General features: G+C 39.5%; 1 protein-coding gene across 1 annotated transcript; it reads left to right on the forward strand.

Annotated features, from left to right (window-relative positions):
* Window positions 1-11,736: 11,736 nt before the first annotated feature.
* LOC123457234 (gametocyte-specific factor 1-like) lies at window positions 11,737-38,232 on the forward strand (the record flags this gene model as incomplete). The annotated part of the gene is made up of 12 exons (XM_045141207.1): window positions 11,737-11,811; window positions 14,332-14,375; window positions 18,107-18,207; window positions 20,500-20,626; window positions 21,287-21,370; window positions 21,827-21,893; window positions 26,881-26,924; window positions 30,658-30,758; window positions 32,717-32,843; window positions 33,484-33,567; window positions 34,017-34,083; window positions 38,159-38,232. Coding segments are annotated over exons 2-12 (877 nt in total), but the record flags the coding sequence as incomplete, so codon positions are not given.
* Window positions 38,233-72,089: the final 33,857 nt, after the last annotated feature.

Raw genomic sequence — 72,089 nt, forward strand, 5'->3', positions numbered from 1 at the left:
CAGATGTTATATCCCTATGGCTCATGACTACCCCTGTTCTAATTTTCAGTATCAGGGATGTATGTATACTTCCCATGGAGTGGTCCTCCAGTCTAATTAGAAAGCAGTTGATTTCCATGACAGAGGTGCCACTGCTGCACCCATTGTCTCATTTGGCCTGGCTGGCCAATTATAAAGCTTACAGTGTCCACTGTTGAGCATCTTCACTGGTGGTTTCTCTTTCTCCCATTGACCTGCAGGTAGAATGGCTTTTTCCAACTTTCTATCAGCTGGTGTACATGGCAGAGGTTATCAGCTCAGTTCCAGCAGGATTTCTAATTGGCCATGAAACCCAAGTATGTGGAGTCTTCAGCAATAAGGTCTTATCAACTATTCCTGGTGGTAAATCAAGGGCCTTGGAAATGGCCTTTAATGTCTTGGGGGAAATAGGGACTTCCCTAACCAACAACTCACTGCAAGGTATCCCATCCCTGGCACTGAAAATTTTCTATCAACAATCTATGGCTCCTGAGTGTTCCATTGTCCAAAACTGGAGGATTCCATATGATTTATTAATATCCTCTTAGATTTTTATTAGCTCTCCCTCCACCTTTCCTTTGCTCAATCACTTCCCTTAACCTCACTCTGGGCCTTTTCACCCCTGTTAATCTATTCTTCTACTTACATTTATGCAATGCCATCCAATTAAGTACCCTCCTCCCTTCCTTTCTCTTCCCTTTATATCTCTTTTATAGCTTACTGGTCTCTGTTACTGAGGTTTTTCCTTCCTACACGGAAGCCCAATCATCTGTAGTTATGATTCACATTTGAAAGAGAACATGCTGTTCTTGGATTTCTGGGCCTGGGTTACCTCACTTATTATAATCCTTTTCAGATCCATTCCTTTTCCTTCAAATTTCATAACTTCATTTTTCTTTACTGCTGACTAGAACTCCATTGTATAAATGTTCCACATCTTCATTATCGACTCATCAGTTGAGGGACATGTAGCCTGGTTCCATTTCCCAGTTATTGTGAATTGAGCAGCAATAAACATGATTTTTTTTTTCCCTTCAGACATCATATATGATGTATTATATTTACCAAAATTCATATGTTCAACCATTCTTGCCTGGCTGGAAAAAAGCAAACTTGATGAGAGTGAATTATAATTCTTATATATCCTTGTGTTTTGATTAGAATTTTTGCATGTATGTTCATGAGGGAGACTCGCCTGTAATTTTCTGTTTTTCGTTTTGTGTTTCTCTGGTTTGAGTATCAGGGTGATGCTGGCTTCTTGGAAGGAGTTCAGTAGAAATCATTTCTTTTCTATTTTATTGAAAAGTTTGAGAAGCAATGCTATTAGTCCTTCCATGAATGACTGGTAAAATTCACCAGTGGTTCCATCTGGGCTGAACATCTTCTCATTGGGAGACTTTTTATAACTGCTTTTATCTCTGTACTTGTAATAAGTCTATTTAATTAGATTATCACGTCTTGATTAAAATGTGGTAGGCCATATGAATCAAGGAAATCAATCATTTATTTCAGATACTTAAACTTAGAAGCTTAAATAATCTTAAACTATATCTTTATAATTTTATTGATATCTGTTGTAATGGTGTGTTTTCATATCTAATTTTCATCTCAATTTCTCCTAGTCAGATTTGATAAGGGTTTATCAATATTGGTTATCCAGTCAAAGAACTATACACACATGGTTATCTGTTTTTTTATTATTATTTTTATTTTATTGTTTTCTTATTGCAGGGTCTCTCTAAAGCTCATTTGGACCTGGAATTCACTATATAGTCTCTGGGTGGCCTTGAACATATGATGATCCTCCTACTTCTGCCTTCCAACTGGTTGGATTAAAACCATGTGACTGTGTTCTTCAAGATGAGGATTACAGCCTAATTTTTTTTCCCAGTATTTCTGTTTCTTTACTTATGTTTGTAATAACCTTATCTTTTTAAGCTGCTTTCCTCTGTTCTCTTTAATGGGTTTGTTTTGTTCTTTAATGTTTTGTTTGTTTTCTTCTTTGATTCCTTTGAATATACATATAATCATTCTTGTGAAATATTTGTCAGGTATTTCATTCAAAGCAGTCTCATAGGTGATCATTTTTGATGGATTTTTTATTTTTGGTGGGACTGGAGTGTATTGATTCTTTGTGTTTCTTGTATTATAAAAAATCAACTTTTCATCCTGAAACCATCCTTGGATTTTCTACTTATTTGCAGTGTTCTTACATGTGGCAATCCATCTTACTATACTTTTAGAAAAGAAGCTTCAGGTGTCAAATGTAGCTCTTCTACACCAATCTTATAAATCAAAATCATTAAAGTTGTGTGTTGTTCTACACCCATAATGTTGTCAGTTGTGAGGTAGATATTTCTGTTCTGAATTGTGTTCCAGGTCATCCTAGATTTGAATCAGACTGTGAACTCAAAAATTACAGTAGCCAAAGAAAAAGGCTCTATGAATAAGAAAGCATCAAAGACAACAATATCCAATCCCCAAATATAGCTTATTAAAACATGGTAAAGCCAACCAAGTATATACCACCCATGACCAGTCCTGACATGAAAAGGGAGACTAGCTCTTGAATGCAGCCCTATGTTCCTGTTTTATTTCTTGTCAGTTAGCCTCATTACCTTTTGAGGTGGCTTCTGATCAGACTAAATGAGTGCCCACCACAATCCCTCCATGTCATGCTGTAGAGCTGGTGCTGCGATATGCTGTGCTGGCTGAGATGCCACTGGGGGCTGAATATGGAGTTTGCGGTTCTTATGGTTGGTGGATGGGAGAGTGCAGACTCCTGTAACTGCTCTAGTGGTTCTGCCTGTGTCACTTTCAGTGGTACCTTACATGATCTCAACTGTCTTTCTTTCTGATTTCCTAACTTTACAAGAAGGGTTATGACGTTGAATCAGAAGGAATATTAATATCTTCCCTTTCACGGTGAATTATATGCTAAATCTGATGGATGGTCAGAATTGCCATTCAAAATAAGCTACATTTTGGGCTTGCCATTTGTTGCTTTCTGATTTACGATGTCTTTGTCTCCTCGTTTGTCATTCACTGGGCAGGATCTCACTTAGTCACAAGGTGACTTGGAACCCTCTACGGACCAATAATGTTACCCTCCACATGAAAGGAATAAGGGTGTGGGCAAACAAACCTCCTTGGGGAGTTTGACTTTACTAGAGGATCTGGTTTTCACAATACCTACTCTTGTATGAATGCTCTGTGCTGGTTTTCAATGAATGTGTATATTGTTTAGTTACATTTTACATTTTAGAATATGCCTCTGTTTTCTTCCACTTGTTCTACTGAGTGCTCTCATCACAGGCTAACCTAACTCCAAGGGTTATTTTTGTGGTTACTCTGCAATTCACAGGAGCCACTTCTAGCACCTTAAGCTTTTACCCTGAAGATATATAACATCAGATTGATTGATACATCTAATAATACTCCTAAGAATCAGAGAGTCAAAGCATTAAATTAAACCAAGATGCAAAAACTGCTACTTCATAATTCAAGAAACAGAAAAAGTCAGAACAGGATAAATCCCCCCAAAGTACCAATGCTTCCAAAATGTGACTAATTTTAGTGGAAATGCCCAAAAAAGGTTTCAAAAGAATGATTACAAATCTATCAAAACTAGCAAGGGTCATTTCCTAATATCTGTCAAAGTAAACTTCAGTCCAACATTAGTTAGGAGAGATGATGAATGAGGTCACTTTATATTGATTAAATCAGCACTACTACAAAAGGACATTGCAATCTAAAAATTATATATATATATATATACATACATACACACACACACACACACACACACACACACACACACACACACACATCTAACATGCTGTATGCCACCGTCACAAACAAACTCTATTAGAACTAAATTCATAAACAGCCGAAAATGCAATTGTAGTGCGTGTCTTCAACACCCCACTCTCATCAATTGACAGGTCATCACAGAACAACAAAAACAGAGATATATCTGTAGTAGATGATATATACAGGGCATCTCATCCAAATGCTGACACATGGAACGTTCTCTAAAATAGCCTAATATTAGGACACAAAGAAAACCTTAACAAATATAGGAAATTGAATTAATTCTTTGTACACTGTCTGATCACAATGGGATCAAAGTACAAACTAATAGGAAGAAGAGCTATACAGCATAAACAAAACCAAAGAAACTAAACAAGACACAAGTAAATTACATAATTAGAAAACTCACAAGTAAACAATTTAATGCTTCATCCTAACGTGTAAAACCCATGGAAAAATACCAGGAGCCCAAAACATCCCCCCAGATGCAGACAGGCAGACAACCTTGTGACCATAGCATGACCATTAACCCCGCCTAATGTACTATAGATAACCCTGTCAGGATGTTTCCGAGAAGAAAACAAAAAAGGGATCCCCACTGACTCCAAGTCTATTAATAAGTAACCAGTAACCAGTGCTGGGACTGAAATCATGCTTCTGCTTCTGTAAACCTGCTTCTGCTCTCCCTAACTCTATAAAAAGAGACCCTTCCCCTTGCCCGGCACACTCAGCCTCTCAAAGGACTGGTGTGCCCGCAGGCGCCTGTGTGAACAATAAAGCTGCCTCTTGCCTTTGCATCCAGTGGCTCAGTCTTGGTTCTTGGGCGTGGGTCTCCCACCATGGAAGATTCCCCCTCCCCTGGGAATCTTACAGCTGGGGGCTTGCCCAGGATTGGGGACCCCCGCCCAACCCAATTACTGCCCACCGGAAGGTAAGCATTTGATTTGGTGCACCATTCTGTCTGTCTACATCTGGTTTCGTTTTGACTGTTTGCGCTGCATTAGAAAATCGGCTCGGATCTGTGTCGTTCTGTATCTGGGCGGCTTGAGAAGGAGCTGACGGGCTCGGACTTCTCCCCTGCCACACTGGAGGGCTCTCCAGGGAATCTGGGAGCCCGATTTTTCAGAGCTCAACAAGTATCCGAGGGATACGTTAGTCTGTTGGGTGGACGAACAGTCTTCCCGTCTGAATCTGCATTTTCAGTCTGTTACTGAAGCCACGCTGCGCGTCTCTGTGCCGGCTGTCTCTCTGTTGTCTTAGTCCTTGGTGTTTGTTTAGTGTTGTCTCTTGACAAAATGGGTCAAAAAAAATGGTGACCCCCCTGAGTTTAACCCTAGATCATTGGAAAGACGTTCGAAAGATTGCTTCCAACCAGTCAGTAGACGTCAAAAAGGAAAAATGGCAAACTTTCTCTTCCGTGGAATGGCCCACCTTTAATGTGGGCTGGCCAAGGGATGGGACCTTTAACCTCTCTACTATTTTACAGGTGAAAGCAAAGGTGTTCGATCATGGTCCACATGGACAACCGGACCAAGTCCCCTATATAGTCACCTGGGAGTGTCTAGCGGTTGACCCACCGCTATGGGTCGCCCCTTTTATCCCCCCCAACCTGCCCCGCCGCTGCCTCTCCCTGCCCCTACTTCCTCCTCTTGTTGTCCGGTTGATACCAAGAAGCAGCCCCTGAAACCGGTACTTCCCCCGGGCTCCAATACCCTCCCCCTTATAGATCTCCTCTCGGAAGGACCCCCTCTCTATGGATCTCAAACCCAGGCACCAGCCACGCTGCCGCACCCTCCCCCCCTTGCACTCCCTTCCCCAGTGGCTGGACGTCTATGGAGCCACCGAGAGCAGCCACCACAGGGGGAGACTTCACAAGCCTTTCCCTTGAGGCTCTTCTCATGACAGAAGAAAAGCAGAGAGTCTTTCTGGAAGCCAGAAAGAATATTCCAGGCGATAACGGGAGACCCACCCAGATACTAGATGAGATTGATGATGCTTTTCCTTTGACCCGCCCCGACTGGGACCACACCTCAGCAGACGGTAGGGGACACCTGCACCTTTATTGCCAGTTGCTCATAGCGGGCCTCCGTGGTGCTGGGCACCACCCTACTAATTTGGCCAAGGTAAAGCAAGTAATACAAAAACCAGATAAATCCCCTGCTGCCTTTCTAGAGAGAATTAAGGAAGCAGAGAGGATTTTTAATAAACGAGAGACAGCAGAAAAGAGAGAGGACCGCCTACGCAGGGAGGCAGAGGATAAAGAAGACAAGCATAAAAAAGAAACAAAAAAAGGAAAAATGCTAGGGAACACAGGAGAAGCAGAGAATTGAGCCGCCTCTTGGCCACTGTAGTACAGAACAATGATAGGACTAATAGGTTGGGAGACCAAAGGAGACCCAGACCCAGAGTGGACCAGGGACTATCACCCTGTCCAAGACCTTAGGGAAGTTAACAAAAGGGTGGAAGATATCCACCCCACTGTGCCTAATCCTTATAACCTGCTGAGTTCTTTACCTCCCTCTCATCAGTGGTATTCAATCTTGGATTTAAAGGATGCCTTTTTCTGCCTGAGACTGGCTCCCCAGAGTCAGCCACTGTTTGCATTTGAATGGAAGGACCCTGACTGTGGAATCTCAGGGCAATTAACATGGACAAGACTTCCCCAGGGATTTAAAAACAGTCCCACCCTTTTTGATGAAGCCTTACACCGGGACCTGGCTGACTTTCCAATCCAGCACACTTCCTTAATTCTGCTCCAATATGTGGATGACCTCCTGCTTGCAGCCTCTTCACATCAGGACTGTCATACAGATTCTTGCAGAGGTACCAGAAAGGATTTCACTGACCAGCCGCTGCAGGATGCAGATTTCACCTGGTACACGGACGGTAGCAGCTTCCTACTGAATGGTGAGAGGCGAGCCGGGGCCGCAGTGACCACCAGAGACCAGGTAGTCTGGGCTAGCGCCCTGCCCGGAGGGACCTCGGCACAAAAAGCGGAACTCATTGCCTTGACTCAAACCCTCCAGCAGGCTACAGGTAAAAAACTCAATGTGTACACTGATAGCCGGTATGCATTCGCCACCGCCCACATACATGGGGAAGTTTACAAAAGAAGGGGCCTGCTGACTTCAGAGGGAAAAAAAAATCAAAAATAAGACTGAGATATTGGCCCTCCTCAAGGCTCTGTACCTACCCCAGAAGCTCAGCATTATACACTGTGCAGGTCATCGGAAAGGAAACAGCCCCAAGGCCATAGGGAACAGGTTTGCTGATAAAGCCGCCCGTGAGGCACCTCTGGGACCCCAACTCTTGATTTTGATGGCCACTGAGGAGGGGACTCCTAGAGCAGCATCTCCAACTCTGGAATGGGAATACATGAATGAGGACTTGGACTTGATTCAGAAACTGGGGGCATCATATAATGCTGCCCACGGCAAATGGACTTACCTAGAAAAGACTATTGTACCTCAAAAGATTACAGCCCTCCTCATTAAGCAACTTCACAGGCTAACCCACATGAGTGCTCAGGAGATGAATACTCTACTAGAACAAAAGGAAACAGGACATCTTTTTCTGAACAAAGGTTCAATCCTAAAAGAAGTTACAAACACTTGCAAAGTGTGTGCTCAGGTAAATGCTGGATGAGCCCAGATGGCCCTTGGGTCTCGCCTGAGGGGACACCAACCTGGGGCTTGTTGGGAGCTCGACTTCACTGAGGTAAAACCGGGTATGTATGGTTACAAGTATCTCCTAGTTTTTGTAGACACTTTTTCAGGATGGGTAGAAGCATTTTCCACCAAGCATGAAACCGCCAGAGTGGTAACCAAGAAATTGCTAGATGATATCTTTCCTCGGTATGGAATGCCACAGGCACTCGGGTCAGACAATGGGCCTGCCTTTGTCTCCCAGGTAAGTCAGTCAGTGGCCAAGGCACTGGGGATCATCTGGAAGTTACATTGTGCATACAGACCCCAAAGTTCAGGTCAGGTAGAAAGGATAAATAGAACAATTAAGGAGGCTTTATCTAAATTAACGCTTGCAACTGGCTCAAAGGATTGGGTACAACTCCTACCCCTGGCCCTCTACAAGGCCCGAAACACCCCAGGCCCTCATAGCCTAACTCCCTTTGAAATCCTCTATGGCAGTCCCCCGCCAGCTGTCACTTTCATGCTTACAGAAATTTCTAATTTTACTGATACCCCCACCCTACAGGCTCACTTGAAGGCCCTACAGTTGGTACACCAGGAAGTTTGGAAACCTCTAGCAGCTGCCTATAAAGAGGCAACTAATAAACTGATAATCCCCCATTCATTCCAGATAGGGGACTCGGTTTGGGTCCGTCGACATCAGACCAAGAATCTGGAACCTCGCTGGAAAGGACCTTACACCATGCTCCTGACAACTCCCACGGCCTTAAAAGTAGACGGAATCGCCACTTGGATCCACGCCTCCCATGTTAAGGCTGCCCTGACAGAGTACCCAGACAACACACCACCGAACCTCGCATCATGGAAAGCACATCGCACTCCAAATCCCCTAAAGATAAGACTCTCTCGATCTTAACATGCCTCTTCTTAACTTTCAGTTTTGTGAGTAACGTCTCTGCTAGTCCTCACCTTCCCTTATCTTTGACTTGGCTAGTCATTTCTGAGGGAGGACAAATTATTTGGTCTAATACCTCCCCTGCCCCGTTATGGACATGGTGGCCCTCCTTAACCCCCAATCTGTGCGCCTTGACTGCCCATAAAAAAACCTTTTAAAGAGACCCTAAAAAGGACCCATCGGAGGAGACACAACCCTCCTGTTAGCCCAGGATGTTACTCCAAACCTGCCAGGCAGTTGTTAAACTCCACTCTATATGTTTGCCCCCAACATGCCCAGGCATCAGACTGTGGGACTAGATTAGACTATTATTGTAAAAACTGGGGATGTGAAACCACTGGAAATATATACTGGCAACCCAAATCCTCCTGGGATTTTATTACTGTAACTCGCCTAAATCAGGGTAACAAGATGCTTCTAAACATTACTTTCACTTCTCCCGGCAAGGCAGATAGGACATGGCTCAAAGGCCATACTTGGGGGGGTCCGTCTTTACATAGATGGGCCAGACCCAGGTTTCCTCCTTACCATTAAGCTCCAATTATCGACTGACATAAGTCCAATAGGCCCCAACCCAGTTCTACCAGATCAAAAACCTATCCCCCGACTCCCACTTTCCTTGGCCCCGCCTTCTAAACCTACCAATGTTATAATTCCCCCTCCTAAAAGACCAACCACTCATTCCTATAAACCCCAGGGAACAGGTAATCAACTCTTTAGTCTAATACAGGGGGCTTATCTCTCCCTAAATGCCTCTAACAGTAATTATACCCAAGACTGCTGGCTCTGTTTAACTGCTAACCCTCCTTACTAGGAGGGTATAGCCTTACCAGGAAACTTTACCAACTCCACTAACATTCCTACTCGATGTCTTGCTGTTGCGTCTCATAAATTAACTCTTGCAGAAGTAACTGGCCAGGGCTCCTGTATAGGGACCATACCCACTACTCTTCAACATTTATGTAACAAAACTACTCCTGTGTCCCCTGGAGCTTACTACTTAGAATCTCCAAATGAAACCTATTGGGCCTGTAATACAGGACTGACTCCTTGCGTTTCTGCTACTGTCCTTAATTCTACTGCTGATTACTGTGTCTTAGTCCAGGTATGGCCACGCATTACCTACCATAGATCAGAATTCATTCTTCAGGTATTTGAAAACAGACTTAGCCGGGAGCCCATAACCCTTACCATCGCCCTCCTTTTGGGAGCAGGAGGAATCTTAGCGGGGATAGGAACTAGAACAACTGCCCTGGTACACTCTGAGCAGACCCGAGCCCTACAAGAAGCGATAACCACAGACTTACAGGCCATAGAAAAATCTATTTCTGCTCTAGAACCTTCCCTTACTTCCCTTTCAGAGGTAGTATTACAAAATAGAAGAGGCCTAGACTTGATTCTAAAAGAAGGGGGCCTCTGTGCTGCCCTTAAGGAAGAATGCTGTTTTTATGCTGACCACACGGGCATAGTCCGGGAATCTATGGAAATGCTCAGGGAAAGACTAGCCCAAAGGCAGAGATTGCTAGAGTCACGACAAGGCTGGTTCGAAAGTTGGTTTCATAAATCCCCTTGGTTCACCACCCTCCTATCCACTCTCCTGGGTCCTTTGCTCATTCTTGTGCTCCTATTAATCTTTGGTCCATGTATTCTCAAAAGGCTGGTACAGTTTATACGAGACAGGCTCTCAGTTATCCAGGCGTTCGTCCTCACTAGTCAGTATCAGTCATTAAGCCAAAATGACATAGGATTATAAGTAAAAGATTTTACTCAGTTCCAAGAGAAATGGGGGAATGTAAAACCCATGGAAAAATACCAGGAGCCCAAAACAGCCCCCCAGATGCAGACAGGCAGACAACCTTGTGACCATAGCATGACCATTAACCCCGCCTAATGTACTATAGATAATCCTGTCAGGATGTTTCCGAGAAGAAAACAAAAAAAGGGATCCCCACTGACTCCAAGTCTATTAATAAGTAACCAGTAACCAGTGCTGGGACTAAAATCATGCTTCTGCTTCTGTAAACCTGCTTCTGCTCTCCCTAACTCTATAAAAAGAGACCCTTCCCCTTGCCCGGCATGCTCAGCCTCTCGAAGGACTGGAGTGCCCGCAGGCGCCTGTGTGAACAATAAAGCTGCCTCTTGCCTTTGCATCCAGTGGCTCAGTCTTGGTTTTTGGGTGTGGGTCTCCCACCATGGAAGATTCCCCCTCCCCCGGGACACAAGTAAATTACATAATTAGAAAACTCACAAGTAAACAATTTAATGCTTCATCCTAAGGCAGTTGGAAAGAAGAACAAACAAGTGTGCAAATTAGTACGTAGGAAGAAATAATAAAGATTAGGGAAGAAATTACTGAAATAGAAATCAAAAAGTCAATTCAAAGGATGAAAGAGACAGAGTTAAGTGTTTGAAAATATAAGCAGGTGTGATAAACCTTTAGCAAAGTTGACCAAAAGAAAGAGAGAAGAGTAACAAATTAATAAAAATAGGGAGGAAAAGGCAGCATCACAAGAGATACCAGAGAATTTGAGAAGTCATAGGGGTATACAGCCACCATGAAAGAATCGTTTGCAGCCTGAATTTTTAAAATTTATTTTATTTTTACTTAATTATACAAGGTCGAGAGACAGAAAGAGACTGAAAGAGAGAAAGGGAGGGAGAGAGGGAAGGAGAGAAGGAGTGAGGGAGGAAGAGAGAGAGAGAGAGAGGACAGAGAAAAAGAAATGGGCGCGCGAGGTCCTGCAGCCAGTGCAAAGGAACTGCCTGAGCGTGTCCACACACACACACACACACACACACACACCCACACACCCAGAGAGAGAGAGAGAGAGAGAGAGAGAGAGAGAGACAGACAGACAGGCCCCTGCTCGGTAGCTGTTCAGCTGTGGTGTCAGTGAGCTCCAACTCCGCGGTCCTTTCAAAACGCAGAAGCCGTTCTCAGTAGACCATTTGCACCAATAACTTGGAGCGAGCACCCCAGGCCGACAGCGTCCATTGCTTCCCAGCCAGCTCCGTTTCCTTAGCCGTGCGCGTCAGCACCGCCCGGGAGGGGCGCGGGCCCCACGCACGACCGCTGCGGCTTCACCTCGTAGAGGACCGCGCCCGAAGGCCTCACACGTGACGACGGCCGCACGCGGACCCAGCGAGGAAGGGGCTGGCGCCGTGGGTGCCCGCCGCGCTGCACGGGGCCCAGCCTGTGGGAGCTGGCACGCGTCACAGGACGAGCCACGGAACGCGCGCGCGCCTTTGTGTCGCCGCCGGAAGTGGGCGTTGCTGACGACGCGCGTGGCCGTGGCCGTTTCCTTGGCGGTGGCCGTGGCCGTGGCGGTGGCGGTGGCTGCGGGCGGAGTCGCCTGTGGTCCGAGCGCCTGCACTGAGGTAAGAAAGGCCCTGGCGTCTTAGCCAGGGCAGCGCCTCCACAGAGCTCACCTTCCGGGGCCCTTCCTCCTCTCGCTCTTCCCTTTTCCCGCCCTGCTCTTCAGGCCGGGCCTGTGAAGGCCGCTCTCTCCGGCGCTCAGACCGTTGGCGGCCAGCGCTCGCCGCTCCGACACCTCTCGCACCTGTTTCCAGTGTGTTCTAGGGAACCCTCTGCCCCGCCTGCCCGTATTGGCTCCCATCGCTGGCCCCTGCCTGCGTTGGAAAAGGGGGTTTCTCTCCTCGGTGTTGGCTGTAGGGAAGGGAATCCTCACCCGAGGGAGGCCTCCAGCCCCCTTAAGAGGTCACAGAGCAGCCTCACGCTCCGCTTCTTCCCGTCATGGCCGCCTGAGGGAAACCTCCTGCTAACCCTCAGGACGGGGCACGTTGTTCATGGGACACTGCGCTCTCACGACGCCAGGCTCTCAATGGCCCACATGGGCTCTCAGCGCTGTGGTGCCTGGCAAATACCCTGCCCCCCGAAAAGTCACTGCACTCAGCACTCATCAGTACACCTGGAATTACACACACACACACACACACACACACACACACACACACACACTCTCTCTCTCTCTCTCTCTCTCTCTCTCTCTCTCTCTCTACTGGGTTCTTCCACCACAGTCACCTTTTCCAAACAAAAGTGGCTGGCTGTAGCACAACATCAAAAAACACCACACTGTGTTAACTCAAACTTGAAGAGTATGTGTAACGTATTCTTACTACTCATTACCCGAACCCAAGTACCAAAGTTACAGCAAAGTACCAGAGTTCAAATGATCACTTCTATTCCTTAACCACTTTAACTCATATTATTATTGTTATAGAATGGGACACAAGGGGCTTGGAATTGGGTGAGGAGCCGAAGGAAACCTTGACTAGAGATGAACACAAAACACAATTTCAAAGCCTTCCTATGGGCCTGGTTTCAGACACCTTAACTTTTCCCACAAAAACTTCACTTAATAACAATTTCCCCATTGTTGTGGCGAATGCTGTTCATCCCACCACACGGAAGGGACACATAGGAGTACTGCTGGGAGTTTGAGGTCACCGACTGACTACAAAGGAACTTCCAGGTCAAGTTGGGGACTGTGAGACCCTACCTCAAAAAAAAAAAAAAAAAGGAAAGAAAGAAACAAAAGAAACTCATGAGGTCATGATGTACCCTACTCTAAACAACTCTTAAATCCTCACGTTTATAAACCTCCCCTACTGTGTAGAGAGAATGAGGGGCTGGAGAGTCTTAAATCAACACTTCTTGCCATGTTGGCATAGGAAATTGGGGAAAACAAAGTGAATCAACTCCAGAAAAGGGGAACATAGCGTGGCAGCATTGTGTTTTTTATGAGTCGGGGAAATGGGTCAGGAGGGATGATTCAGTAGTTACGCTTATTTGCAAAACCTGAATGTTTGTGTTCAATTTCCAGTACAACAGTAAAGCCACAAACATACAGTGGAGAAGGCTTCGGGAGTTCATTAGCAGTGGCAAGAGGCCCTTGTACCCATATTATCTTTCTTTCTCTCTCTGCTTAGCAGTGCTTTTTTTTTGAGTTAGGATCTTACACTGACCTTAACTTACACTAGGGTAACTTTGTAACTCTTTTAACTTTTAAATCTTTATGATCCTCCTATATCTGCCTCCCAACTCAGGGATTAAATGCATGTACTCCCAAGCCTGTCCACTTTTATACTTTTATGAGATAACATTTTCAAAAAAAAAATATATATATATATATATATATATATATTTTTAACATTTTATGTATTTGCAGGCATGTAGATTTATTGTGAATGTGCCGGCAAGAACCTCTAACAAGAGCAATCAACTCCAGAGACATGTGCCACCTTGTACATCTAAGTGACATGAGTTCTGGGGAATCCATCCTCAGTCTTCAAGCTTAGCAAACAGGGACCTTAACTGATAAGCCATCTCTTTAGCCTTTGCAAATAAATTTTCAAAAGTTATACAGTTGGTAAATAAACTAGAAAATACCTGAAAATTTTGAATAGGTTAAACGTTATTAAATTAGCATCCAGCAGTGTTAGATCATAGAAAAAAAAAAAAGTGGCCTGCCCTTAATGTAATGTTTTAAGAACTTGAAAGAAGAGCTTTTATTGTTTATCCAAGAATTGAAAAGAGCAGTATCTTTGCAGCAAGACTTGATTTCTCATAATATGAAACCCTAAAACTAGGTCAAAACTGGCTGTTGAAATAACCCTTAAAATAGAGTAAAAACTTGTCATCTATGCCAGCAATTGTACATGACTTAACTGTTGGTAGGCCTAGATTTCATTACAATACTATGAGTTATAAGTGGATGATGTGTCAGTGATATAAGAAGGATAAATGTTTGTGGTGGGTCACTAAGGGTTTCTTTTAATGAACTTGTGTGTTAACTCAACAACTTATTAAAGTTGTTATGGCTACCTTTTGATGTATTTTATTGCTAATCCATTAAAGCATGCTTTTTCCTTCCCTAGAACCTGCTCTGGGTATTTTGCTGCCAACATTGAATACACTTCCAGTATGTATTACTTGCTGTCTTTATACATATACATTGTTTATGTGTACTTTGATGTCTGTTTTCTTTGAAGTTTGTTGTGAAAAGTTCAAATGTCTCTGAACTGCATTGGAAGATAAAGTCTGCATGGTGTTCATGTCTATAAGTCATCAAATATGAAATAATATAGGTTATTATATATCATAAAATATGACACAGCCCTTTATTCATGGTTGATCTCATCAGATATAAGGCATGTGTAACTTAAAGAGGTATGAGGACCAGGTGTGGTATTGTATACATGTATACCTAACTCCGAGGAGACTGAGGCAAAAGGATGAGAATGTTGAAGACAGGCTGAGGTACTTATCAAGTTTCTGTCTCAAAATCAAAAAGAAAACAAAACAAAATAAAAAAGTCAATATTACAGGGTTAGGGGCAGATTAAATATGAGTACCACTCTCACTGCTATCCTGATAATCACCTCCAAGGACATGGTGGTAGATACTGAAGTGACTCAAAATTCATCAAATTTAGGGCTGAGGATGTAGCTTACTTAGCATTACACGCACTTGATTTCAAACGCTAAGGTCCCACATTCTGTCCCTAGTACCCACATATGCCAGAGGCAGCAGGACAAATTAATTGGTTGCTTATGTGCAGTGGCTAGAATATCTACCATGCCCATTCTCCCTCCCTCCCACCCTCCCTCCCTTTCTCCCCGCCCCCCGTGCCTGTTAATACTTGCACTGAGGAGGCCGATGTAGGATGACCACTGTGAGTTCCAGGATATATCATAAATTCCAGGTCTAAGTGGGATAGAGCTTGATTCTACCTTGAACAGTAAAACTAGAATAACAACAACAAGAAATCTTTGAAGTCAGTTATGCAGACCAATTACTCACCCCAAAGAGACTAACAAGTGCCTTTGGAAGCACAGGGGACATTCATTCTAGAAGAGGAGTTGAAAGAATAGCCATAGTGTAGGAAATATATGTTGTGATGTTAACTACACACACACACGAGACACACGGAGAGAGAAGGGGGGCTGACTGCTACATTTTTGATCCTACAGTGAAGGCTGGTAAACCCACAGAAGAGGGGGAGTTGTGGATTGAAGTGGAAGAGAGGGAGCATAACAGTATATACCCTTGGACATAGGACCAGTATGCAAGATGTTCACACCCCACAGTTCTCAGTTTACAAAATATACTTGGTGTAAGGCAATGGACTTAACTTTGTAGTAGAATGTTTGCCTACCATGCTCAAGGGCCTAGGTTTGGTTTCTACCAACTAAGTAAGTGGTGTGTTTGTTTTAATCTATCAAAGGAGATTAGAGTTTACCTAAATTACCAATAACTGAGCAATAAAGCTTTGTGGTAGTTTTCTGACATATGCCCCTATATGGGCAGTCCCATATAAAGTATGTGAATCATAAGTTTTCCCAGTCTGTCAGCTGCTGACATGGTCTAACATTTACTAGTGATGGGAGGGATGAAATTAATGGAAACTTAAAAGAATTTGATCAGTAAATGCTCTATGTATATTCTTATACTACAAAAATAGAAAAGATTGCTGGATAAGAAAAGTTTGGTGGGGTGGTGAAATGGATTACCAGTGAAGACATTTGCATGAGAAGCCTAAGGTCCTTGGGTCAATTTTCCTGGACTCATGTAGGCCAGATGTACAAGAGGGCACATGCATTTGCAGTTTGCTTGCAGTGGCTAAAGGCCCTGGCACACCCATTCTATCCTTTTATTTGCCCCTCTCACTGTCTCACAAATAAATGAAATAATCAATAAAATATTTACCAAACCTCTAAGACTTTTTTCCTTCCCATTCATTCTGGTATTTAAGGCATTGCCTTGATTACTTGCATCAGGATCATGATTACCAGTTAATTCCATGCTTAACACAATACAAGCAAATCTTTCTTTCACATTTCCACATTGAGTTCTGCTCTCCTTTTATGGTTCCTGATTTATATTCTTCTAATCAAATGTGAATGGCTTATCTTACTTTTATCCTTACCTACAAATGTAAGGAGCTTTTGACTAGGTTGCCACTAGTCCTCACAGAGTGTGCTTAACCATTTAATTTATTGCTCTTCACACAGCTTGCTAAGTTGTGGGGTTCAGCCTGGTAAGCTTATCTAGATCAATGACAGTTTCAATAATATGATATAGGTTAGTGCCTCTTCCCCCCCCCCCCCCACACACAGCATTTCTGTCTGTCTGCTGTTGTTTTAGACTCAGGAGGTTCTGTCTTTTGTTTTATTTTATTTTCATTATTTTGCAGATACTTTCTTCTCCTTTCAACTGTTTGTAGTGCTTAAAGAACTTTTTTTCCTCCTCTCTAGTCAACTATAGGAAAAGGAAACTTACCTATCTGCTAAAAGGAATGGGGGCATTTATGAGGTACCTAGAGAAGTCAGTAATAGTTATAGAAGTAAATTAAAAAGGAGATTTTACTTGGGCATGGTGGCACTCGCCTTTAATCCTAGCACTTGGGAGGCAGAGGTAGGAGGATCACCATGAGTTCAAAGCCACCCTGAGACTACATAGTGAATTCCAGAGCAGCTTTGGCTAGAGTGAGACACTACCAGGAAACTCCCTTCCCTCCCCCCCACGCCCCAAAATATTTAAAAGTCTATGCACTAATATTTTTGAGCTTTTATAGACCATAACTGACACAGAGATTTGCGTATCAAGTTTGTTCATGTCACAAATTCCTGGTAATAGTAAGGCTTAATTTCCTCAACTTGTTCTGGGAGCAGTTGGATTGGGGAGTGTTTGCAAGGGCAGAGGGCCAAAGTGGGCATAGTGGCACACCAGTAGCCATTCCAATTTTAACTTGCTGGTTGGAAGTTGTAGTTGGAATAGCAAGAGAGTTTAAGTGACCCTAACTATCATGTTTTGAAAAGAAAAGGGAATGTTTCATTTAGTTTTATCATGTAGTAAAGATATTCAGCATAAAATACTGCCCTGTCAAACAGTAACTGAAACTTCACCAACACAACTGCGGATTCTACTGGGCTTACTACCCTTCAATGATAGCCCAGAGAATTTTCTAAAAATTAGAATTATTTTTAAGTTAGTTATGGTCAAAGTGTGTATACAGTCATGTTGGCAGCATTGCTCCCACTCCTTCCGCACTGCAGGTACTCTCCTCGTTGGGCATTATGGGTCATGTATTGTCAGGTTAGCCATCAGTTATGGGTAAGAGTCAAGGTCTCTGTGCATAATGACCCAACGTGTGGCTCTAACATTCTTTCAGCTTCCTCTTACACAAATTTCCCTTAGCCATCTGGGGTTCATTTGTTTCAGTGATGAAGTCTTGGGAGTCTCAACTCTTACCATACAATATTCAGAGATACAGTATGTGATTTTTATGGTTGCATTTTCATTATTTAAGTTTGGTTTGTTTCGGTTTTCATTTTGCCCTAGTAAGTTCTTACTCCAGACAAAGATGTCCGGGAACTCCCTGTCTAGCTCAGTCTGGCCTTGAGTTCAAATGATGCTCGTAGTTCTGTTTCCAGATTGCTGGAATTTAAAACATGCCCCACGGCTATAAATGTTTTCATTTGAAATTGTTTAATCACCCTTTATTTCAATCTGAAGTTTTATTTAGACTTACTATTTTGTATAGGTTCTATAGAAACCCCCACATGCCCACAAGGGTGTAATCTCATAAGGTCCTACTGTGCTTTATACTTAACTGTGCTTTATACTTAACTGTGCTTCTCTCTCTGTCAGTGGAATCTCCAGACCCCGAAAGACTCTTACAATGTCCTTATGTTAAAAATCACCACATCAGGGCCTGCAGGTTTCCTTATCACCTAATCAAGTGCAAAAAGGTAAGCTACTTTTAGGCTAGTTTTTTCTTTGTAATTCACCCTTTTGTTACATTTGAGTTGCTTTACATGTCTACATTTTAGCTGGTATGGTTGCATATGCCTTTAATCAAGGCACTCAGAAGGGTCATTGTGTGTACAGGGATGGCATGACCATGGAGGTGTCCTACCCTAAATTTTAAAAAGGTAAAAAACATAAAAAGGTAGAGTTTTGTAAAGTGCAAGTAATTTTACTTACATGATTTCTTTTTCTCCCCTTCCATGCTTCAGTTCTCTTTTACTGATCCTTTCCTCCCTTTTCCCTTTCCTCCTTCATTTACTTGTGAGTTTGCTTTAGTACATATGCAAACCAGAGCATCTGGCCTCTGCAGCAAGTCTCCAGAACCATATGTCTGGCATAATTTATGTACTGAGGGATCAGAGCCAGGCTGTCAGGATTTGCAAGAAAGTACCTTTAGATGCTGCTTCATCTTGCCAGCCCCAAACTGAAATGTTTAATTGATTGCCAGAATTGTTTGGTGAGTCTACTTTTGTGTTAAATGCCAACACTGTCAGAAAGGGAGTGCATCAGTATTTTCTCTTTGGTTTTCTTCCCTCAACTGGTGGCAATATCATCCTTTCAAAACAGTATCTCTTGAATAATCTTTTGTATTTCTCTTTGAGATGGGGAAGAATGGGCATGCCATAGCCTTTTGCAACTGCCTCTCAGGCTGATCTGAAACTCAGTTTTCTCCAGCTTTGACCTTGTGAGTGGTGGAGTGTAAGATGTGCATTACCACACCTGGGTACCTTAGTTTGGGACAGGATTTCTCACCGAACCTGGAGATCTTAGAGTGAATTAGACTCAGTCAATAATAAGCCCTGGGATCTCTTCTCTCCACCACCCAAGCTGTTGGATTATGTCCCTTCATTTTCCTCTTTATAGGCATGTTGGTAATGCACACTAGATCCTCATCATTGTGCCTCAAGCCCTTTATTAACTCGAGCTGCTCCTCAGCTCTGTCTTTTTGTTTAGAATATTGTATCATGTAGCGCAACCTATGTCACATTCAGTGCCAAGGATGGCCTTGAAGTGATCCACCTGCCTCAAGTTCACAACTGGCCCACTATATCCTGCTACAAATTACTTTATGCTACTTATCTGAGCTTTTATTTCTGAAGGTTCTCTTTCTTATTTTTTTATACAGTTTCTTTCAATTATATAGTATATTTTCATGATATTCACTCAATCATTACCCTTTCTTATCCCTGCCGCATTTTGACTTATCCTAGTTGTCTTCCCAAATAAACAAACTTTTGCTTTCAGGAGAGAGAGAGTGAAAGTGAGAGTGAAAGAGAGAGAGAGAGAGAGGGAGAGGGAGGGGGAGGGAGGGAGGGAGAGGAGATATGGTGGGCATGCCAGGTCTCCAGCCATTGTAAACTGTCTTTAGATGCATGGAGTGAGAGTGTGAATGTGTGTGTGTGTGTGTGTGTCTATGATTTAATTTGTGTTTCTTTCATGAGCATGAGTAAGAGGCTATATTGCAGAGCAGGGACAATGTATAGGTGGCCAAGCGACATCTTTTGTGCATTTTTAATTCGTACATTTGCCACAATATATAGTTGATAATAGTAAATCCTTGATTTTAGTTTAACACAAGATTTTGGTTTAATACAGGAATGTTTTCCCAAAAGTTATTCCCTATCATTTGAATTTTCTGTTTACCTGGGATTACTAATGTAAATATCATATTGTTGAGAGTCACTTTGTATTTCTTGAAAAGTGTGTCCCTGCATTAATCTGAAAAACATCACTTGTCTGTATCCTCTGCAGCCAGCTACATTAAGCAGCTCTTTTCCCATGCCTGTACTACATTAGCGGGAACACTGCACCCATGCATATGGGTAGCAGTCCAGTGTTATTGTCCATCCTGAATATCACTTTTTACAGACAGGCACAGAACTCTGCCATTGCAGATTTTACTTTCTGGGAGGCCCTTGTGATACCAAGAAAAAAATGAGGAAATGCACTTCAAATTGATTGCTTACCTCTGTATAATCATAGAAATTTTGTTTCAATCTTGACAGTCATAAGAAAGAGGCTTACATTTTGATAATTTTGAAATAATGTCTTTTTATTCTTTGTATCAATAAACACTTCCCTCTTAATTTTCTATTAAGGGTATATCAACTATAGCTGAGCTGCACATTTGTTGGGGAACTTGAGAGGAGTCAGTTACAGTAAAGGGCTTATACAGCGTCCTCAGCTTTAAGAAATCCAAACAGTTAACCGATTCCTTTATTTTGATTCCACAGAATCATCCTGATGTTGCAAAACAACTGGCTACATGTCCATTCAATGCTCGTCACCTGGTTCCAAGGGCTGAACTCAGTCATCATATCTCAATATGTGATGACAGGTGTTGTATAGAGCAGGATGAGGGTAAGCCTGGCTAGTTCAAAGGTTCCACAACTACAACTGACTCATTCATGTGTACATTGTGCTATATTGTGAGCAGAATTCTGCCTTCACCTTTTAAAACATAGTACATTGTCTGTCTCCAAGATTTTTATAATTAGGTGATCAAACAAGTTTCTCTCCTAACAGCCTGATTCATAGTTTTGTCCTGTTTAGGAGCTTGTTAAGTTCTTCCCTAATATATATCACGTTCTTATTTGATCCCCAGCATTAAATGAATCTGATGTGAACACATTTTTTTGTAATATCAGCACTGAAGGTGGATGCAGAGGACCAGGGATCTCCAGGTCATCCTTGGTTATATAGTGACCATGATACTAGCCAGGACTAAATGCTGCCATCTGTCTCTCTCTGTCTCCATATGTGTGTGTATGTGTGTGTGTGTGTGTGTGTGTGTGTGTGTGTGTATCCACACACTTATTTCTGTATCTAGATATCTATATATTTATCAACTTCTTTATATTTCTTTAATTGTCATGTGTGTGATGTTTGTCTTTGTTTCTGTTTCCTTTTTTCTCTTGCCAAATTTGTTCTAGCCATAGTTTATACAAAACAGCTTGACAAGGCTGTAATGTGTTTGCAAAGGAACTTGGCAGTGTCTCATTTCTATGTCTTGTCTTGCAGTCAACCCAACCAGGAACCCTGGAGAAGACACTGTGCCCAAGAACACATGGCAATACCCTCCTTGTGATGAAGACTGGGATCAAGGTAAATGCCTCTACATCTTTTTCTTGAATATATGTAAATCTAATTTGGTGAAGACAGAAGCAAAATTTTCTTCGTTCTTAACTGTACCATATTGCTCAACAAGCCTTACTATTTTTCCTGGGCTCCCATTGAGCTCATTTGTATCACCATGCAAACATGTATAATAGCCTGTGTCTATTGACTGGAGAAAAAAAAAAAAAACAGTTCTTCACATCTGCTTCCTTTCGCAAATTCTATTGTGATATCTGTGTTTGATTGTTATGATGGAGGGTTAATATTCTGTATTGCTCCATTTTTATATCCAGTAATTATATTCCTGCTTCTGTGTCAAATTGGGGGTAAATGATCAAGTTTTACTTGGATTACAAACTTAGAGGTAGTATGGATCATGATACAATGAACTATAATTGTGTCTTATGTTGGTTATAACCAATGAATTTTTGTTTCCTTTGGCAGAATTGGCTGAAGAGAATAACACCACCCCATTTATCTGGGGCACAAGCAGGTTCTGTGAGAATAAATGGTAAATGCATTGGTCTTACTGTGTCCCCTACCTCCCAAAATCTATGTGCTCCTTTACAAAAACAAAGGAAAGAAAGAAAGAAAAAAACAGAAACAAAGAAAGAATGATAGAAAAGAGAAGGAAAGGGAATCGATGGAAAGGCAAGAGGAAATGAAAGTCAGGGTGTGAGGCAAAGCAAGAGACAAGGCAAAAAGGGAAAGCAGAAGGCCAGGAGAAACAGGAGAGAAAGACAGGGAACTCAAGGCTAGTGTCCAGGCCCAGCAAGGAAAGGCAAGAAGGAAGCAAGGCAAGGCAAGAGTCAAAGTGATGGAAGAGGCAAGGTAATACAAGAGGCCAGGAAAGAGACAAGGCAAGCCTATAGGCAAGGGGAGTCCATTCCAGGCAAGGGTTCAGATAAATGAATAGGCAAAGCAAGGGGAAAGGACAGCTGTGAGGCAAGCCGAGGTAAGAGGTGAAGCAAAATAAGGTAAGGCAAAAAAGAGACAAGAGCATGGCAAGAGCCCAGGCAAGGCATGGCCACTTAAGGCAACAGACCAGGCAAGGCAAAGGAAGAGGCCACATAAGGCAAAAGAACAGTTTACTTAAGGAAGTGGAAGAGTCAAGCCATAGGAAGGTTTGCCATGAAGCATGGCCAGGAAAGAATGAGCAAAGACAATGAGCCAGGTAGTGCTATAATCCAGCACACAAGGTTAAAGGCAAAGCCAGAGGAAGGGTGCATAGCCAGGGAAGAGGCAAGGCAAGGGAAAAGGAGAGGCCAGAAAGGCAAGGGACCAGGAAGGCAACCAGCAAGCATAGAAAGTGGCATTTCAGGTGACAAGAGGGCACAAAAGAGACAAGAGGACCGGCAATTCTAGAGGGCAGAAAAGAAGGAAGGTTATGCAAGAGTTCACACAAGACAAAAAAGTAAGGCAAGGAAAGGTGAGATTGCATGAAAGGCAAGAGGGTAGATAGGCAAGAGGTCATTCAAGTAAATAGGCAAGGCATTCCAAAGCAAGGGGCCAGGCCAGACATAAAGTAAGGCAAGAAAAGTAAGCCAAGCAAGAGGCAAGATAAGGCACTGGCAAATATAATGCTAGGCATGAGATAAGATGAGTAGGCAAGCGTGGCAAGGGACATTGCAGGGAAAGGAAGGCAAGGAAAAGCAATGCTAATCAACAGGCAAGGCAAAGGGAAGCAAGGCCAGTCAGCAGACAAGGCAGGGAGAAAGGCAAGAGGGGAGCATATGCAACAGGCCAAAGAAACCAAGAGGTGAAGCAAGGCAAGAGGCAAGGTAGGGAAGACAATTACATTGAAGGGCACAACAAGGCTGTGGAAGAGGCAAAGCAATGCAGGATGCATTGAAGGGCAAGGCTGAAGGCAAAGCAATTCAAGAGCATGCCAAAGCAAGAGACTAGGCAAGGAAAGAGGCCAGGCAAGGATAGAGGCAATACAAGGCAAATGACAAGGTAGGACATGTCAAGGCAAGGAACAAGGCAAGACAACAGGCTAGTCAAGAAACAAGGGAAGGAAAGAGTCAAGGCAAAGCAAGACATTCAGAGCATGGCAAAGGAAAAGGCAAGTGAAGGCAAGGGGAAGGCAAGGCAAGAGAGAAAGTAAGAGACAAGTTAATACAAGAGTAAAGAAAATTAAAAGGCAAGGCAACAAAGTGGCAATGCAACTCAATAAACAAGGCAAGGTAGACGCAAGGTAAAGCAACAGGCAAAGCCAGGCAAGTAGTCTGCAATCTTTCCTTGATGATGGTGTTTCATTGGTAATCTACTACAGGTAATTTTACTGGTATTTTTTTTTCTGTTTTTATTCCTTGACATAAGATTATGGTCTTTGTACTTCTCACTTAAAGTACAAAAATGTTACCTTACTGTCTTACATAGGAGAAGTACTGCTAGGCGTTCTTGGTTGTTTTCTTTTGTAAGTTCCTTAAATTGTTTATTTATTGTCAAAGAGAACAAGTGAGAATGGGAGCAGCAGGAGTTCTTGCCATTGCAAAAAATGTCTACATACATGTGCTACTTTGTACATCTGGATTTATGTTATATGGGTGCTGAGGAATTGAAACTGGCAAAGCCAGCTAAGCAACCAAATGTCTTTAACTGTGGAGGAACCTTCCCATACCTGTAGGTGGTATTCTTGTGTCTTCTTTTTTGTTTTGGCACATTTGCATTGTTAACAAAGTCATACACAAAACTGAGGAAAAGATAACTTGCTTGCCGCACAAACATGTGAAGCAGAGTTGGGATTCCCTGGCACCCATATAAATACCATTAGACATAGCCACAGGCTTGCAGTCTCAGTTCTCAGGAGGTAAAGATAGGGTTTCTGGGCCAAACTGAGGGAGAATACATCTGTGTGTTCAAGTGAAAGACACTGGCATGGTATGTAAAGTGAAGTATTCTCAATGAAGACACACAGTGCCATCCTTTGGTCTCCAAACATGCACCCATAAGGGTTTGCAAATCACAACTCCACAAGAAATTTTGTAGCAATTCCATTTAAATCCTTTTTACTCCAGACAGCTAGACTCTGCAGAAGGGGTCTTTAAAGTAGTTTGAGATTGGGAAATCCAGGGTATTTATTGGGTAAGAAAGTAAATCATTACTCTTCATACTTACCTCTTATAACCTGTTCAAACTTCAGAATTTTCATTTCCCAACTTAAAACAGATCAGAATTTTTCCTAACAAAATTAAGACTATATCCAGATTTGAAAACAAATGAATAAAATTATCTTTTCTTTCATCCTATGTTTTCCTTTTTCCTGTTTGCTTGATTTCTTTTATTTTTCTGTGTAGTGTCTCACTCTATCCTAGCCTGACCATGAAAGAATAGTACCATGTTGATCTCAAATTCAGAGCGGTTTTCCTACCTCTAACTCCTGAGTGTTGGGATTGAGGATATGTACCACTATGCTGGGAAATGTAGTCTATATTTTTAACAACTTTATCCCTTTTTATTTTATGAGGTACAGTATCACTCTACTACAGATTGACCTTGAACTCAGCTGAGCACACTGTGAACTAAAACATGGCAATCCTCAAATCCTGCCTTCCAAGTGTTGGGATTTTGGTGTGTGCTACCACATGTTCTCTGTATTTTATGTTCCCAAACATCACATGCTATATTTTTGTGTCTGGGTTACTGGAGTCACTTGATTATTTATTTATTTATTTATATTGTATTTTGGGGTAAATTCTTGTTCTAGCACAGACTGACTTGGAATCAACTATGTACTCTCAAGGTGGCCTCGGGTTCTCACTGATTCTTCTAGTGATGTGTCCTGAGTGGTTTGATTTAAGGGCATGTGCCATCATGCTCGGGTTTCTTGATAATTTCTAAGGGCATGCTGTTTTGCCATCAGCAATATAGAAAAGACTTAAAGATGAATTCTATTGTTTACAAATGTAAATTTGCCTCAGTACTAATAGGCTTATGTCACCAGTTTTCAATATTGTATTTATTTACCATAGAATGGGGAACATACAGATAGAGGGTGGAGGGAGGGGAGAAAAAGTGAATATACATGGGCAGGTCACAGCCTCCTTCCAGTGAAAATGAACTGAAAATGCATGTATGATCATGTGCATCTGGTGATAGAGGGTACTGGAGATGCAAATGATGAGTTCTTACATTTCTGAGGCAAGAAACTTAACCACTAATGCTTCTCTCCAGCCTTTAGGTTTGGCATTTTTAATGTAATGGTATATTATTTTCACATATGTTGAGTGAATGATCCTGTCATTCAATAAGTCTTGCTATGTTAGCATAGGAAATTGGGGAAAGCAAAATGAATCAACTCCAGAAAAGGGGAACATCAGTGTGGCAGCATTGTGTTTGTTAAGAATCATGGAAATGGGGCACGAGGGATGATTCCATAGTTATGGTTACTTGCAAAACCTGATTGTGTTTATTCATTTCCCAGTACAACAGTAAAGCCACAAACATAAAGTGGAGCATGCTTCTGGAGTTCATTAGTAGTGGCAAGAGGGCCTTGTACCCATATTATCTTTCTTTCTCTGCTTAGTAGTGCTTTTTTTTTTGAGTTAGGATCTTACATGAACTTGGCTGAACTTGAATTACTCTATAGTCTAAGGATAGCTTTTAAGTCATTATAATCCTCCAATCTCTGCCTCCCAATTGCTGTGATTAAATGCATGTACTCCCAAACCTGTCCAAAAGTACTTTTTTGAGATAAAATTTTCAAAATATTTTTAACATTTTATGTATTTAGCTAAGAGAAAGAGGCAGGCATGTAGATGTACTATGAATGGGCCTGCAAGGTCCTCTGGTAAGAGCAATCAAACTGCAATACATGTGCTACGTATTGCATCTGATTGTTCTGAGTACTCAGGAATCTATCTTCAGTCTTCAAGGTTAGCAAACAAGCACTCTTAACTGCTAAGCTATCTCTTTAGCCTTTTGACATGAATTTTTAAAAGTCATGGAGTTGGTAAATAAGCTAGAATATATCAGAATATTTTGAATAGGTTAGATGTTGCTTCATTAGCACACATCAATGTTAGATCAGAAAGAAACAAAAGTGGCCTGCCCTTTGTGTAATTTTTTAAGAACTTGAAAGAAGGGCCTAATACCTTATATTTTTCATCCCAAAATTTAAAGAGTAGTATTGTTTTGGCTTTACTTGCCTTCCCTACTGTTAAATATTATCAAACCCTAATACTCAATCAAAAACAGGCTGTTGCAGTAACCCTTAAACTAGACTAAAAGGTTATCACCTAAGCTAGCAGATGTGCATAGTTTCACTATTGGTAGGCCTAGATTTCATTACAAGAGTATGACTTACTAGTGGATGATAAAATGCATCAAAATTGCAAATAATGATCTAATAAGGGGAAATGTTTTTTTTGGAAATCACTAAGGGTTCCTTTTAATGAAATTGTGTGCCTTATTTCAACAACTTATTAAAGTTGTTATGGCCATCTTTAGATACATTTTATTGCTAATCCATGAAAATATGCTTTTTCCTTCCCTAGCACTTGCTCTGAATATTTTGCTGTTACAAATGAAGACACTTACAGTATGTATTCCATGCTGAGTTTAAACATATAAATTGTTTACATGAACTTTGATGTCTGTTTGCTTGATGTTTGTTGTGAAAAGTTCAAGTGTCTCTCTGAACTGCATTGGGAGATAAGGTCTGCATGGTGTTCATGTAAATAAGTGATCAAACTTGAAATAATATATGTTATTGTATGTCATAACATATGACACCACTCTTTATTCATGGTTGATTTCATCAGATATAAGGTACATGAAACTTACGTCATTAAAGAGGCATGAGGGCCTGGTGTCATATTGTATACATACATACTCAACTCTAAGGAGACTGAAGCAAGAGGATTGGAACTTTGAGGGCAGCCTGAGGAATATATCAAGATTCTGTCTCAAAAACAGAAACAAAACAAAACAAAAAAGTCAATATTACAGGGTTAGTGGGAGGTTAAATGTGAGTACCACTCTCACTGCTATCTTGGTAATCTCCTCCAGGGAGATGGTGGTAGATACCGAAGTGATTCAAAATTCATCAAATTCAGTGCTGGGAAGATGGCTTAGCAGTACAAGGACTTGGTTTCAAACACAAAGGACACACATTCAGTTCCCCAGAAACTACCTATGCCAGACATACAGGGGAAAAGTAATTTGTTGCTCATTTGCAATGGCTAGGTAACCTGCACATTCTCTTTCTGTCTCTCTGCCTGTACATCCTTGCACTCAGGAGGCCATTATAGGATGATCACTGTGAGTTCCAGGCTATATAATAAATTTCAGATCTAAGTGGCTTAGATCTTGATTCTACCTTGAATAGTAAAACAAGAACAACAAAAAATCTCTGAAGCCAGGAAAGTAGACTGCTAAGTGCTTACCCCAAAGAGACTAACAAGTGCCTTTGGAGGCTCAGGGGACATTCATTCTAGAAGAGGAGTTGAAAGAATATAGTGTAGGAAGTATATGTTGTGATGTTATCTACACATACACATGAGACCCACACACACACATGAAGAGAGAAGGAGGCTGACTGCTACATTCATGATCCTACAGTGAAGGCTGGTAACCCCACTGAAGATGGGGATTAGTGAAATGAAGTGGGAGAGAGGGAGCATAACAGTATATACCCTTGGACATAGGACCAATATGCAAGATAGTCGTACACCACAGTTCTCAGCTTATAAAATATACTTTGTTGAAGTCAGTGGAATTAACTTTGTTGTAGAATTTTTCCCTAGCATGCTCAAGGCCCTAGCCTTGATTCCTAGCAACTAAACAAGTGGTATGTTTTTTTAATGTAGAAAAAGAGATTAGAGTTTAACTAAATTACCAACTACTGAGCTATAAAGCTTTTTGGTAGTTCTCTGACCTATGCCCCTATATGGGCAGTTACATATAAAGTATGTGACTTGTAAGTTTTGTCCTGTCCACAACTTGCTGACATGGTCTAACATTTACTAACAATGGGAGGGATTAAATAAATAGAAACTTAAAATAATTTCATCAATAAATGTTTCCTGTGTATTCTGTCCTACAATACACTACAAAAATAGGAATGGTTGTTGGTTATACAATAGCTATAGCGTAGGAAGTATATTTTGTGATGTTGTCTATATACCCCCCCACAACACAGATGCAGAGAATAGGGGGAGGGGGAAACTGTTACATGCATGATACTACAGTGAAGCATGGTAATACATCTGAAGATATGGATTAGTGGAATGAAGTGGAAGAGAGGCAGCTTAATAGTATATACCCTTGGACATAGGATCAGTGTTCCCAGTTTATACAATAAACTGATGGTGGGCTGCTGAAATGGATTTCCAGTGAAGGCATTTGTCTGAAAAGCCTAATGACCTTGGGTCATTTTTCTTGGAGACAGGTAGGCTATATGTACAAGGGGCCACATGCATCTAGAGTTTACTTGCAGTGGCTAAAGGCCCTGTCTCACACATTCTATCTTTTTATCTGCCCCTCTTACTCTCTCTCAAATAAATGAAATAAATACATAGCAAAAGAAGAGTTTTGCTAGAATCATAAGCTTGCCAATCCTCTAGGGCATTTTTCCTTCCTATTCATTCTGGTCTTCAAGTCACTTCCTTGATTATTTGCATCAGGATTATGGTTACCAATTAATTACATGCTTACCACTATCACAGCAAATCTAACTTTTTCATTTCCACACTGAGTTCTGCTCTCCATTTATGGTACCTGATTTATATACTTCTAATCAAATGTGAATGGCTTATCTTACTTTTATCCTTACCTACAAATGTAAGGAGCTTTTGACTAGGTTGCCACTAGTCCTCACAGAGTGTGCTTAGCCATTTAATTTATTGCTCTTCACACAGCTTGCTAAGTTGTGGGGTTCAGCCTGGTAAGCTTATCTAGAACAATGATATTTTCAGTAATATGATATAGGTTAGTGCCTCTTTTTACCCCTCATAGAGGTTCTGTCTGTTTGCTGTTGTTTTAGACTCAGGAGGTTCTGTCTTTTGTTTTGTTTTGTTTTGTTTTATTTTATTTTTGTCATTTTGCAGGTACTTTCTTCTCTGTTAGACCATTTGGTATTGATTAAAGCACTTTTATCTCCTCTATAGTCCAAAATATGAAAAGGAAACTTAACCTGTCTGATAAAAGGATTTGGATCATTTATGAATAACCTAGAGTTACCAGCAGTACTTATGGGAGTAAATTAAAACAAACATTTAAAAACATGTATGCACTAATATTTCTGATCTGTTATAAAACATAACTGACACAGAGATTTGCATATAATGTTTGTTCATGTCACAAATTCCTGGTAATAGTAAGGCTTATTTATCCTCAACTTGTTCTTGGACCAGATGGACTGGGGAGTGTTTGCAAGGGCAAGGCCCAAAGTGGACATAGTGGCACACCAGTAGCCATTCCAATGTTGGCTTCGTGGTTGGAAGTTGTTGGAAGAGAACTTAGATGACCCTAATTATCATGTTTTGAAAGAAAAGGGAATGTCTCATTTACTTTTATCATGTAGTAAAGGTATTCAGCATAAAATACTGCCCTGTCAAACAGTAACTGAAACTTCACCAACACAACTGTGAATTCTGCTGGGCTTACTACCTGTCAATGATAGCCCAGAGAATTTTTTAAAAATTAGAATTAGCATTATTTTTAAATTAGTTATGGTCACAGTGTGTATACAGTCATGTTGGCAGCATTGTTCCCACTCCTTCTCGCTTCTGCAGGTACTGTTCTCGTTGGCCATTATGGCTCATGCATTGTCAGGTTAGCCATCAGTTATGGGTAAGAGTCAAGGTCTCTGTGCATAATGACCCAACATGTGGCTCTAACATTCTTTCAGCTTCCTCTTACACAAATTTCCCTTAGCCATCTGGGGTTCATTTGTTTCAGTGATGAAGTCTTGGGAGTCTCAACTCCTACCATACAATATTCAGAGATACAGTATGTGATTTTTATGGTTGCATTTTCATTATTTAAGTTTGGTTTGTTTCGGTTTTCATTTCCCTGTAAGTTGTTATTCTAGCCCAGGATGACCTGAAATTCTCTGTCTAGTTTAGGATGGCCTTGAGTTAAAGTGATCTTCCTTTCTCAGCATGCCCCACCACTATAAATATTTTCATGTATAATTGTTTAAGCACTCTTTATTTCAATGTTAATTTTATTTAGACTTATAATTTTCTATAGATCTTATTGAGAAATCCAACATAATCACATAATCTCATAGTATGCTTTATACTTAACTGTGCTTCTCTCTCTGTCAGTGGAATCTCCAAATCCCGAAAGACTCTTACAGTGTCCTTATGATAAAAATCACCACTTCAGGGCCTGCAGGTTTCCCTATCACCTTATCAAGTGCAAAAAGGTAGGCTAACTTCCTTTGTAATTCACCCTCTTATTACATTTGAGTTGCTTTACATGTCTTGATTTTAGCTGGTTGGTGGCATAGGCCTTGAATCCAGGCACTCAGAAAGATTATTTTGTGTACAGGGACCACATGCCCCTGGAGATGCCCTATACTGTATTTTAAAAAGGTCAAAAACAAGCAATAAACAACAAAAAAGGAGACATCTGTAAAGTACAAGTAATTTTAACTTAAATGATTTCTTTTTTCCCCCTTTCTGGCCTTATTTCTTTTTTTTTACTGCTCCTTTCCTCCCTTTTTTTCCTTTACTCCTTCATTTACTTATGAGTGTGGTTTAGTATATATGTAAACCAGAGCATCTGGCCATGGCAGCAGGTCTCCAGATACATATGTCTGGCCCAACTTGGGAAATGAGGAACCAAAGCCAGACTGTCAGGCCCTGCCAGAAAGTATCTTTAACTGCTGCTCCATCTTCCCAGCTCCAAAGTATAATGTTTAAATGAATGTCAAAGTGGTTTGTTGAGTCTACTTTTGTGTTAAATACCAACACCGAGAGATAGGGAGTACATCAGTATTTTCTCCTTGGTTTTCTTCTCTCAACTGGTGGCAATAACCATCCTTTCAAAACAGTATCTCTTGAGTAGTCTTTTGTAAGTATTTCTCTTTGAGATGGGAAAGAATGGGCATGTCATAGCCTTTTGCAACTGCCTCTCAGGCTGGTCTAAAACTTACAGTAATTCTCCAGCTTGTGAGTGGCGGAATGTAAGAAATACATCACCACACCTGGCAACCTTAGTTTGGGACAGGATTTCTCACCGAACCTGGAGATCTTAGAGTGAATTAGACTCAGTCAATAATAAGCCCTGGGATCTCTTCTCTCCACCACCCAAGCTGTTGGATTATGTCCCTTCATTTTCCTCTTTATAGGCATGTTGGTAATGCACACTAGATCCTCATCATTGTGCCTCAAGCCCTTTATTAACTCGAGCTGCTCCTCAGCTCTGTCTTTTTGTTTAGAATATTGTATCATGTAGCGCAACCTATGTCACATTCAGTGCCAAGAATGTGGGGGTGGACGGGTATATGATGGACATGCCAGGGCTCCAGCCATTGCAAACAGTCTTTTGATGCATGGTTTGTGTGTCGATGAATTTAATTTGTGTTGCTTTCATAAGCATGAGTGAGAGGCTATTTTGCAGAGCATTGACAATGTATAGGTGGCCAAGCCCACATCTGTGTGAATTGTTAATGGGTGGTACATTTGCCAAAATATTTGGTTGATAATAGTAAATCCTTGGGTTAGTTTAATACAAGACTTTATTTTAATACAGAAATGTTTTCTTATAAGTTATTTCCTATCATTTGAAATTTCTGTTTACCTGAGATTACTAATGTAAATACAAAATTGTTGAGAGTCTCTTTGTATTACTGGAAAAATGTGTCCCTGCATTAATCTGAAAAACATCACTTGTCTGTATCCTCTGCAGCAAACTACATTAAACAGCTATTTTCCCATGCCTTGTACTACATTAGCAGGAATACTGCAGTCATGTGTATGAGTTGCATCTGTTGTTATGGTCCATCCTAATATCACCTTTTATAGACATGCACAGAACTCTGCCATTATAGGTTTTACTTTCTGGGAAACCCTTGTGATACCAAGAAAAAAATAATGAGGAGATACACTTCAAATTGATTGCTTACCTCTGTATAATCATAGAAATTTGGTGTCAATCTTGGCAGGCATCTGAAAGAGTCTTATATTTTGATGAGTTTGAAATAATGTCTTTACATTTTTTTTGTATCAATAAACACTTCCCTCTTAATTTTCTAATAGGGATTTACCCACTGTAGCTGAGCTGCACATTTGTAGGGGTCAGTAACAGTAAAAGCTGATATATCTCTTTGGCTTTAAGAAATCCAAATAGTTAATTGATCCCTTCATTTTAATTCCACAGAATCATCTTGATGTTGCAAAAAAATTGGCTACATGTCCTTTCAATGCTCGTCACCTGGTTCCAAGGAATGAACTCAGTCACCATATCTCAATATGTGATGACAAGTGTTATATAGAGCAGGATGTGGGTAAGCCTGAGGACTTCAGAGGTTCCAAAACTGTAACTGTAACTGACTCATTCACATGTGCATTGTGCTATATTGTGAGCAGAATTCTGCCTTCACCTTTTTGAAAAATAGTATATTGTCTATCTCCATGATTTTTAAATGTTAGGTGATCCTATTCTGAACATCCTGATTTATATTCGTTGGGGTGGTTATGAGCTCAGTTTGTAAAGTACTTGCCTAATATGCACAAAGTTCATATTTAATCCCCAGCATTAAATGAATCTGATGTGAACACATTTTCCAGTAGTCCACTACTCAGGGTAGAGAAAGGAGGTCCAGGGAACTCCAGATCATCCTTGGTTACATAGTGACCTTGATGCTAACCAGGACCAAATGTTCTCATATACATACGTACATGTGTGTGTGTGTGTGTGTGTGTGTGTGTGTGTGTCTATATCTAGATATCTATATCTTTATCAATTTCTATATGTTTATTTTGTTTCCATGTATGTGATATTAGTCTTTGTTTCTGTTTTCTTTTTTTTTATCTTTCTAATTTTTGTTCTATCCAGGTTTTTAACAAAACAGCCTTTGAAGGCTATAATGTCTTGCACAGGAATGTAGCAGTCTCTCATTTATATGTAAATTTCTTGTCTTGTAGTCAACCCAACCAGGAACCCTGGACAGGACACTCTGCCCAAGAACACATGGCAGTATGCTCCTTGTGATGAAGATTGGGATAAAGGTAAATAACTCTACATATTTTTCTTCACATATGTAAATATCAAGTCATTCACTTAAAACAGAAGGAATATTATTGTTTTTCTTACCACACCATATTGTCCAAAAGGCCTTACTATTTTACATGGACCTCCCAATTGAGCTCATTTGTATCACCATGAAAACATGTAAAATAGCCTATGCCTCTTGACTGGCAAAAACACTTCTTGACATCTGCTTTTTCTTGTAAATTCCATTGTGATATCTGTGTTTTATTGTTATGAGGCATGGTTAATATTATGTATTACTCTTTTTATATCCTGAAATTAATTTACTGCATCTATCTTACATGGATAGAAAATGATTACGTTTTACTTGAATTACAAACTTAGCGGTAGTATTGATAATCTTACAGTGAACTATAATTGTATTTTATGTTGGTTATCTCAAATGAAATTTTGCTTCCTTTGGCAGAATTGGCTGAAGAGAATAACACCACCCCATTTATCTGGGGCACAACTGGATTCTGTGACAATAAATGGTAAGTGAATTGATCTTACTCTCTCTGCTGCCTCCCAAAATCTATGTGCTCCATTACAAAAACATAACAAATAAAGGAAAAAAAAAACAGAAACAAAGAAAGAAGGAAAGATATAGTGATAGGAAAAAAGAAGGAAAGGGAAAAGATGGAAAGGAAAGAGGAAATGAAAGTCAAAAAGTGAGGCAAATCAGGAGGCCACAGTCAAGGCAAGAAGCAACAGGCAAGGCAAATGGTAGGCAAAATGCCAGGAGAAGCAAGAGGCAAGGACAGGGAACTTAAGGCTAGTGTCTAGGAACAGCAAGGAAAGGCAAGTAGGAAACAAGGCAAAGCAAGAGCCAAGGCAAGCTGAGGCAAGACTCAGAGTGATGGAAGAGGCATGGTAATACAAGAGGCCAGGAAAGAGACAAGGAAAGGCTAGAGTCTATTTCAGGTAAGGGGCCAGATAAATGAAAAGGCAAAGCAAGGGGCAAGAGAGGCAAGGACAGCTGTGAAGCAAGGTGAAGTAAGAGGTGAGGCAAAATAAGGAAGGGCAAATAAGACACAACAGCAAGGCAGAAGCCCAGGCAAGACAAGGCCAGTTAAGACAAGAGGCCAGGCAAGGCAAGGGAAAAGGCTACATAAGGCAAGAAAAGAAGTAAGGCAAGGAAGTGGAAGAGGCAAGGCAAGAGGAAGGCTTGCCGTGAGTCATGGCCAGGAGAGAATGAGCAAAGGCAGTGAGCCAGGGAATGCTAGAATCCAGACAAACAAGGTGAAAGGCAAGGCAAGTTGCAAGGGGCATGGCCTGGGAAGAGGCAAGGCAAGGGAAGAGGAAAGGCCAGGAAACGCAAGGGATAAGGCAAGGCAATCAACCAGCCTAGAAAGTAGCCAGGAAGGTGACAAGAGGACACAAAAGAGAGAAGAGTCCAGGGAAGTCCAGAGGCTAGGCATGAAAGGCCAAGCAATTCTAGAGGCCAAGCAAGAAGGAAGTTGATGCAAGAGTTCACACAAGACAAGAGGCGGGAAAGGAAAGGTGAGATTGCAGGAAAAGCAAGAGAGTAGGTAGGCAAGAGGTCATGCAAGGAAAGAGGCAAGGCATGGTAAATCAAGGCAAGTGGCCAGACAACAAGCAAGGCAAGAGGCAAGGTAAGGCACCAGGGAATACAATGCTAGGCATGAGGCAAGATGAATAGGCATACATGGTAAGAGACAGTACAGGGAAAATAAGGCAAGGAAAGGCAATGCTAGTCAACAGACAAGTCAAGGGGAAGAAAGGCCAGTCAACAGACAAGGAAAGGGGAAAGGCAAGAAGACAGGATATACAACAGGACAGAGAAAGCAAGAGGTGAAGCAGGGCAAGGGGCAAGGTAGGGGAAGGCAAGGCCATTCAATGGCACCACAAGGTTAGGGAAGAGGCAAAGTGATTCAAGATGCAAGGTGGGGCAAGGCTAGAGGCAAAGCAAATCAGGAGCATGGCAAAGCAAGAGACAAGGCAAGGAAAGACGTCAGACAAAGAAAGGTAATGCAATGCAAGTGACAAGGCAGGGCATGTCAAGGCAAGACGCAAGGTAAGACGAGAGGCAAGTCAAGGAAGAAAGTAAGAGAAGAGAGAGGTAAGGCAAAGCAAGACATTCAGGGAATTACAAGGAAAAGGCAAGTCAAGGCAAGGGGAAGTCAAGACAAGAGGTAAAGTAATAGGCAAGGCATGAAGGAAAGCAAGAGGCAAGCTAATACAAGAGGAAAGTAAATAGAGAAGCAAAGCAACAAAGTGGCAGTGCAACTCAGAATGTAAGGCAAAGGAAGAGACAAGGCAAGGCAAAGTCCACTATCTTTCCTTGGTGATGTTTGATTGGTTATCTACTACAGGTAATTTTAGTGGTATTTTTTCACTATTTGTTCTTTGGTGCAAGATCATAGTCTTTTTACTGATCAGTGAAAGCACAAAAATGTTATTGTGTTACAGAGGAGTGAGTACTTCTACGCATTCTTGGTTGTTTTCTTCTTTAAGTTCTTTAAATTATCTTTTGGCAAAGAGAATAAGTGAGAATGGGAGGAGCAGGACTTCTTACCACTGCAAAACAATGTCTGCAAACATGCGCTACATTGTACATCTGGATTTATGTTATGTAGGTACTGAGTAATTGAACCTGGGACAGGCAGCTAAGCAAACAAATTCCTTTAATTGTGCAGCCACCTACCAATACATGTTGCTGGTCTTCTTGTGTCTTCTTTGCTTTTGTTTTTTTCTTTGTTCTTTTTGCTACATCTGCATTGTTGACAAAGTCATACACAAAATAGGAGGAGAAGATAATTTGCTCATAGCACAATCATGTGAAGCAGAGTTGTGATTCCCTGGCATCCATGTAAATACCATTAGATATAGCCACTGGTTTGCATTTTAAGGGCTCAGGAGGTATAGACAGGATTTCTGGGCCAATCTAGGGAGAAGAAATCTTTGGGCTCAAGTAAGTAAAGTGACGAATCCCAGTGCCATCCTCTGGACTCCAAACATGCACCCATAAGGGTTTGCACATAACACTTCCACAAGAAATTTTTCAGCAATTCTATTTATGTCATTTTTACTCCATACAGCTAGCCTTTGCTGGAGGGGAGTCTTTAAAGCAGTTTGAGATGGGGAAATCCAGTGTATTTATTATTGGGTAAGAGAGAAATACACTTCATACTTACTTTTTATAACTAGTCCAAAGCTTAGATTTCTCATTTTCCAACTTTAAACAAAAATGAATAGTACCAAAAAATTAAGACTATCTTTGTATTTGAAAACAATAAAATAAAATTATCTATTTTTAGTCTTTTTTTTTTCCTTTTTACTGTTTGGTGCTTGTTTTCTTTTGTTTTTCTGTGTAGGGTCTCACTGTATCCCAGCCTGACCTTGAAAGAATAGTACCATATTGGTATTGAATCCAGAGAGGTCATCCCTACTTCTTAACTCCTGAGCACTGGGATTGAAGACATGTACCACAATGCCTGGAAATAGAGGCTAGATTTTTATCAACTTTATTTCTTTTTATTTTGTGAGCCACGTTCCCACTCTAGTACAGGCTGACCTTGAACTCATCTGTACCACAGTGTGACTTAAAACATGGCAATCGTCACACTCCTGCCTTCCAAATGCTGGGAGTTATGGTCTTTGCTACCATCTGTTCTTTGTACTTTATGTTCCTGAACATGAAATGGTAAATTTTGGTTTCAGGTTTATTGAAGCCAGTTGATAATTTTTGGTTATTTATTTATTTATTTTTGTATTTTGAGGTTAGTTCTCGTTCTTCCACAAGCTGACTTGGAATTAACTATGTAGTCTCAACATGGCCTCAAACTCTCACTGATTCTTCTTGTGCTACCTCCTGAGTGCTGTGACTAAAGGCGTGTGCCACCATGCCTGGCTTTGTTGATAATTTTTAAGGGCATGCTATTTTGCTACAGCAATATGGAAAAACTGAAAGATGAATTATAACAGTTACAAATATAAATTTGCCTCAGATTTATGAGGCTTATATCACCAGTTTTTTAATATTGTTTTTATTCACTGTATAATGGTTAATGTACAGATAGAGTATGTAGTGAGGGGGAGAGAAAGTGAATATACATGGGCATGACAGGACTTCCACTCACTGCAAAAGAACTCCAGATGCATGTATGATCATGTGCATCTCGTGAGAGAGGGCACTGGGGATTCAAATATGAGTACTTATACTTCTTAGGCAAGAAACTTAACCACTAATGCTTCATTCTAGGCCTGGTGTTTGGCATTTTTAATGTAATGGTAATATTATTTCACATATGTTGAGCTAATGATCCTGTCTTTAAACAAGTCAGTGGATATCATTTATTGTTAACCTCAATTTCTAGAAAATAAAACTTTCTGATCCCATGCTAATGAGTATGCAGAATAGGGAATATTCCAGAGAAGTGGAAATATAATTCAACTTGCTGGAAAAGGATTTGCATTTCAGATTAAAGTAGATGATCTTTTCCTGAGATTAAAGTCATATTCTGAGAAATAATGTGAGCCTACCAGAAAAAATATGGATATGCTGGCATAGTGGTATTCTTATTCTTTGCTTGCTTGTTTATGTAGGCCTGCAAGCAACACAGCTATGGAACATATGGCTTCAGGCAAGCAAGTCCCAAAGACTTTGCCATGGGAAAACAGTAAGTAACATAGAGGCAAAATGCTTCTGCTCTATTTGAGTGTGTTGGCCACAGGAGAATGTTGGGTGCCTCGCTCCAATCAAACATGATGCATTTCAGCACTGAGGCCATTTCATGGTCTCTGCTCCCCTGGTAGTACTGTGTTTGCAAGTGCACATGACCACCATATAATCTAGATGCTTTTTATGGATCCTAGAGACTGTAACTTGGGTAGTTTCTGCCTTCTTGAGTGGCTATCATGTCTACCCAGAAAGTACCTACATCAGTCAGCTCTTGAGCCCCTAGTACAAACTTTCTAATGTTACTTTGACATTCAAATTTCCTTTAAGTCTTCATTATTGCTTGAGCTAAATTTTGAGTAAATAGAAGATTGCTCCTGTTTTATGTGTTTTTATTTTACAAAACAATGAATTCACTAGATGAGATTGCAAATGGCTTGTACAGAGAAATGGGGGACTGCCTTATTGGGTAAGAATGTTTTACATAAGACCTAAGGGTCTGATTTTCCTTGAGTTCTGTACCCCAGCATCCACATAAACAGGTGGGTATGTCCACCTACTGGTGTGATACCAGTCCCTTTGTGGAGTGTAGACTGAAGAATTGGTCAGGCTCACTTGTCAGCCAGCTTGATTAAAAATGGCAGCTTCAGTTTCTATGAGACTCCATCTAGAGAGGACATGCAGCTGAATAGAAGACACCAAAAGTTCTCCATGATATGCATGCATGAGCACAAGGCATGTCATGTGTACATGCACCTCATACACATACTAGAGACCTGTGAAAAAAAGACTTAATAGAGCCAGGCATGTTAGCATATACGTGGAATTTTAGCACTTGGGAAGCTGATGCAGAAGGCTCAGGAATTGAAGGACCAACATGCTTCTTTGTTACTATCTCAAAAGCTTATGAGGTAAATAACTATTTTCCTTTTAGATTATATGGTATCCTTTTACTAATTTTGGATTTTTTTTAAAGTTTTTTATTTATTTATTTGAGAGCGACAGACATAGAGAGAAAGACAGATAGAGGGAGAGAGAGAGAATGGGCGCGCCAGGGCTTCCAGCCTCTGCAAACGAACTCCAGACGCGTGCGCCCCCTTGTGCATCTGGCTAACATGGGACCTGGGGAACCGAGCCTCGAACCGGGGTCCTTAGCACAGGCAAGTGCTTAACCGCTAAGCCATCTCTCCAGCCCGGATTTTTTTTTTTTTTTATGTTGTGACAATGTATACCATTAAAACTGGTAATCAATCACTGAGAATGGAGTAAATTTCACTTGATATGGTATGTTAATGTGGAAATTTTGTATTCTTAGGTGGATATGGACAGTAACTGAACATCATTCACAAGTAAGTGTTTGGATTCCATTTTACTGTGTCTTCATATGGGAACTGGGCTTAAAGCATTTTGGATCCAATTTTCTTCAGATTATGATGCCAAATTAAAGCTTGGGATATGTACTTTTTAAGTATATACCCTAAATTATGGCCTTCAACAGTAGTGATCTAGCATTTAGTAGTTAAATAATAATTGTAGCTGGATAGTGTGTCTTATGGCTCCAATTCCAGCACTCATTCATTAGGCAGAGGTACGAATATTTCCATCAGCCTATTATACAAATACATACTGTATTCTAAGTCAGGTTATGATAGAGTAAGACAGTTTCTGAAAAGGACAATCAAGAAGAAGCAGGAGAAGAAAAGAGAGAAGGATAAAGGGAGGAGAGAAGAGGGAGAAGTCAGAAGCGAGAAAGAAGAAGAAAAGAAAAAGGAACCATATATTGAATAGTGCTGGATAAATGGTAAACTGTGAACTCCTTTCTGATATGCTTCCTGATGTTTAGTGATCAGACACCATAGAATTCTATTTAGTTTCTGAAAGTACCTTTTATAATGAAACCTATAATATAATATAATATAATCTAAAAAACCTATAAGTTTTTCCATATAAAGTCAAGTCCAGAGATTTATCCTTTCAATTGGACTGTTTGCTCTTATACTATGGAAAGTTATTTTTCATGAAAGTCAGAGGTGAAAGGAAATTTGCCCTTTTTTTTTTTTTTTGGTAAGAATTTTCTTTTTAATTCAGAGGTAGTATCTTACTGTGTACAGGGGTTATGAACTAAAGATGTTAAAGCTTAAAACATCCCTGAGTACTGAGATTATATGGGACTCCACTATATCTAGGAATTTTTAATCATCTTAATTAAAAATAAATGAAGCATTTTCTGAAGAATTGTAACAGAATTCTCTAGCTTTTTGGAAGGATACAATAGAAGTAGAAATATGATTTATTCCTTAAGGAGCAAGTGTGAAAACCTATATATTTTTTGGAAAGATTGTTCAGCAGTCAAAGCCACATCCACACAAAGCTTGGTATCCTGGGCTTGGTGCTTCTTAGTGCCCACATAACAGTAGACACACATGTGACACATGAATCTTGATTTCTTTCTCGTGACAGCCATCTGTGGCATGCCATGATCTCTCTTCTCTCTAAATTTGCAAATAAATAAACAAAAATAAAAAGCTGATGTGGTGATACAAAACTAATCTCAAAAGCAGGGATATAAAAGCAGGAGGAAAATGGACTTGAAGATCATTCTTGGCTTTATAAATTTGAGGACAGCCTAGTCCACAAAAGATCGTCCCACCCCCCACCCCCTTTCAAAAAACTACATGTTGTGTGGGAGAAAGCTCAGCAGTTAAAGCTCTACATGGCAGTCTTTGGTCCAGGTTTAGTTAATCAACAAACCACATCAAGCAAAATGTAAAAGTGGGCACAAGCAAGTGCTCTTCATTTTCATTAGCAATAAATCCTGGCATGAACACACATACAGACACATAAGAACACACACTTGGGCACACACAAACACAAGCAGACAAATGTAAATAGTCATCTTTTCCATGGAATATTCACTTTAAAAGTTATATATTAGCAAACACCTATAGATATTATTTTGTTAATGAGCAAATAAGGCTATGTGAGAGGAGAAAAGTGTTACTAACATAAATTGATTGGAATCATAGTATTTCTCTCCCCTCCTCCACTTTTCCCTTCATAACTCTGCTCTTCGCCATGTCACCTGCCTTTCTCCATTAGTCTCTTTTAACTTAATATCATCACCTTTTACTCTAGCTCTGAGGGTCTTGTGTAGGTATTGCTAGACACTGAAGAGTCTTGATATATAAGCCAAATTCTGTCTGGACAGTTGCATATAAACAGTCACACCCTTCCTTTGGCTCTTACATTCATTCCTCACCTCTTCCCAAAGTAACCATCAGCTTTGGAGGGTTTGAGGTATTTCATTGCTGGGCATTCCTCCATCCTTTTTTCCCCATCCTAGTGGTGGTCGTCATCTGAAAAGAGACATTTCTCTAACCAGAAGTGAGGGTAGCATTAATCTGAGAGGATAAACACTAAGTATAATTTTTTAGGCTGTTTGGTTAGGGTAATATATGCATTTATCAAGACAATACCATGTGTTATCATATATGGGACAACTACAAGTTCCAGGCATGTATTCCCTCCCATATAGTAGGCTTTCAGTCCAATTAGAGAACAGTTTGTTTCCACCAGAGCAGTCATGCCACTATTGCATTAGTTCATTCATTGGCCTATCTGGCCAAACTTGATACTTCCAGTGTCCACTGTTTTCTCTACTGATGACTATTGTCTCTCAACAGGCTGTATATAATACAGCCTTTTTTTAGCTTTCAGTTGCCTGGCCTAAAGGGAAAAGGTTTTCTCCCCAGCACCAACTTGATTTCACAGTGACACTGCCTCTCAGGCATGTGAAGTCTTCAACAATAGGGTCTTACCATCTATTTCTTTCGGAAAACCAAGAGCCTTTGAAATAGCCTATAATGTTTTAGAGGGAACAACGACCTCCCTGGCAAACAACTCACTGGAAGGCATCCCATGCATGGCACTGAAATGTTTCTAGACACAAACAATGCTTTCTGACTGTGACAATATTCAAAACGTAGATTTTTATATGTATATTGAGAATATATTGAATTTTGATTGAATCTCCTCCCTCCATTATAGCCTTTTCCTAGTTTTCAGGCCTCTATTACTGATTTTTCTTTCTAGGTCACACATAAGTCTATACATTTGTAGCTAGGATACACATATGACATAAAACATGCAACATTTGGCTTTTTGGCCTGGGTTACTTCACTTAGTATAATCCTTTCCAGATCCATCCATTTCCCTGCAAATTTCATTTTTCTTTACCACTGATTAGAACTCCATTTTGTATATGTACCACAACTTTATTATCCATTCATCTCTGTGTGGACTTCTAAGCTTGTTCCACTTCCTAGCTATTTTGAATACAGCAGCAATAAACGTGGTTGTGCAAGTATCTCTAAGGTAGTTAGAGGAGTCACTTGGATATATATCTAGGATTGCTGTAGCTGGATCATATGGAAAAATCTATTTTTAACTGTCTCAAGTACCTACAAACTGATTTTCACAATGTGTATACCAGATTAAATTCCCACCAACACTATAGAATGATTCCCTTTTTACCACATCCTCACTAACATTTATTGTCATTTGTTTCTTGATTATAGCGATTTTCATGGGAAACAGATGGGTTCTCAAGGTAGTGTTAATTTGCATTTTGCTGAAGACTAAGGATGCAGCACACTTTTTTAGGTGGTTACATGTGATCTGTATTTCTACTGATGAGAACTCTCTAGTACCACTGCTTATTTTTAATTAGGTTGTTTGATTCCTTTTTGTTCTTTTTGTGTGTGTGTTTTTCTAAATTTTCATTAACATATTCCATGAGTATAAAACATATCCCATGGTAATATCTTCCCTACCCCATTTTTCCCATTGAAGTTCCATTCTCCATCATATCCCTTTCCCATCTCAATCAGTCTCTCTTTTATTTTGATGTCATGATCTTTTCCTCCTCTTATGATGGTCTTGTGTAGGTAGTGCCAGGCACTGTGAGGTCATGGATATCCAGACTATTGTGTCTGGAGGAGCATGTTGTAAGGAGTCCTAACCTTCCTTTGGCTCTTACATTCATTCCACCACCTCTTCCAAACTAGACCCTGAGCCTTGGAAGGTGTGATCGAGATGTTACTTGGTACCCTCGTCACTACTTTCCAGCACCATAATACCTTCTAAGTCATGTCAGGGTCACTGCCATCAGCAAAGAGAATATTCTGTAGTCAAAGAGAGAGTAGCATTAATATAAGGATAAGAATATTAAGAAAAGTGCTTACTGGGCAGTTTGATAAACATAGTATATACATTTATCCAGACATAAGCAGATGTTATACCCCTAGGGCTCATGACTACCCCTGTTTTAAGTTTTCAGTATCAGGGATGTATTCCCTCCCATGGAGCAGGCCTCCAGTCAAATTAGAAGGCAGTTGGTTTTCACCGTGACAGACGTGCCACTTTTGCACCTGGTGGGCCAATTATAAGGCTTGCAGTGTCCACTCTTGAGTATCTTCACTGGTGGTATCTCTTTCTCCCATTAAACTTCATGTAGAATGGCTTCTTCCAGATTCTGTCAGCTGGTCTACTTGGAGAAGGTTATAAGCTCAGTTCCAGAAGGATTTCTCAGTAGCCTTGCATCCCAAGTATGTGTAGTCTTCTGCAATAGGATCTTACCATCTATTCCTGATGGGAAACAAAGGGCCTTGGCAATGGCCTATAGTGTTTTGGGGTCATCTGGGACTTCCCTGGCCAACAACTCTCTGGAAGGTATCCCATTCCTGGCACTGAAATTTTCTAGCACTGATCTACGGCTCCTGAGTGTTCCATTGTCCAAAACTGGAGGATTCCATATGATTTATTTATACCCTCTTAGATTTTGATTAGCACTCCCTCCATCTTTCCTTTACTCAATCTCTTCCACTGACCTCACTTTGGACCTTTTCACCCCCATTAATCTATTCTTCTACTTACATATATACAATACCAACCTATTAAGTACCCTCTTCCCTTCCTTTCTCTTCCCTTTGTACCTCTTTTTTAGCTGATTGGCCTCTGCTACTGAGTTTTTCCTTCTCACACAGAAGCCCAATCATCTGTAGCTACAATCCACATATGAGAGAGAACATTTGGTGCTTGGCTGTCTGGGTCAGGGTTACCTCACTTCGTATAATCCTTTCCAGATCAACTGATTTGCATGCAAATTTCATAACTTCATTTTTCTTTACTGCTGAGTAGAATTCCATTGTATAAATGTGCTATATCTTCATTATCCACTCATCAGTTGAGGGACATCTAGGTTGGTTCCATTTCCCAGCTATTATAAATTGAGCAGCAATAAACATGGTTGAGCACGTACTTCTAAGGAAATGAGATGAGTCCCTAGGATGTATGCCTAGGAGTGCTGTAGCTGGGTCATATGGTAGATCAATGTTTAGCTGTTTTAGGAACCTCCACACTGATTTCTACAATGGCTGGATCAGACTGCATTCCCACCAGCAGTGTAGAAGAGTTCCTTTTTTTCCACATCCCCACCAGCATTTATGATCATTTGTTTTCATGATGGTAGCCAATTTGACAGAAGTGAGATGGAATCTCAATGTAGTTTTAATCTGCATTTCACTGATGACTAGTGATGTAGAACACTTTTTTAGATGCTTATATGCTGTTCATATTTCTTCCTTTTAGACCTCTCTTTGTAGCTCCGTAGCCTATTTTTAATTGGCTTGTTTGATTTCTTATTATTTAACTTTTTTTTGAGTTCTTTGTATGTCATAGATATTAATCCTCTGTCAGATATATATAGTTTTTTTCTCATTCTATGGGTTGCCTTTTTGCTTTATTCACAGTGCCCTTTGCAATACAAAATCTTTGGAATTTCATGATGTCCCAGTGATTAATCTGTTTTTTTTTTTTTTTTTTTTTTTTTTTTTTTTTTTGCCTGAGCAACTGGGGTTATATTCAGAAAGTCATTTTCCAAAATCAGTATGTTGATGGGCTTCCCCTACTTTTTCCTCTAGCAGTTTCAGAGTTTCAGGTCTGATGTTAAGGTCTTTTATCCATTTGGACTTAATTCTTGTGCATGGAGAGAGAGAAGAAACTATTTTCATCCTTCTGCAGATATATATCCAGTTTTTCCCAGCACCATTTGCTGAAGAGGCTGTCTTTTCTCCAATAAGTATTTTTGGCATTTTTATCGAATATCCAGTGGTTGTAGCTACCTGGACTTACATCTGGGTCCTCTATTCTGTTCCATTGATCTACATGTCTGCTTTTGTGCCAGTACCATGCTGTTTTTGTTACTATGGCTCTGTAGTATAGGTTAAAATCAGGTATGGTTGATGGCACCAGCCTTATTTTTGTTGCTAGTATTATTTTAGATATTCAAGTTTTTTTGTGATTCCAAATGAATTTTTTGGATTCTTTTTCCTATTTCTGTGAAGAGTGCCACTGGTATTTTCATGGGGATTGTCTTAAATATATAAATTGCTTTTGCTAAGAGTGCCACTTTCACAATATTGATTCTTCCAATCCAGGAATAAAGGATGTTTTTTCCACTTCCTAGTGTCTTCTGCAATTTCTTGCTTGAGTGTTTTCATTGTAGAGAGCCTTTACTTCCTTGTTTAGGTTTATTCTAAGGTACGTTATTTGATGCAATTGTAAATGGGAGAGATTCTCTGATTTCATCCTCTGTGTGTTTCTTGTTAGCATATAGGAATGCTACTGATTTCTGTGTATTTATTTTGCATCCTGCTATATGGCTGTAGGTGTTTATCAGCTCTAACAATTTGCTGGTAGAGTCTTTGGTGTCCTTCATATATAGAATCATGTGTGCAAATAAGAATAACTTGATCTCTTCCTTTCCAATTTGTATCTCTTTTATGTGTTCCTCTTGCCTTATTGCTATAGCTAAGACTACCAGTACTATATTAACTAAGAGTGGGGACTGCGTATACCCTTGTCTTGTTCCTGAATGTAGTGGCAAAAGCTTCCAGCTTTTTTCCTGCTTAGTAATATGTTGGCTGTAGGCTTGTCATAAATAGACATTATTATATTGAGATATGTTCCTTTGATTCCCAGTTTCTGTAGAGCTTTTATCATGAAGGAATGTTGGATTTTGTCAAATTCTTTCTCTGCATCTAATGAGATCATAATGTGATTTTTTGTCCTTCATCTGTTTATATAATGTATTATATTTATCAATTTGTGTATGTTGAACTATCCCTGTTTAACTGGGATAAAGCCTACTTGGTCAGGGTGAATGATTTCTCTGAAATATTCTTGTATTCTGTTTGCCAATATTTTGTTGAGACTTTTTTCTATGTTCATGATGGAGATTGGTCTGTAATTTTCTTTTTTTGTTCTATCTTTGCCTGGTTTGGTATTAGGGTAATCCTGGCTTTGTAGAGGAGTTTGGTAGGATTCTTTCGCTATTATTTTATGGAAAAGCTTAAGAAGGAATGTGTCCTGGCCAGTGGGGAGTCAAACAAGGAAAAGAGGGGAAAATTAACCTAAATGAAAAAAGGCAAACAGACACAAGAAGGAGACCATGCTAGATGTTTGTCAAGGCCTCGAGAGTTTATTCTTACATGTAGGTTTATATAGGGTTGTAGGAGGAAGGGGACGTGGTCAGGGCAAGGAGTTGTAGGGGGAAGAGGACATGGCCAGGGCAAGGAGTTGTCACGAAACCTAGAGGAGATGTAATTAGGTGTTCGTCTAATCTTGCCTCACTGGCTTAACATCCTGACTGCACCAGGCCTCACATCCTGACCATAAACTGGCCTTTTGCAAAAGATAAGATTGTGTAAGCAGTCTGCTGACTGGTTCCAGAAGTACCTAACTTTCTGAGCAATGAGTCAGCTTATGAGCAGGCCCAGGAAAAATGGAGAGGTTTTTGCTCTATGGCTCCTGACAGGAATGCTGTTAGTTCTTCCCTGAAGGTGTGGTAAAATTCAGAAGTAAATCCATCTGGGCCTGGGCTTTTTTTTTAATTCAGAGATTTTTGATGACTGCTTGGATCTCCATGGTGGTTATAGGTTTATTTAAGTGATGAATCTCATCTAGTTTTAATTTAGGTAGGTCATATAAATCAAGGAAATCATCTATTTATTTCAGATTTTCATACTTTATGGATGATATGCATTTATAGTATGTCCCTATGATGTTTTGAATTTCTCTTTCATGTGTTGTGATATTACCTTTTTCATCTCTAATTTTATTAAGTTGTATCTCTTCTCTCTTTTGGTCAGATTTACTAAGGGTTTATCCATCTTGTTTATCCTTTCAAAGAACCAACTCTTTGTTTCATTGGTTCTTTGGATTTTTTTTTTTTTTTTTTTTGTGTGTGTGTGTGTGTGTGTGTTTCATTTTCATTAATTTATGCCCTAATATTTATTTTTTCTTCCCATCTACTGATTTTTGATTTGCCTTGTTCTTCCTTTTCCAAGGTTTTAAGGTGAAGCATTAGGTTTAGTTGTGGCCTTTCTAGTTTCTCAATATAGGCACTTTAATCTATAAATTTACCTCTTTGGACTGCCTTCATTGGGTCTCATAGATTTTGGTATTTTGTGTTCTCATTATTGTTTGACTCTATAACTTTTTTGATTTCTTGATTTCTTCATTGAGCCATTCATCATTTATTAGTGTGTTGTTTAATTTCCATGATTTTGTGTATGCTCTATAGCCTTTCCTGCTATTGATTTGTAGTTTGATTCCATTGTGGTCAGACAGAATGCAAGGAATTATTTCAATTTTCCTGTATTTGTTAAGATTTGCTTTGTGTTTCACTATATGGTCTATTTTAGAGAAAGTACCATGTGCTGCTGAAAAGAATGTATATACTGCAGCATTTGCATGAAATGTCTTGAATATATCTGTTAGGGCCATTCCTTCTATGACCTCATTTATTCTAGATGCCTCTCTGTTTATTTATTCCTAGGATGACCTGTCAATTGATGAGAGTGGGGTGTTGAAATCACCCACTACCACTGTGTTTTGTGTTATCTGTGACCTTAGTTCTAATAGTGTTTGTTTGATGAATTTGGGGTTCCCCCATGTTAGGTGCATATATGTTTAGGATTATAATCTCCTCCTGCTGGAGGGTGACTTTAATCAATATAATGTGACCTTCCTTATCTTTCTTAACTAATGTTGGGCTGAATTCAGATACTAGGATAGCAACCCCTTCTTGTTATCTAGGTCCATTTGCTTGAAACACCATTTTCCAACTTTTCACCCTAAGATAGTGTCCATCCTTTGTAGAAAGGTGGGTTTCTTGGAAGCAACAAATTGAAGGATCCTGCTTTTTAACCCATAATGCAAACCTATGTCTTTTGGTTGGGGCAATGAGGCTGTTGTTATTAAGAGGCACTAGTGAAAGGTGTGTATTCATTTTTGCCATTTTTTTGTAGTTTTTCTGGTTTTACCTTTGCTCTCTTGTGTTAACTAGTATTTAAGTATTGTTTGTTTTTTCCCTGGTTCCTTATATGTGTGCTTTTCTTTTTCTTCAGCATGGAGGATTCTTTCAAGAATTTTCTTTAGAGCTGGTTTTGTCTTCAAATACTCCTTTAGTCTGCTTTTGTTGTGGAATGTCCTTATTTCTCCATCTATTTAAATGGATAGCTTTGCAGGGTAAAGTAACCTTGGTTGACAGTTGTTATCTTTCAGTACTTGGAATACATCATTCCATGCCCTTCTGGCTTCTAAAGTTTGTGTTGAGTAATCTGATGTAATCCTGATGGGCTTGCCTTTGTAGGTAACTTGATTTTTCTCTTGGACTGATTTCAGTTTTCTTTCTGTGGTTTGTGTGTTTGGTAGTTGGATTATAATATGGCAAGGAGAGGTTCTTTCCAGGTTTTGTCTGGCTGGGGTTTTAGAGGATTTTTGTATCTGCCTTGGCACCTCTTTCCCAATTTGGGGGAAATTTTCTTCTATGATTCTGTTGAAGACACTTAGTATGCTTTTGGGATGAAATTATTCCCCATCTACTATGCCCTGAATTCTTATGTTTGATCTTTTCATAGTGTTCCCAACATCTTGAAATTCCCACTCATATTTTTGTATTAGTTTGTCTTTCTCTTTGTTGGACTATATTAGATCTGCCATCTGGTCTTCTAGCTTAGATATTCTGTCCTCTCCTTCATCCATTCTACTGGTGAGATTTTCTACAGAGTTTTTTATTAACTGGGTTCTTTATTGCTAGTAATTCTAACTTATTTATTTTATTATTTCTATTTTCTTATTTAAGTGTACTATAGACCTCTTTATTAAACTGGCCTTCTGTCTCTACTTTGCTTCCTTTGATTTCTTCTTTGAGTTCTTGGAACAAATAATAATTTTTTTGAAATATTTCTCAGGCATTTCCTCTAACTGTTCTCACTGGAGATCATTTTTGATGCATTAATACTTTTGGTGGTTTCATATTGTCTTTATTTTTGGTGTCTCTTGTGTTATAATGTATATGTATATACTTCATCCTGGATTATTTAATGATTGAATTTTCTTATTAGCTGATTATTATGAGATATATAAGTCAATCTGATTTTATATATCTTCAGGGAAGGAGCTTAAGGTACTAGGTGTGGCTCTCAAGACTCTCAGAAGTATCTACAAAAGTGACCCTGGGTGTTGGGTTTGCCTGTTATGAAAGTATTCAAGTAGGCTGAGTGGAACCAAATACAGATAGTTTGTAAAACTTAGCTAAACAATACATACTTTTAATGAAAAACAGTACAGAGTACTTATCCAAGAGTAGGTATTATGACAACCAGATCTACTGTCTGTCCCTAAGGCTGTGTGGTGCCTTACATTCTCCCTTCATCCTGACAACAAGGTTAAGATTTCTGGTGTGTTGAGGGTTCCAAGTCAGCTTGTGACCAGGTGAGACCCTTCCCTAATGTAAAACAGAAGAGTAAACAAAGCCGCTATAAATCAAGAAGCAACAATTAACAAGCCCAAAATACAGCTTATTTAAGACTATCAAATTTGACCATCCATCCGATTTGACATATAATTTATCCTGTATGGAAGCTGCAATTAGCACTTGTGATTCAAGCCTATATGTCATGTTTATTTGGCAGGTACTGACCTGGTTTAATCCCAGTTACCTTTTGTGATGATTCTGGTCTCAGTTAGCTGCTCTCCTGCTGGGGTCTCTCTTTGGTGTGCTGTTGGTTCCAGTAGGCGTGGCCGGATCCCTGGGCTGCTGCTCTGTTCATGGGAGCTGGGCACTCACAGTAGGAGGGGAGGGATATTGAAAGAGAGCCAATGCTGCTGTCTTTCACTTGTTCTTTCACTCTTTCACGTGTTCTTTTACCTTGTGATCTGCTTCTCCATTGTTCATTTCTATTCTCCCTTTACATTTCTTGAGTTTGCGGAGAGCTCCAGTGTGAATGGAAAAGCCCCTCACCTGGCTTTTCCTGTGGCTTAAACTATGCATTGTGGCTGACTGGCATGCCACTGCCACTGTCCTGCCATGCATACCCACCACATGTACCCACTAGTGCCACCTCTACTGGCCTGTGTGGGCTCTGGATGCTATGGATCTCTCCTATTTTTCTGCTGCTGTTTCAATTCCGTATTTCCTACCTCAATTTTTAATAAAAGTGTCTATTTTTCTTTTCTTTATTTTTTAGCTTTTTCCCCTCTCGGCTGCTTTGGCACGTTACCTATGCCACCATCTTAACTGCTTATTGTTCTGTTTTTGAGTTCATTGTACATTCTGGATATTAACCCATTGTCAAAGATATAGCTGGAAAAGATTTTGTCCTATTCTGTTGTTTTTAATCTCTGCTGTACTCAAGGTGTCCTTTGCTGTACAAAAGCATTGTAATTTCTTGAGATTCCAGTAGTTAATTAGTTGTTTTATTTTTGAATTAAATAGGGCTATATTCACAAAGTCAATATGCAAATAGGTTGAAGGGTTTCTGCTACCTTTTTCTCTAGCAGTTTTAGAGTTTCAGTTCTGATATTAATTTCCATGTTACTATGACTTTGTAATGTGGCATTTTTGTTGCTTAAACTTGTTTGGCTACTTGGGATTGTTGGTGCTTCCAAATGAATTTTAGTTTTTGTTTTTTGTTTTTTTTTCCTATTCCTGTGAAGAATGCCATTGGCATTTTAATGGTGATTGCATTAAATGTGTAGATTTCTTTTGGTAAGATTGACATTTTCCCAATATTGTTTCTTCCATTTCAAAATCATGGAATATATTTTCATTTTCTTGTGTCTTCTTCAATTTCTCTTGAGTGTTTTAACATTCTCATTGCAGATGTCTTTGCATCTTGGTTAAGTTTATTCCAAGGTAATTTATTTATTTAGTTAAGGAAATTTTGATTGTTAGAGATTCCCTGATTTTATTTCATATATTTCTTGTCAGTATATAGGAAAGCTAGTGACTTCTTTGTGTTTATTTTGTATCTTGCCACTTTGCTAAAAGTATCAGCTCTAGCAGTTTGCTGGTAGAGTTTTTAGGGTCTATAATTTTATTGATTTATTTTTATGTCTTTGTTTTTGGTATTAAGTTGATGCTGGCTTCATAGAAGGATTTCAGTAGACTCTTTCTTTTTATATGTTATATAAGTACTTTAAAAGCAGTGGTGTTGGTTCTTCATGAAAGTTTGGTAAAATTCACTTGTGGTTCCATCTCAGCCTGTTGTTTGTTTGTTTGTTTTATTTAGTTTGGAGACTTATATAATGGTTTGTTATAGGTCTATTTAAGTGGTTTATCTCATCTTGATTTAATTTTGGTAAGTCATATGCTTCCAGAAAATCATTTCTTTCAAACACACACACACACACACACACATTTTTAAATGATGTCCTTATTATTGTCTGAATTTGATTAACTTTTGTCTCTTCTCATTTTATTGTGGTCAAATTCTGGTTTACCAATCTTGTTTATCCTTTCAAAGAACCACGTCTTTGTTTCCTTGAACTTTTTGGAATATATTTCTGCATTAATCTTTACTATTTCTTCCCATCTACTGATTTTTGGTTTCCCTTCTTCATTTTCCAAGGTCTGAAGGTGAAGCATCAAACTGTTATTTGTGAACTCTTTAATTTCTTTATATAGACACGTAGAGCTATAAATTTCCCTCTTAGGACTGACTTCCTTTTTGCCAGAGGTTTTGGTATGTTGTATTATCATCATAATTTTATTCCATGAATTTATTGGTTGACTTTTTGATTTCTCAATGATCCATTGATCATTCACTAGTGTATTGTTTAGTCTCCATGAATTTATTTATGCTCTGTAGCTTTAATTGTTGCTGATTTGGAGTTAATCTCATTGTGATCAGATAGAGTACAAGGGATTATTTCAATTTTCCTGTAATTGTGGAGACTTGCTGTGTGTCCTAATATATGTTTTATTTCAGAGAATGTTCCATGTGCTGCTGAGAAAAAGTATTTTTGCACCATTTGCATGGTATGTTCTGTAGATATATGTTAGGTCTCTTTTTTCCATGACATCATTTAATTCACATGGCTCTCTGTTTATTTTTTCTAGGATGACCTGTCAAGTGATGACAATATCTTCCATTACAGTTGTGTTCGATGTTATTTATGACCTTAAGTCTAATGGTGTTTGTTTGATGAAACTGAGAACCCCTATGTTCAGTGCATGTATGTTTAGCATTGTGGAGTTTTCTTAATAAGTATAAAATGACTTTAAAAAAAATCATTACTCATTAATATTGGTTTGAAGGCTATCCTATCAGATAGTAATATAGCAACCTCCATTTGTTTCCTAGGCCCATTTTCTTAAAATAACCTTTCCCATCTTTTCATCCTAAGGTGCTATCTTTATTGAGAGATGAGTTTCCTGGAGGCAAATAATTGCAGGATCCTGCCTTTTAATCCAGTCTGCAAGCCTTTTTCTTTTAGTTGGTGCATTGAGGTCATTGATATTAGCAGTTATTATTGAAAGGTATGAATTTATTCTTGCTATTTTTTGTTGTTTAGTGTTTTCTGTTTACTCATTTGCTTTAACTGTTCTTTGACTGTGTTTTATTTTATTTTATACTTGTGTGTTTTGCATTCTCTTCAGTGTAAAGAATTCCTTGAAGGTTTTCTGTAGAGCTGCTTTAGATGTCATATTTTTTAAGCTAGTGTTTGTGATGGAATGTCCTTATTTCTCCATGAATTTGAATAGACAACTTTGCAGGATAAAGCAAACTTGGTTAACAGTTGTTATCTTTCAGAGGTTGGAATACATCATTCCAAACCCTTGTGGCTTTTAAAGTGTGTGTTTAGTAATCTGCAGTTATTGTGGTGGTCTTGCTTTTGAAGGTAACTTGCTTTTTCTCTCTAACTTTTTCCAATATATTTCTTTAGTTTGTGTGTTAGTGTGGAGAGATTCTTTCCAGGTTTTGTTTGTTTGGTGTTTTAAAAGCTTCTTTTATCTGCATTGGAATTCCTTTCCCAATTTGGGGAAAATTTCTTCTATGACTTTTTTGAAAACACCTATTAGGTCTCTGGATTGAAATTCTTCACCTTCTATTATATGCTTAATTCTCATGTGTAATCATTTCAAAGTTTCCACAATGTCCTGAATTTCCCATTTATAAAATGCTTTTAGCTTGTCTTACTCTTTGTTGCACTATATTTCATTTGACACTTCATCTTCTAGTTTAGATATTCTATTCTCTCCTTTATCCATTCTACAATTCTACTGGTGAGACTTTCCACAAGTATTTTTTTTTTCTGAATGTATTCTTCAGAGCTATTTTCTTACTAATGTCTTGTAATGACCTCTTCATTACATTAAGCTGACTTCCTGTGTTCTCCTTCAGAAGTTTGTTTCTTCTTTAATTCCTTTGTTTTCTTCTTAATTCCCTTAATTTCTTCAAATAGACTGGGTGAAATAAGTTATTGGCAAATTCTAAGCTTCAGTGATATAACATACACAATCAATAAAAACAAACACAAAGTATGCAATCATCATGATTAAAAGAAACAGGCTATACAGCCAAATTCCCTGAAATGTGTGTTGCTATTCACCCTGAGTCTTGTCAGGTGGAATGTAATGATTTATTTTATGAAATGGGATCCAACCAAATATTTTGGCAAATGTACCATGAATTTAAAACGCCCCTGAATACGTGGTATTGGCCTCCTATATGTTGCCCATACTGTGCAAATTATCCCCTCCCTCGTGTTCATGAAAGCAACACAATTTAAGTTCAACAACAGAAATATACCACACACACACACATACACCCTACACACACACACACACTCCTGAAAACAGTAGTGTGTTTACTTGGGAAGAGAAAAATGTTGAGTGGAAATGGGGCAGGAGCAAGTGAAGGTAATGTTTGACTCAATTTGATGAAAATACACTATTTACTTGAATGAAATAGTCAAAATCAATGAGTAAATATAACCTTCACAAACAAAAACTTCCAAAGTATAATGTGAAGCATGATAAAAGTTAAGATAAGTAACACAAAGTAATTTGTAGCAGGATGTAGTAGGCCAGTTTTGAAATGGAGGCAGGTGGATCAATTCAATGTCATCTTGCGATTGAAAGGGACATATGTCAGAGCTGGTAATGAGAACTACCAGAAAGCTTTATTGCTCAGTGATTGGCAATTTAGGTAAACTCTAATCTCCTTTTCTGTATTAAAAGAAAAATAAAAGAAAAAACATACAACTTATTTAGTTGCTAGGATCCAAAGCTAGGGCCTTGATCATACTAGACACACAACAACATAGTTAAGTCCATTTCCTTACACAAGTATATTTTGTAACCTGAGAACTGTGGTGTATGAACATCTTGCATACTAGTCTTAAGTCCAAAGGGTATATACTATTGTGCTGTCTATACTCCATTCCATTCCACTAATACCCCTCCTCAGTGGAGTTACCAGTCTTCACTGTAGGATAATGAATGCACCAACTTCTCTCTCTCTCTCTCTCTCTCTCTCTCTCTCCCCCTCTCTCTCTCTCTCTCTCTCTCTCTGTGTGTGTGTGTGTGTGTGTGTGTGTGTGTGTGTGTGATTACACAATGGCTATTACATTCTTTCAACTCCTCTTCAAGAATAAGTGTTCCCTGAGTCTTGGATGGCACATGGTTAATGTCTTTGGTGTGTTCACTTACTTTACTTTACTTTACTTTGCTTTACTGGCTTCAAATATATATATATTTTGTTCTTGTTTTGTTTTTCAAGGTAGTGGGATCATGCTCTAACCCAGGTAAAACTGGAATTTATGATATAGCCTGGAACTCACAGTGATCATCCTCCCTTGGCCATCTGAGTGCAGTGATTAAGAGGCAGATATAGAATGGGCATAACAGGTATTATAAGCACTTAAAATTAGCACTAGAATAATTTGCCCAGTACATCTGGCATATGAGGGCAATGGGCAAGTAAACGAGGGTCCTTAGTCTTTGCAGTCAAGTGCTTGAACTGCTAAGCCATTTCTCCAGCACTGACTTTGAAAAACTGTGAGTCCCTTCAGTTATCTACCACCATCTCCCTGGAGAAGATTTTCAGGATAGTGGTGAGAGTAGCACTCATATTTAGTCTGCCACTTCCTATGCAATATTGATAGTTTTTACATTTATTTATTTATTTATGTATTTATTTATTTTGTTTGTTTTTGAGACAAGCCTTGATGAGTACCTCAGCCTGACTTCAAATTTGCAATCCTCTTGCCTCAGTCTCCTCAGAGCTGGGAGTACATGTGTACAATACCACACCCTGGCCTTGATATCTCTTTAATGACTTAAATTTCATGTGTGCTATATCTTATGCGATTGAACATGAATACAGGATGGTGTCATATGATATGATATAGACTAATGTATATATATATTTTTAAAATTTTTAAGCACATATACATGGGCACCACGGAGAACTTTTCTTCCCAAGCACTTCAGTGAGACACTTGAATTTTTTTTACAACAAACAACAAGCAGGTTAGGCATCATAGTACATGTAAACCATCTATATGTTTACAATCAGCAAGTAGTACATACTGTAACTGTTTTCCATGCTGATAGCAAAATACTCAGAACAAGAGCCAGGGGAGGAAAAAAGCATCCTTCATCAGCAATAAAATGCATCAAAATGTAGCCATAAAAACTTAGTAACTTATTGAAGGCATACAACTTCAGTTTAAAAAAAAAAAGTCCTTAGTGATCCTCCTCAATCATTTCCCCTTCTTAAATTTTTAAATCATTATTTAAGTCATTATTTATGCTTTTGAAGCATTTTATCATCTATTCACAATTCATACTTTTGGAATGAAATCTAGGAAAACCAATAATTAATCCAGATACATTTGCCAGTATTGGTGACAAGCTTTTAGTCTATTTTAAAGGTTATTGCAACAGCCTGTTTTTGACCTAGTATTAGGGTGTGATGATATTTAACATTAGAGAACAAGAGCCAAGCCACAACAATAATACTATTTAAATTTTTGGATAAACAATATAAGCTATTAAGATTTTCTTTCTAGTTCTTAAAAGTAAATTGCAGAAATGGCCGGCCACTTTTGTTTCTCTCTAATCTAACACTGCTAGATGCTGATGTCTGACACAAAATTTAACCTGTCCAAAAGGTTCAGACATGTTCTAGTTTATTTACCAACTCTGGGACATTTAAAAATTCATTTCCAAAGGCTAAAGAGATGGCTTAACAGTTATGGTGCTTGTTTGTTAAGGTTAAGGACTGAGGATGAATTTCCCAGCACTCAAGTCACTCAGACGCTCAAGGTGACATATGTATCTGTAGTTTGTTTGCTCTAGTTAGAGGTTCTCCCTGGCCCATCCATAACTAGTCTACATGCCTGCCTCTTTCTCTTTGCCAAATACATAAAAGGCTAAAAAGTAATTTAGAAATGTTATCTTAAAAAAAATTAATTACTAGCATGCAGCCTAGTTGGTAATCATTGACATAAGTCAGCCTTCTTCCCAGCATTCAGATTAAGTCCCTACAAAAGCCAAGGACATTGGCACACCCAGATAGTCCCTACAATGAGGAAGTTGAGGCAGTATGATTGTGAAACCTTGATGCCATGCTAGGCTACATAGATTCAGGCCAGCTTGAGCTATAGGCTGAGACACATCTATGAAAGTCAACCAAAAGTCAACTGGGCCGATTAGGGAGATTACTAAGTAGTTAAAAGTGCCAGCTTGCAAAGGCTGAAGGGCTGCCTTTAATTTTCCAGTGCCCTAAGGTAAAAAGCCAAAAATGCAAAGGGGAACATGTTTCTGGAATGTAGCTGCAGAGATAAGAGGCACTGTTGCAGCAACAAATTAACTAACTAAGTAACTAGCTAACTAGTTAACGACTATTTTTTTTTTCTTTCTATCAGATAAAAAGAGGAAAACATTTAATAAAACACAGCTAGATCCTTGTCTATGCAAAGCAAACCAGTCAGCCTAACACACCAGCTAAAAACTCAATGAAGAAATAGTTGTGGTTGGGAGATGAGCTGAAGCTCTTCTTGTAGTAGGAGAATGGGTCTTAGTGAGGTCTGCCCATTAGAATCATCTGGGGCATCCCATACAAGGCCATGTGTCCTTCCCAACCCAGTTAATCAGAAAGAACCAACATTATTTTCCTAAAATTACTTAGATGATTGTAAAGCATAGCCAGCCTAGAACCACTGACCTATTTTTATTATTTTATTATTGACCCTGTTTTTATTGACCATGGCTATTCTTTGACATAGATGGCCTGCATGAACCCTGCAGGAGAAGGAAGCTGATAAATTCTTTTCAAGACATAAAAAATATGCTAAGGACCAAAGATTTACTGCATTTAGCACTTTTAAGAGTATTTGTAGAAAGAGGCAATGTTTTTTGCTACTCTAGTCACCTTATGAGAAAAAAGATTTTATAAGATCCTAACTTATGAATTTATAGGAACATCATTCATGCAGAATTATTGGGGCAAGTGTTATTTGAGTCCAAATATGATCACCCTTTTGACTTTAATTTGCAGTAATATCTTGCCATTTTGCTACTATTGGCATGACACATGAGGACCCTTTTTCAAATACCTGAAGATTGAACTTTCTGTGGAAGAAGCAGCTAATAAAGGGAATGAGAAGATGAGTGTAAGGAGATATATGTAAGACAGAATCTAAAATCATGGTTAACTCAAGTGTGTAAACTCTTGGCAGGATTCTGCACTAATAAAGCTATTCCACTATGCACCAGCGGGCAAGCCCACTGACTTAGAAATAAAACCCCAAGCTGTGCTGGAAAGATGGCTTAGCAGTCAAGATGCTTTTCTTCAAAGCCTAAGGATTCATATTTGACTCTTGAGATCCCATACTAAGCAGCACACATAGGTGAAGCATGAAGAAGTTTACACATATTGTGTAGATGGCAAAACTTTCTGAAGTTTGATTTCAGTAGCTGAGACGCTCATGCATCAATTATATCTCTTTCTCTCTGTCATTATTTATTATTATCATTATTATTATATTATTATTATTATTATTAGCATTAGCATTAGCATTATCATCATCCTCAGCATTGTAAATCCCAAAGCTGTCCTTCAGTGGCAAATGGGAAAGAGAATTGAACCACACAACTGCTCTTTCTATTCTTTTATTTGGAGTCAAAGGGCAGGGTTCAAGGTAGGGTCTCAGTATAGCTCAGATTGACCTGGATTTCTCTTGTAGTGTCAGGGTCACCTTGAACTCCTGGAGATCCTCCTTCATCTGCCTTACAAGTGCTGGCATTAAAGATATAGACCACCATGTCCCGTCCTGTTCTTTCTGTCCTTTAAATATTTTTCTCATTTCCATTCAGCATAGAGAACTTTGGCATTATATGAGCTCCCTGAAGCTTTTTTTTTTTCTCAGACATTTGACAACCATTTCAATAATATTTTAATAGGGGGAAAACAATTATAGCCAGGATATTACACAGGGGTCTATCTAAGAACTCATAGACATTGCTCTATGGTTCTTGCTGGCTTGTACTACAAACGTGCTAAAATTTATCCCTAAATTATACACACACACACGCATTCATATATGATATTTCACACAACACACACATATATATGGCAATCTTTATCATATATATATATATATATATATATATATACACACATATATATATGTACACATATACATACACATACATACATATTTATATATGTGTATGTGTGTGTGTGTGTGTGTGTGTGTGTGTGTGTGTGTGTAGAGAGAGAAGGAGAGAGAGGATTGTTGTGGCCAAGAAAATATTTGACTTCCTTTTTTTTGCCAAGAATATTATATTATTTCCAAAGGTCTGAAAGATGACTCATTGATAAGAGTTGCTTGCTTACAAGGCTTATTCTCACCATAGCTGCCTTGACTAACTCCACAACACACCAACCATATTCACCAAAAGTTAAGAGTCCTTGCAGAGGGTGTGTGCAGGGAGGAGGCCAACAGTGATACCAACATGACTCTATACACTGTGTACATAACTACTAATAAGATAACTTGGCAAGACCCACTCCCCAAAAAATATTATTGTAGTTTGCATACTGGGTTCTTTTGCAGCCCATGCTCTGATCTTTCATATTCTTCTAACAGTAAATTGTGGTAGTGAAAAGGACTTTGAAATTGATTGTCTCTGCACCTGGTGTCTGGCTCTTAGTCCCTTTGCTGTTCTCTAAACTCTCTGTTCATAGTCTTGGGACTATGGCTCACAATGACCATGCCAGTCCCTTTTTGTTTACCTTTATGTGTTCTCTTGTCCAACCTCTCCTTTTCCATAACACCTTTTCACCTGTTATCTCCCATCAAGACACTCCCAGATGACTAGGCTTGTGTTTTTATTTTTCCTTGTTTCTGGATTGTGTTGCTCACAAAAAAAGGTGGGGGGGGGTGTAGTACTCTCAAGATGTTTTGTGCATGTAGAACATAAAATCTGTTTTTTTGTTTTTGTTATTTTATTTATTTATTTTTGGTTTTGTTTTTTTTTTGTTGTTTTGTTTTTCTTGGATTTCTTTTTCAATAATGGCCTTGTACACTGCCATAGCAAATCCCTCTCTTGCTGCTCTTCCTTGTATTCTGTGGGAAACTGATGCTCATCCTCTGATCATGCAGAGCTTTTGCCAGCCAACATGAAGCTTACTCTCAGGACTGTAAACAAAAATAAAAACTTTCCTTCCATGAGCTGCTGCCACCATGGATCCCTGTCTTGTCCAGTTCCATGTTACTCTACAATGGAAGAAAAGAACAGTTTAAATCATATTTGAAGGATACTGTGTTACTATTCCTCCTAAAGTTGATTGAGCTCCAACCTACAAAGATGGTCTGTCCACCTAGAAGCCTATCATGTCAGAAAGAGAACCGAACACATTGTATCCAATGCATCAATTGTGAAATGGAATTCGAGTAAGCATTGTGACCAGAGACACAGTTAGTTGACAGTGTGTTTGGGGGTTACATTTTTCCACCTGTCATCTCAGATGTAACAAACTTGCCTGTAGTTTTCCTTGATATTCACTCATCTTGGTAAATTTGTAATGGTGGGCACATCTGGACAGAAACGCATTGAATCCCAACAGTGACACAGACAAATGACAGTCACTACGGCTGTCTCCAGAAAGTGAAGAACTAAGGGCATGACTACTGGTTTTGTTAAGCTGATCTCACTCATTTCCTGCCTGTAAGATCCACTAGGTTTCTCATTTCATGGAGGGCATCAAGACAATGTACAGCATGGTTTATCCATTGCCATGCTGTGCAGCTGTGTGCTGAAATACTGACTGGTTATTTTCTACTGTGAAGAGAACACATTGTCATCTTGTCAATCACAGAAGGACTACGCATGCCATAGACAACCTGCTCCACACCTACAACCACTACACCAGGGCCACAACCCTTCACCTGGATGCCAAGTGGCTCAGCCTTGTTCTGAGGACATGCGAAAGGCCTGTCCAATGGCGAAGAACCGTCAAAGCATCCAGGAAGCAGCACAAATCTCATGCAAATGCCCGAGCCGCCATGTCACCTGGGCTTCAGGGTGCACGTGCAAGGCCTAGCCACAGCCAATCTAGGAGGACAGGGAACTAGGCTGTGTCACGTGAACAAGACCCTAGCTAGGTTGAAACCCTGGAGATGGGCAGCCACTCACTGAGTGCTGTGGTGGCCACAGAACTGTGCACCTGCCCTGAGAAGAGCTTGAGGTGGCTTTGCAGCCAGCCTAGCCAGTATGTGTCAAGGAAAAGATGTTGGTGTGGAATTTGTGAAGGCATGCTTTGGAGACACAAAGTCTGGAAGTTGATATGACCTAAAGTTTGGGCCTCTCCTGTGAGGGAAAAAAGTGAACCTTTGCACACTGCATCACTCAGTTGCTGCACTCTCTGTGTGCCAAGCCTGCACCCCACCACTGTACTGTGAAAACTCGCCCAGGCTGGAAGCCCACTTTTAGTGCTTAACCTAGCTATATGTGCACACCACACCCATGATAAGGGGAGTAGTAAAGGGATCCAGAGTATTTAATTACAAAGACCCTCTAATAATAAAGGAGCACGCTGGGGAAAGCTCAGAATGCCCTTCATGCACAAAGTGCTGTTATTGTGGTTACTTGAGAAATGTTTACATTAGCCGTGGCTGGGAATGGATTGGCCAATTCCCCTCAAATGAACATGGACATTGATTCATAGGGGCTGCTGCCCATCCCCCTGAGTGCTGGGATTACCTGGGCGTGCCCCCTTCCCCATGAAACTGGATTGTGCTTGTTTTGTGTTAGGAGCAGACCTCAGAGTTTTTAAAGTAATGTGGTAGTGGGTGAAAACTTGTGGTTTTCTCAGCCTGTGTCCACGGTTATTCCCATGCATGTAAAGTAGATGAAGTGCCTGAGTAGTCATCTATTTAAAACTTTCCAGTTTACCTACAATACTCGTGCTGTATGGAAAGGTGTGAATTTGCTTTCTGTTACATGATCATGAGTGGCCTTTCCAATTGTACTCTAAAACATTTCTACATCAGAACCTCAATTTAGGACATACTCGTGCTCCATATTATATTAGTACATGGGAGGTGGAGTGAAACTGTAAGGGCTCCAACCTCCTCAGCTACATGCAAGGAAAATGTAATTGTTTAATAATAAGGTGTTAACAAAAACAAACAAAAGAGAATCTTTCAGATGTGCATTTGTGGTTGCTCTTCCATTGAGTTTTCAGTGGAAAGTGATTAAACTTGATCCACTTGCCTGTGTACAGAAAATGGCATCAGGTCATCAGTACGGAAGGGTCATAGGTGGCCTCAACATAGACACTGAATAAACAAATTGATATGCACTGTTTGAGAAATTTGAACCCAAGATAACTCTCACCTAGGTTATGCATCTATTCAGAGCAATTATATTTCTCCTTCTCTAAACAAACCCATGCATTCTTTTTTTTTTTAATTTAATTTATTAGTTTTCTTTTCAGTAAATACAGACAGTTTGGTACCATTATTTAGGCTCATCTGTGATCTACCCCCCCCCCCATTAGACCCTCCTTGTTAATGAAAATGGGTCGTGCATTGTGGAGTTAGCCCCCAGTTATTGGTATGATAAATGTCTCTGCAAATCATGACCCAACATGTAACTCTGACATTATTTCCGCCCCCTCTTCCGCAAGATTTCCCTGAGCCATGTTGGGTTCATTTTTGGTCTGCTTCAGTGCTGAGGTGTTGGCGGCCTCTGAGGCTTTGGCTCTCTGATTTGGTAGGAGTTGACTTTTCTCTGCGTCGATCTCCTTCCCCTTTGTGCTGGTATCCGGTTCACAAGAAAACATCACCCTTGCTTATTTCGCCAGTTGTCCTTAGTTTCAGTTGGGCCCCTTTTGAGGTATGTTGGGGCAGCTCTCTTCTTAGGATCTGCATCTATCTGGAAAAGAGAAGCAGATTCTCCAACGGAGAGTAAGTTAGCACCCGGAAAATTGAGATAACACTTACGTTTTTGATAGACAGTATGGTAGGTTTAGGCCCTCTTATACCCCGTGATTGATGGTAGCTTGATATTGTAGAGTGGGCATGTGTTTGGGTATGGTTCTGACTTGTTTCCCAGCTCCAGCTACGGGTCTAGTACCACTGAGTGGATCAGTTAGCCAACTCAAGAGCAATTGATTCCTCACCATGGCTGTGCTCCATTATTGCACTTGTGTGGGCATCACATCCGGTTATTTGTTGCTAATTAGGTTAAACAATGTATTGCTTGGACAGATCTTGGTCATTTCCCCCAGTCGCCTATGTAGCGCCTTCTGGCACTAGACATGCTGACTGTCTGGGGACCGACTCTCTCTGGGCTTCCAGCCATGTCATTCCATGTTACGCGTCAGCTGCGTATGGAGTCTTCAGCAATAGGGTCTTACCACTGGCCTTTGGTGGGTCATCAAGTACTCTGATAGAAGTCTGTCATTGTTTTGGGAAACCTTGTACGTTTCTCTGATCAAAAGCTCATTGTGGATGGTAGGCCCAAGCTCGAAGTGGGGGTTACAGGTCAGTGTCCACTATTAAATTGAGGAAAAACATAACTAATATACAAGAGTTAGAGAGGAGAGAGATAGAGGGGAGGGGGGAGAGGGAAGGAGGGAAGATGTAGGAGATTTAGGTCAGTCTTGATCCTACCCTCTCCAGTGTCTTGTGGTTCAGGTGTTTCCTGTAAGGGTCTGGAGAAGTTTCAGCCATTTGATCTGACTTTTAGGAAGTAGAATTTTATGGTACCATTGCCGTTTGGGTCCGGATTACTGTTTTCCACCCTTTGATTCCCTCCCCGCCCTCCCATCCATCTTATTGTCTAGTCCATGAGGTGCTTGCTGGGTATGTAACGCATCTTGGGCAGATTCAGGTTAGGTGTTGCAGATGAGTGAGGCTATGTGTCGATTTTTTTTCTGTGATTGGGTAAGTTCGCTGAGAATGATCTGTTCCAGGTTCAACGATTTTTCCTCAAATTTCCTGATGTTGTTCTTTCTTACTGCTGTATAGAATTCCATTGTGTAGATATACCACATCTTTGTTATCCATTCTTCTAATGATGGACATCTGGGTTGATTCCAGCTCTTAGCTATTACGAATTGAGCTGCTACAAACATGGTTGAGCAAATCTCTCTGGCTTTTGGTTTGAAGGTTTTAGAAAGCTGCCCAGTAATGGTATAACTGGGTCTGTTGGTATTTCTATAGTCAGCTTTTTCAGGAGTCTCCATATTGCTTTCCAAAGTGGCTGTACCAACCTGCATTCCCACCAACAGTGAATGAGTGTCCCTGCTTCTCCACATCCTCGCCAGCATTTGTTTTCATTTGACCTTTTGATGTTGGCTATCCTTATTAGGGTAAGGTGGAATCTCATAGTTGTTTTAATTTGCATTTCTCTGGTGATTAGGGATGATGAAAATTTTCTTAGGTGTGTGTTTGCCATTTGTATCTCTTCCTCTGTGAATTGTCTGTTTAACTCTGTGCCCAATTTTGTGAGTGGGGTATTTGTCTTCTTATTGTTTAGACTTTTGAGTTCTTTGTAAATTCTAGAGATAAGGCCTCTATCAGTTGGATAACCTGCAAATATTTTCTCCCATTCTGTGGGTTTTCTATTGGCTTTGCTTATTATATGCTTGTCTGTAAAGAAACTCTTCAGCTTCATATGATCCAAATGGTTGAGTGACTGTTTAAGTACTTGAGCCACTGGGGTTTTATTCAGGAAGTATTTTTCCATTCCTATATCATGGAAAGTACTTCCTAAATTTTCTTCCAGTAGTTTTAGAGTTTCTGGTCTTATTTTGAGGTCTTTGATCCATTTGGATTTGAGTGTTGTGCATAGTGATATGTGTGGATCAAGTTTTAGTTTCCTGCATGTGGTTATCCAGTTTGTCCAGCACCATTAGTTGAAAATGCTACCTTTTTTCCAGTCTATATTGTTTGGGCCTTTGTAGAATATCAAGTAGCTATAGTTGCTTGGCCCAAAATCCGGGTCCTCAAGTCTATTCCATTGGTCTATACTCCTGTTTTTATGCCAGTACCATGCTGTTTTTATTACTATGGCTTTGTAGTATAACTTTATATCGGGTATAGTGATGCCACCAGAGGTATTTCTTTTGCTGAGGATATGTTTGGATATGCGAGGCCTTCTGCCTTTTCATATGAAATTTGAGATCATTTTGTCTATCTCTGTGAAGAACATTGTAGGGATTTTAATTGGAATTGCGTTAAATCTATATATTGCCTTTGGTAGGATTGTCATCTTCACAATGTTAATTCTGCCTATCCAGGAGCATGGGAGGTCTTTCCATCGTTTCAAGTCCTCCTCAATTTCTTTTTTGAGAGTTTTTATATTTTCGTTGTATAGATCTTTTACTTCCTTGTTTAACGTTATTCCAAGGTATTTTTTTTTTTATGTTGCTATTGAAAATAGAACTATGTCCTTTATTTCTTTTTCTGTGTCTTTGTCATTTGCATACAGAAATGCTTCCTATTTTTGTGCATTGGTTTTGTATCCTGCTACTTTGCTATATGAGTTAATCACCTTCAGGAGTTTTGGGATGGAGTCTCTCGGGTCTCTTACATATACAATCATGTCATCAGCAAATAGAGCTAACTTAACTTCTTCCTTTCCAAATTGTATCCCTTTTATGTACTTCTCCTGCCTTATTGCTTGGGCTAGGACTTCCAGAACTATATTGAAAAGCAGAGGTGAGAGAGGACATCCCTGTCTTGTTCCTGATCGCAATGGGAATTCCTCTAGTCTCTCTCCATTAAGTATTATTTGGGCCTTTGGAGCTTTGTATATTGGCTTTATTATATTAAGATGTGAACCGGCCATGCCGATTCTCTCCAATGTTTTGATCATGAAGTGATGTTGTATCTTGTCAAAGGCCTTTTTTGCATCTATCGAAATGATCATGTTATTTTTATGTTTAAGCTTGTTTATGTGGTGTATTACATTGACAGATTTTCGTATGTTGAACCACCCTTGTGTTCCTGGGATAAATTCCAGTTGGTCAAGGTGGATAATGCTTTTGATGTGTTGTTGGATTCGGTTTGCGAGAATTTTGTTGAGGATCTTTGCATCTATGTTCATTAGGGAAATAGGCCAATAGTTTTCTTTTCTTGTGTCATCTCTGCCTGGTTTTGGGATTAGGGTGATACTAGCTTCATAGAAGGAGTTGGGTATTTTTCCCTGTTCTTCAATTGTGTGGCACAGTTTTAGGAAGATTGGTTTGAGTTCTTCCATGAAGGTTTGATAAAATTCGGCTGGGAATCCATCTGGTCCTGGACTCTTCTTTTTTGGGAGGTTTTTTATTACTTTTTCAATCTCCATGAGCGTGATGGGTTCATTGAGGTGGTTGATCTGCTCTGAGTTTGCCTTGTTAGATGATATGCATCCAGGAATTTATCCATCTCCTCCACATTTTCCAGTTTTGTGGAGTAGAGGTTTTTGAAATAAGTCCTGATGATTCTGCCGATTTCACTGATGTCTGTTGTGATCTCTCCTTTTTCATTTTGAATTTCGTTAATTTGGAGTCTCTCCTTTTTTTGCTTGATCAAATTGGCCAGAGGTTTGTCAATCTTGTTTATTTTTTCAAAGAACCAGCTCTTTGTTTTGTCAATTGCCTTAATTGTTTCCTTGGTTTCCAATTCATTAATTTCTGCTCAGATTTTAATTATTTCTTTCCTTCTGGAGCTCTTTGGTTTGGATTTTTCTTGTTTTTCCAATGCCTTTAGGTGGATGGTTAGGCTATTGATTTGGGATCTTTCTGTCTTTATTATGAAGGCATTGAGTGCTATGAATTTTCCCCTGAGGACTGCCTTCATTGTGTCCCACAGGTTTTGGTATGATGTGTTCTCATTGTCATTCAATTCCAGGAATTTTGCAATTTCATTTTTTATTTCATCCACTATCCATTTATTGTTTAAGAGTGTGCTATTCAGTTTCCAGTTGCCCTTGGGGCTCTTGTTGGTTTTTTTGTTGTTGGTTCCTAGGAATATAGCATTATGATCTGATATCATGCAGGGAATTATGTCAATTTTCCTAAATATGTGGAGGCTATCTTTGTGACCCAGTATATTGTCTATTTTAGAGAATGTTCAATGGGCTGCTGAGAAGAATGTGTAGTCTGTGGATTTGGGATGGAAAGTTCTGTAGATGTCTGTTACGTCTAAGTGCTCTATGGTTTTGTTGAGCTCTCTTACTTCCCTGTTGAGCTTCTGTTTGGATGATCTGTCTATTTCTGATAATGGTGTGTTAAAGTCCCCAGCTATGATGGTTTTGGTGGTTATTTCCGTTTTATTGTCAAGTAGGTTTTGTTTTATGAACTGCGGTGTCCCTGTGTTTGGTGCATACAGATTTATGATTGTAATATCCTCTTGATGGATTGTTCCCTTTACAAGTAGGAAGTAGCCTTCTTTGTCTTTTTTGATTGTTTTTGAAGTCAACTTTATCTGATATTAATATAGCTACACCTGCTTGTTTCTTATTCCCATTTGCTTGGAATATTGTTTTCCACCCTTTCACCCTGAGGAGGTTTCTGTCTTTAGTGGTAAGGTGGGTTTCTTGAAGGCAGCAGATTGAGGAGTCTAATTTTTTGATCCACCCTGTTAGCCTGTGTCTCTTGATGGGTGAATTAAGGCCATTGATGTTTAGGGTGATTACTGTGAGATTTGATTTGATCCCTGTCATGTTGTGGTGGTAGAGGTGTGTTGGCATTTCCTTGGAATTTAATTTTTTTTTTTTCTATCTACTCTGGGTTTGGTTGCTGTGATCTGCTTCTTGTAGGCATTTGTGTTTGGTTATTTGTTTCTTCTCTGTGGAGAATTTCCTGTAGTACTTTCTGCAGGTTTGGTTTTGTGTTCATATAATTGTAAAGCTGAGTTTTGTCATGGAAAGTTTTCCTTTCACCATCTATTATAAGGGAGACTTTTGCAGGGTAGAGTAGTTTGGGTTGAAAGTCATAGTTTCTTAGAGTTTGGAGAGTATCATTCCAGGCTCTTCTAGCTTTCAGGGTTTCCATTGAGAAGTCTGAAGTAATTCTGATGGGGTTTCCTTTGAAAGTGGTGTGCTGTTTTTCCCTAGCTGCTTTTAGGATTTTTTCCTTGGTGTCAATGTTTAGAGTCTTAATGATAGTATGCCTTGGGGAGTTTCTCCTTTGGTCTAGTTGGTTAGGAGTTCTGTTTGCTTCTTGTGTCTTGATGGGCCTTTCTTTTAAGAGACGGGGGAAGTTTTCTTCAGTTATTGTGTTAAATAAGTTCTCCATGCCTTTGGTCTGAAATTCTTCTTCTTCTGGTATTCCAATGATTCTGATATTAGGACGTTTAAGTGTATGCCACAATTCTCTCATGTTCTGTTCACAGGAACTTTTGAACTTTCTGAAATTTTTGGACTCTGTTTCTTCCATCCTGTCTTCCAGATCAGAATTTCTATCTTCCACTTCTCTGACTCTATTCTTGAGAGCCTCTAGTGAGTTTTGGACTTGTTCAATTAAGTTTGCATTTTCTACTACTTTCCTATGTATCACTTCCATCGCTTTGTCCAGCTCCCTTTTTGTCTCATTTTCTGATTTTCTTGATGATTCTTGGAGATCATCCTTGCATTTCTTTATGTTTTCATTTAGTGTGGCCAGCTGATTTTTAAGGTCCTCTTTTTTTCACTCTCCCTCAACTCTCTTAGCTCTCTTTGAATTCCTTCCATGGGGCGCTGATGCGGCGATTCGCGACGGGCGGGGTCACGGGGGGGTGTGTGCTTCTCTCTTTTACCCCAATCTGTGCCCTCCCTCTTCAAAAAGTTCCTAATTTCCCTTAAATACTTGCCTTTTTTTTCCCTTGTTGTTTGTAGTGCAGCTAGGCGGTCGCCATCTTGACCGGTAGTCCAAACCCATGCATTCTTATAACATAAGTTTTACATTTGGATGGACATATCTCCAGTGTAATGAGTAAAATATGGGACAGAGTATGTATTTTCTTGTTGTGTGTGTATGTATAATTCTGTGATGTTTTAATTGGACAGTAAAGTTCTCAAAACTGTGTACTAGCATAGGACTACTATTATATGTCTGTTTGCAGGGCATTTTGGTGGGTTGTAGTGCTGTGTGTGTGTGTGTGTGTGTGTGTGTGTGTTTGCATGTCTGTATGTGTGTCTAATAGAAACAGAGAGAGGGGAGGGAGGGAGAGAGGAAGAGATGGGGGAACATGTAAGTATGTCTATGGTTAGCTGTCTACCAAGAAAAGAACAGCAGTGAGGATGACCTATTATTATTGTTATTCTATTGCTACTGTGTATGTTATTCTTGAGATGTGGTTTCTGATGACCAAGCTGCAGTTTTCAGGAGACACAGGGAATCTCAAATTTCACCTTCCAGGATGACCGATGTTAGAGATGTGTGGTCGCAGTGAAGTGTTAATGATATTCCTGGGGAGTGAACCCTATCCTGAGGTGTTTGTGAGGTTCCTAGGTGACTTAACTCTGGTTTATGAAGACTTTGTAACTCCACATGCTGGAAGCATGCAGTCTTACTAATCACTAAGCCATAATATTGCTCTGCAGTGGTTTTAATTCAGGTATCTTCTAATGCTTGGTATTATGCTGTGTCCCAGATTCTGTCAAATCAGCAGCCTGGTAAAGCACTGTTTGTATTAGTAATATGAAGGGTTTTTAATATGAATTTTAAAATTGACATTATTTACTTATGATATACCAACTGTGGTGAAGGATTGGGACACCAAAATACCTAGAGGTTTTGCTTTCATTACATTTCAACATGCTGAAGATTTTAAGAATTGCTATCAAAGAGAGACTTGAAAGGTAGTTATCCTCTAATAATATCCTCCCTCCACTCTGCATGTTAGCTACAATAATATTCACACAAGTACCATCCATTTTCAATGGCTATGTTTAAATAACACTTTATGAGGTGAATTTCAGAAGAAGGCATGACCCATGTATTATACTCAAGAAACCATAATATGATAGGTTGTGTGCTGTATAAGAAATCTAAATTATGTTTGTGATCCATTTTAAGAGTCAATAAGATATTAATGTGGAAGGCAGCTTCACCACAATCCTAATTCAAAGACTGTAGTTTGGAAAGAGGAACCTTTAAAAGTCTTGGAAATAACTCATTTAAGACAATAATTTTGAGAGTATTTTTAACTGTTTTTTTTGTAGGTTTTCAGGTGTTAGAAAGTACAGTGTTTGGAATTGATGGTGAATATCAGAACAAAAAGTAGAATTCCTGCAAATGAACCTAATTATTGCACTTTTCTCTCTCCCTCTGTGAGAAACCACAATTTTCTGGAATGATTTTTTTTTTTAATCCCACTTGATTATTTTACTTATGTTATGAATTGAGAAACTGTGTTAATCATATATGGTTTCTTTATACTGTTAAATCAAAACTTGTAGGTATTCCCCATTAATAGCAACAGTAAAGATGCAGACGTTGTTAGAATTTTGTTAATTTTTAATATTGCATGCAGTATCTCTTTATCAAGTCCTTGGACCTCCACTTGTTTTGTGTGACATCATACATGTTTTCATTTCTACCAAATAAGTGAGTCTATACTTATAACATTTCTTTTCTACCTGTAAGGATAAATATTCCCTATGCCAGCTGCAACATGACATGCTTGACAAATGGAAATTTCTGAAGTGTTTTTGCAAATGCTTAGCCATCCTTTAATATAGCTATTTAAATATCATAATGCCATTTTTTGTTCCTTTTTAGTTAGTCCCAGTAATTATCATTTATTTTTGAGCGGCATAAAAATTGTACCCATGTACAAGACATGAATTTAAATTTATAGGATCTCATACCAGGCAATATTCTCTATCCCTGTACCTTCATGTATTAAAAAGAACATGGATTTATCTGTAGAACCTATTAATTTCACTGTAGTGACTGACATATTAAATGTTACTGTTTTGGGATTGGGTAGAGATCAGAGGTAAAATCCCAGGAAAACACTGCAAAACATCACCACATCCTACAAAAATATGAAATATGAAATACATACTTTTTTGCTGTATGTTATTGTGTAAGTAATGTATCCACTAGTAGTATTTACTGAGAGGCAATTAAATGTCTAGTTCCTTGGGAAATGAGATGAGAGTTAATTTTTATGGCTGTTCTTATATAAAGCATACAACTAGAAAAAGAACATCTGAGAGTAAAGTGGTGTATTGTATTTTCATCTTTAGAGATCAAGAAATTTTACATCATTACTTCTAAGGAAAAATGTATATATCTAACAAAAAATATTTGTGACTTACAGTTGCCATTAGTGAAGTCCATCAAAGTTGTATGACTTTGATATTTGAGTTTATCAATATCAGCCATAATTCTTTCTAGTAATTAGAGAACTCTCCAAATTAATATTGTAAAGTTCAGAAGGTGTGGTTTTTGAGATTATTCAACAGTTAAAGGTGTTTGTACCCCACAAATGTCCACAAATAAGTGTCAACACAAAGTGACACGTGGTCCTACAAAACCATTATCACTCTAGGCCGGTATCTATTGCCATAAAAATCTGAAGCTCTTGTGCCACGTAGACTGGAGTTCACTTTTAGTAACAACAGTCAGGGTGCCACAGGAGGGAAAAACTGCTTAAGGACCTGGAGCCTTTCCTGTAACCACGAATAGCTCACCTTTAAATACTGAACCTAACACATATATGGTTGTGTGCACATGTGTGTGCACCTGCACACACACACACACACACGCACACACACATTTACCCACAAAGACACATACGCAAACAGGTAGAGAGAAATGATTAAGAGTTATATGGGTGTTTACTAGCAGCTTATGTTCTAACTCTGGTTTCTAAAAATGATTTTGATGGGATGATGAAGAACAAAATCAAAGGTACTCCTCTGCTTCATGTGTACATGCACCTGCATATGTGTATACTTATACACCCATGAAAAATTTCAAACTACAGAAAAGAAATTGTAAAAAGTCA

Source organism: Jaculus jaculus (assembly GCF_020740685.1).
Source record: "Jaculus jaculus isolate mJacJac1 chromosome Y unlocalized genomic scaffold, mJacJac1.mat.Y.cur SUPER_Y_unloc_5, whole genome shotgun sequence".
Classification (NCBI taxonomy): Eukaryota; Metazoa; Chordata; class Mammalia; order Rodentia; family Dipodidae; genus Jaculus; species Jaculus jaculus.